General features: G+C 41.1%; 4 protein-coding genes and 3 pseudogenes across 6 annotated transcripts; 3 read left to right on the top strand and 4 right to left on the bottom strand.

The window, feature by feature from the left end:
* The first annotated feature begins 17,118 nt into the window (after positions 1-17,118).
* Positions 17,119-21,341, top strand: LOC127757201 (protein NPG1-like). The gene is given in 7 exon segments (XM_052282667.1): positions 17,119-17,502; positions 18,635-18,890; positions 18,967-19,013; positions 19,015-19,105; positions 19,108-20,177; positions 20,459-20,606; positions 20,771-21,341. Coding segments are annotated over 7 exon segments (2,184 nt in total). The 5' UTR covers positions 17,119-17,247; the 3' UTR covers positions 21,088-21,341.
* A 58-nt stretch (positions 21,342-21,399) lies between these two features.
* On the bottom strand, positions 21,400-26,867 carry LOC127757200 (disease resistance protein RGA5-like; annotated as a pseudogene).
* A 1,469-nt stretch (positions 26,868-28,336) lies between these two features.
* On the bottom strand, positions 28,337-33,902 carry LOC127757895 (disease resistance protein PIK6-NP-like). 3 transcript variants are annotated; one of them, XM_052283486.1, is made up of 4 exons: positions 33,531-33,902; positions 31,933-32,336; positions 31,525-31,821; positions 28,337-30,622 (listed from the first exon to the last, which is right to left on the bottom strand). In XM_052283486.1, the coding sequence occupies exons 2-4, from the start codon at positions 32,334-32,336 to the stop codon at positions 28,618-28,620; spliced, it is 2,706 nt and encodes a 901-aa protein (XP_052139446.1). In that variant the 5' UTR covers positions 33,531-33,902; the 3' UTR covers positions 28,337-28,617. The 3 variants fall into 3 exon arrangements, with proteins under 3 accessions (XP_052139446.1, XP_052139445.1, XP_052139444.1); XM_052283485.1 differs by having other exon boundaries at positions 31,525-32,353; XM_052283484.1 differs by having other exon boundaries at positions 31,525-32,336.
* Positions 33,903-39,205: 5,303 nt separating this feature from the next.
* Positions 39,206-42,046, bottom strand: LOC127756392 (uncharacterized; annotated as a pseudogene).
* A 2,107-nt stretch (positions 42,047-44,153) lies between these two features.
* On the top strand, positions 44,154-49,109 carry LOC127756594 (disease resistance protein RGA5-like; annotated as a pseudogene).
* Positions 49,110-51,456: 2,347 nt separating this feature from the next.
* LOC127757079 (uncharacterized) lies at positions 51,457-58,868 on the top strand. The gene is made up of 14 exons (XM_052282504.1): positions 51,457-51,647; positions 52,351-52,463; positions 52,565-52,661; positions 52,766-52,890; positions 53,096-53,693; positions 53,858-54,043; positions 54,127-54,420; positions 54,928-55,080; positions 56,056-56,210; positions 56,455-56,560; positions 56,653-57,564; positions 57,643-57,724; positions 57,975-58,331; positions 58,439-58,868. Exons 1-14 carry the CDS (start codon positions 51,543-51,545, stop codon positions 58,630-58,632), a joined length of 3,477 nt encoding a protein of 1,158 aa, XP_052138464.1. The 5' UTR covers positions 51,457-51,542; the 3' UTR covers positions 58,633-58,868.
* Positions 58,869-58,959: 91 nt separating this feature from the next.
* Positions 58,960-62,059, bottom strand: LOC127757080 (psbP domain-containing protein 1, chloroplastic-like). The gene is made up of 3 exons (XM_052282505.1): positions 61,901-62,059; positions 59,574-59,995; positions 58,960-59,410 (listed from the first exon to the last, which is right to left on the bottom strand). Exons 1-3 carry the CDS (start codon positions 62,007-62,009, stop codon positions 59,192-59,194), a joined length of 750 nt encoding a protein of 249 aa, XP_052138465.1. The 5' UTR covers positions 62,010-62,059; the 3' UTR covers positions 58,960-59,191.
* Positions 62,060-71,565: the final 9,506 nt, after the last annotated feature.

Here is a 71,565-nt window from a genome sequence, read left to right as displayed (position 1 = left end):
GATTAAGTATTGACGTATTAATTATACACCCATTTGTGGATCTATTTTGTGATGGCAACCCAGTCACCAAAGGTATTTTCTAATAGCCAAAATCAGTCAAAGAATAATGTTTTGTGACTGCTATTGCCTTCACGAAAAACTTTTCCTTACAGCTAAGGAACGACTGTCGGGAAAAATGACCAAAACAGGGAAAATGATGGAATTGTCTTTTGGTGATTGCTAGACAGTCACAAGGTGACTTGTGACAGCTTCCTGTCACGGAACATTAGATTTCGTGACCAACCAAGTGTGACGGGTGTTTCGTGACGGTACGTTCTCACGAAAAATCTTAGTGACAGTCTTGTGCCATTTCGTGACAGTGAGGGGCAGTCACCAAAATTCCATTCTCTTGTAGTGTACCCTCACTTAGCCACAACAAAGCTAACCTTAGTTGAGGAGCTTGATATCTAATAGCCCTGACACTTTTGATGCGACTCTCCCAACGAGTATTGCTCAATGATTTCACAGTCAAATCTTTAACATGGTCAAGCAAAACATTCCATCTTTTGGTAGAACTTGAAAATAATACATATATCCTCTGCACAAATTCCAAAAAATGAAATAGCTTTTCTGCATGATTTAGCCATATCACAAAGAGTGAGATTAAGACCATAGCAAGCACATGGCATATACAAAGCTCTTGGATTTATATCAAGCAAACGCTTTTGTACCCCCTTATGTTTTCCTTTCATATTAGAGCCATCGTCGTAACCTTGACCTCTAATATCATCAACATTAAGGCCAAATACTTGATGGAGTCAACTAATACATTGAAAAGACCCGAGCCAGATGTGTCATCCACCTTCAAGAAACCAATAAAGTACTCCCCAACTTTTATTTTCCCATCAGACATATGAATACATCGAACCAACAAACTCATTTGTTCTTGGTGACTCACATCTGGGGTACAGTCAAGGATAACAGAGAAATATTTGCTCGCTTTAACAATCTTTATGATGGAGCTTGTAATGCTAGAAGCCATAAGAGAAATCAACTCATTCTGAATTTTATGACTAAGATAATGATATTGCAGCTCTTTGTTTTGAATGTGCCTAAGGTGGTCTTGCATTACCAAGTCAAATTCTGCAACCATCTCACAACAAGCTAAGAAATTACCATTCACATCATTGTAAAGTTGATCACTAGATCCTCTAAAAGCTAGACTGCGTTTACCAAGAAACTTGATAATGGCAACTAGTCTGAATAGAACTTGTCTTATGCATTCTTTCTCCTTCGTGATTTGATGCTGCAACTCCTTATCAATTGTTTCATGTTTGCTTAATCTAACTCTCAATTCATTCCAAGAGTTCATGTTGGTCATATGGTCCACACTAACTTCATGCTCTTTTAGTCTCTCACTAACATGCCTCCAATCTCTAAACCCATCATGCCCCAATGAACTCTTGCGGTTGCTAGAATCGAACAGCTTACAACAAAAGCAAAACACTTTGTCAACACTTTTTGAATAGACCAACCATTTCCTATCACGTACCTCTCCATTGCTCATTTTTTCTAGAATAATGAGTGTACGAAAAATGTCTTGTGTTGACATCCAAAGGAAACACAATATTTCCTTCTCTAATAGGCCCTTTCTCCACTAATATGTCCCTTGCTTTGTTATCAAGATTATCCCAATTTACTGGATCATACATATCAAATGTAAAAATTGGTTCATCATCAACACGAGTAGACTCCGTCGTAGGAGAATTAAATATGGGCTCATGATCACTCACATTATTATCATCCGTGTTGATGCCGACATTATCCTCTATAGGGCCTTGATCTTCTGGATGCATAGTTTGTTCCTCCACAGCAACAATTGCCCACTCATCAGGATTTCTTGAAGTGCTTGTATTACTCTTAAAAAAATTTATTAATAGCTCCTTTTTGTGATTGTATCAAGTCCTCTATCCTTCTCTTCTTTTTTCTTTTCTCACTTCCAGATGCATGCTTTTTGGGCAACATGATTTCACTGTAAATTTAGAAATAAGTAAGTAATTTATGAAAATCATGTCATACTAGATCCAATTCAGCATTATAATAAAAATGAGTGCTAGTAAATTACCAAACTGAGAAAGAGAAAATGACTATTCACTGCCCTAGTTGCACAGCTGCACCGCAAGGATCCCTAAATCCTAAATCAAAATTTCAGAAATCAGAAGAGCAGCAATTGGGGAGTAACAATTTACATCCCAAAATTGAAACATATAAACTTAGCATACATCAAAGGGGAGAGCAATTGGGTACCTCCTGGTCTCCTAGAACTGAACGGATAGATAAGAGATTTGCCGCCGGCTGCAGCCGAGCACGACGCCGTCGACGTAGCGTGGCTGGGTAGGTTAGGGCACCGTCGTCCGTCGGAACAATAGACGCGGCTGGAAGGGCGGCGAACAGGCGAAGAGGCGATTGCTATGAGCGAAGGCGAAGCGATCGGACGGAAGGAAAGCCAAATCGATGCATTCTTTTTTTTTTCCTGTACGTGTGCCTCTTCCTCTCTTGAGCTAGTGGGCTTTCTAATTTCTATGGGCTATTATGTACAACATATATGGGGTTGGGCCCTTTCACTTCGTGGGGCCCTATGCGGTGGCCCAGCTCGACCCCCAGAGCCGGGCCTGTATGTCGAGAAAGGATATGCACTAAAGCGCGGGGGATCCTAATGGCGATCGATCGTCTGGAGATGGGGGTAGCGATCGATCCCCTCCCCCCCTCCCTCCCTCCACCTGGTTTCCTTTTTTGGTACCGCATTACTTTCCTATTTTAGTAAATTTATACACCTCAAGTTTACACATCTAAAGTTTAGAGACCAAAAATTTATATATCCGATTCAAATTTGAATTTGAATTCAAATATTTTTTATATATAGTATTTCTATACATCTAAAATTTATACACCTAAAGTTTATAGACCTAAAGTTTATAAGTCAAAAGTTTATATACCCGTTTCAAATTTGAATTTGAATTATATCTGATTCAAATTTGAATTTGAATTCAAATATTTTCTACATATAGTATTTCTATACATCTAAAGTTTATACACCTAAAGTTTATATATCCAAAGTTTATAAGTCAAAAGTTTACATACCTGATTCAAATTTGAATTTGAATTATATCCGATTCAAATTTGAATTTGGATTCAAATATTTTCTATATATAGTATTTCTATACATCTAAAGTTTATACACCTAAAGTTTATAGACCTAAAGTTTATAAGTCAAAAGTTTACATACCCGATTCAAATTTGAATTTGAATTCAAATTTTTTATATATAGTATTTCTATACATAAATTTTTCTAACTTTTGTTTTTTTTAAATTTTTTTGTGGTTTACTATAGTAGGAAGAGAAGAAGGGGAGGAGGAAGGAGGGAGAGGAGGGGAGGAGTGTATCGAGTAGTATAGGGGAGGGGGCGGGCGGGTGATCGATGGGTGGACGGGGAGCGATCACCCGCCCATTAGCATTTCCGCTAAAGCGCATCCCCCGAAACCACACGCCAACCTCACAAACACGAGCTACAGAGAGGGAAACCGAACATTGAACCGGACGCTGCTATGCAAGTTCGGTGGCCACCGGTCTTACAACAACAACACCACAGAGCGGAAACTCAAAAAAAAATGACGCCTTTCACGAAGGTTGCGACACAAAAAAAATGCCGTCGTCGCCCGTCCAAAGGAACTGGACATGGTTTTCACCTAGAGATCGTCGCCGAGGGAGGAGGGTACCTATACATTGCCCAATAGGAACCACGCCTGAAGGAGTACCCACTGCTAGGCTTTCGCCTAGGACACTCTGCACCCAGTCGCCGTGGTCTGTCACCAGCCCAACATCGGAAGCACGTGGCCTCCGCCACACAGGACCAGCCTGACTTCCAGTCCTGCCACCAGCAAGGCCACCACTTCACCCCACCGACAGCACCCTCTACCTGCCCACTATTACATACCAAGGACGAGGCCTGTAATAGTGGAATTGCAAATGAATTGTGGTCTTTGAGCAGCTGAGATGCCATCTGAATTCTTGTGCTACCCACCAGCCATCATCGCCGGCACTGGGTGCCTCTGCTAGCGAACGTAACCATCAGGCCTTCGAAACCCTCGATCCAACCATATATGATCTAATAATCCATTGAACGGTTAATGGAATTTAGCTTTGCATCGCTCTCTCTAGCTATGATCCTATACTGACAAAGTGAAAAACGCTAAAATGGCAAATCCTCACATTTTTTTAATATGCCAGAGCGCTGGGCTGTGTACTCAAAATAACAACATGTGATTATTCGGAAAATTAGTTCCATTTATAAATATATTGCAAGGATATGATGGACGGAGCGTTTGATCTCTATGATTTTCCCTTCATCGTATGTTCAGCGACTTTGCTCCGTCCAGCAACTTTGCCACACCTATGTTCCATATTTGCTTTCGAATTGATTCATCATGCTTTTGGATTAATTTAAGAGCAAAGTCCATCACCGGTCCCTAAACTTGTATCGATGTGTCATCCCGGTCTCTAAACTTGCAGATCACTCGTTTAGGTCCTCCAACTTGTTCAGTTGTGTCACCCCGGTCTCTAAACTTGGATTTGAATATCATCTGGGTCAAATAGGACGGTTTAAAGACTTTCTATTTAAAAATAATTCATAACTTTTTCATGTGAACTCTAATGAAGACAAACTTTATATCAAACTTGTAGCCCTCGACGCGATCTACAACTTCGTAGTTGATTTTTTTTTTATTTTAAGTCATTTTTTGTCCCAAAATGTAATTTTAAAATTAAAATTTCAAAATATATAAACATGCAACAATATTTTGGGACCCTAAACAGTTTTAATTCAAAAACTTTTCAACTACAAAGTTGTAGGTTGCGTCGAGGGCTACAATTTTGATATAAAGTTTGTCTTCATTAGAGTTTACATGAAAAAGTTATGAATTATTTTTTGATATAAAGATTTTATACCGTCCTGTTTAGTGACCGGGGTGACACAACTGAACAAGTTGGAGGACCTAAACGAGTGATCTACAAGTTTAGGGACCGGGATGATACGGTCGAACAAGTTTGAGAACCTGAACAATCGATTTGCGAGTTTAGGGACCGGGATGACACAACGGTACAAGTTTAGGGACCGGTGATGGACTTTACTCTTAATTTAATCAGTCCCTGATAAAGCATCATATGGAACATAGGTGTGGCAAAGTTGCTGGTGGTTGAAAATGTTGGTGAGCGTATAGTGGAACAAGTTTGCAGCTCTCATTGGAAACACATGAAAGAATTTGTTCAGGCTTAGAATGCTTATATATAAACGATACTGCATACTGTAGAGTTTGTGACTAAGATGTGAATACGGATAGCAGGACGAACAGGAGTATATAAGTATATATATATAAGTATCCAATCCAATGGGCCAGGTTTTTGGATGCGTTTTCAGTGAATTCTTGTTTCATTTGGCACTAAGCAAATGATGCTCACGGAGATCGATTGCACCCAGAAGCCAGGACTTGAGATCTGGGGGACAAGCCATAAGGCCGAATAACCAATATCGATAGCAAATAAGACCAAATAGTCACCGTCGATAACAATCCATGTGTGTATAAATATGGCTTTCATTGTAGCTAGATTACAAACCAACATATGTTATGTTTTGAAAACAAAAGAAGGTTCAAATGTTCAATATGGCTCCAAGAGCATATAGACAATAAAACAAGGCATCAGATGTTTTGCCATACAAAAAACTTTGAATTTGGCACTTTAATAATATCAGTGGGAGTTTGGAAGTAATTCTTATTGCTAAATCCTTTCAATGTAAACTACCAAATAATTTCACAAATGAGTATATACTATTTTACTTTGAAAAGATGAAAAGTCACAAATTGAGTACCAACTCACTACAATCTCTACCGAAGTGACCAAAATTTTCACCGAAAACGAAATTGCAAACACTGGTTTCACGCTGGAGGGTGTGGTTCGCAGTCGTGGACCGTGGTGTTGCTAGGTGTTTTCCTTAAAAAAACTCTATATTTTACCATAACCATTCTAAAAATTGGCATCAAGGTTTTACAAAAGGCCCATATAGTGAGTTCACCATTGTTTTTGCATTTCAACTCAATATTCAATATTATCCAACTTTTCCGATTTATTTTAGTAGAGGATAGGCATATTTTATACCTTATTTAAACATAAATGACTCAATCACTTAATTTCAAAACTGAACCCATCTAACTACTCACGGGTAACATATATAAGAAAATTATATGAAAAAGGGAGTATAGTAAAAATTAAAATGCCTACGGTTAAAGGGGTGCAAAGTGCAATAAAACATATAAGAGAGTGCAACAAGCGATGCCCACCATATACATATGCATATGGTAAGATCTCAGGTTTAATCCACTACCCTTGACAAGATCTCCAATAATATTTAAAAAAATCCTATTTTTCTTGGTTCACCCCAGTATCTCACTTAGCCCATCCTCGACCAGCAGTTCATTTCACCTCACCTCTACATCTGTCATTCGCCCATCCTCGACCAACCGTTAATTTAATCTCACCTTACTACCTTTACCATTCGTATCTGCCTACTTAATTATTCTCATCCGTTGATTGTGTCGATCACTTCCCGATTAATTTGAACACATGAAAGTCTATTCATGCTCGATAAACAGGCATGCATACTACAAGAGTTGGGAAGAAAATATCCACAACACTAACGGGACGTGAGGGGTATATATATGTAGTATCCAATCCAAGGGTCTGAGTTTCCTCACGCAATTCCAATGAATTCTTGTTCAGTTTTGCTATTTAAATTAATTGTGCCATTTATTTATTTTGGCTTCTTGTCCTGTTTGGTAGAGCTCCAGCTTCCAACTCCTAACTCTAAACTCCAACTCCAGTGGAGGGTAGCTCCACTAGGAGCTGTAGGTGTTGTAAAAGAGGAGGCAACCACCACCACCGCCGCCGTGCGCCTTGTGTTGTCACTGCCACCGCCGCGACCGCCTCAATCCTCCCTCCCCCTTCTCTCTTCGCGGCCTCGCGGAGAAGACGCGATGCGTGACCGTGACTTGGGGATGCGTGAATCGGCCCGGTGGCATTCTGCTTGTAATTTCATTAAAAAATAACGAGTAGCGCTGTAAATAAGTTGAGTGCTCTATCCCGCTCCGCTCCCCTTTCCGATGAATCTAAACCATTTGGTTCAGCTCCAGCTTAAGGTGGAGCTGGGAGCTGGAGCTCTCTATCAAACAGGGCCTCAGCCCTTCTTTCGATGCATCATATCTTCATGAGATTCGTGCTGGCTTAATGCGGTGTGGCATGTGCGCTGTGTGTGACCGGTTGCTTCTGAGTTCTGATATCCCAGGATCATTAACAATAATCTACGGTAGGAGCGAATAATGATTCTTGCTTTCTTCACATCTCGTGTCCGGTCACTTTTTTTAAAAAATGGTGATCTCGGTTGGAGAGTGAGAAAAAAACAGGCTCCTTGTTTGAATAATTATAGGATGCCCACAACTTACAATTATTAAAAAATATATAAAAAATAAAGATGTTTTTGCCGGTACTTTGTTACATCATCCGTGTATAAGTTGGTTTTTAAGTTCATTCACTTTTAGAAATACATATCCGTATTTGAGTCGGTTTTTAAATTCGTTCGCTTTTGGAAATACAGAAATAGTCATATAAGAAAACTCGCATGCTAACTTTAGACGGTAAACTTAATCGTAACTAAACCATATAATAATAATAATATTAAAATAGTTTTTACCCGTTGCAAAGCACATGCTTTTTTGCTAGTATTAAAAAAAGAATAGAATGAAATGGTGAATCCAATTAATTGAAGCCCCAATATAAGCCATGCATAATTTGGATCAAAGAAATTACTAGCAAGGAACCACACTCGTCAACAATGTTCTTTATTGAAGCTTGCGAGATGATCTTGCTCCAAGAGGTTAATGTTGTTTGTGGCTTTCTTCGGTGAACGAGTACATAATTTCGAGCAGGCTGTGGCAAAATTGCTAGCTTAATCAACATAAAATGTTGACTGGCACCCAGGTACGCCATGGGTTTCACGATAGCTAACAAAATTCAGAAAGAAAAAAATGTATTTATATGGATAGGAGAATCAATTAGAAACCCATGCAATAACGACCCAGCTGCTGGATTGGATACTAACAGTGCCGAACTGCCCAACCAGATACGTGATGGCTATGGGTTTCAGAATAGCTAAGGAAATTCAGAAAGAAAAAATGTATTTATATGGACAGGATAATTCATTGGAAACCCATGCAATAACAAACCCAGGATACTTAGTATCCTTTATTATATCCTCTTATGCTGTGTTGAACTGCCCACCCTATTTCCTATTTCTTTACATTAGTATGGACTGTACTGCTGCATGTCACGCCTGCGATGTTGTTTAATTGTGGGGTTGCAATGGATGCTGCACCGTTACATGAATTTTCTGTTTGGTTCGCTCCAGTATTTCACTTTCCAATTGATTTATCGTGCTTTTGGATTGAATTAATCGATCTATGATAAAGCATAATCTAGAACAGTTGTGCCAAAGTTGCTGGTTGTTGAAAATGATGACAAGAAACTAATAAAACAAGATTTTTGCTCTCATTATTGGAAACACATGGGAGAATTTATTCAGGCTTTTAATGTTTATATATAAGCGATAATACATACTGCAGAGTTGTGACGAAGATGTTGATAGTGATAGTAGGACGAGAGGAGTATATATATAAGTACCGAATCCAAGGGGTTGGGTTGCTGCATGCGTTTCCAGTGAATTCTTGTTTCATTTGGTTCTATATGCAAATAGTGCTCACGGAGATTACACCCAGAAGTGTAGGATCGAACACAAGAAACCAAACCTATCAGAGGTGGGGTGAATGCTAGGAACACCAAACACAACAACTTTTAGCGAAAATAAAAGTTTACCCTTTAACCTGATAAAGTCCTCGGCGTAGCTAGTCTGACCGCCGTGTGAAAGCCAATCTGACCGGTGTTGTCCGGCCGGTCGGACTGCTGCTTCCTTCCATGCTGCCTTCTCGCCACCGCCGGGTAGACCACCGTAATCCTGTCGGATAGACTGCTCGGTACATGCCGGTTTGATCGTCGGTAATCAACGAAACTTTTGAAAATAGATTAACTTTATTGCATCAATATGTGTTTACAAAGTGCATCTAAATCAAACCTCTCTCAACTCATGAACTAGGATTAAAACCTCAAAGCAAACCCTAACTTTTCTTTCCCAAACAGTCGATATCTTCTAACCCCAACCCCTCTTCTATTTGTACCCAGAATGTGGCTGCCCATAGCCAGAATGTGGCTGCCGATAGCCACGAATCCAACTAGAACTAGGACTCCTAATCACATAGAAAACCTACCAAACAAGGAAACAACATCCCCATACAACTCCACACTCCAATCTTTCCAAACCTGGACTCCAATCCAAATTTGACTACTCTTTCCATACGCACATGCCATATGAAAATCTTCACCACCACGTGCATTGTTCTCTAGCCTGAGCATCCCACGTGATATCCATGACCATCTGGACCTCAACTTCTCCCAAGCCTAGTCCCAATCCATCACCGGCTATACTCACATAGCCTCAAGCAATACCTGCACATGAACAACAAAGAAACTCCATATTCGAGTACAAGTTCACACTAACCTGACTCACATCAGCACACAATAGCATCACATACGAATAGAAACCATCTAGAAGTTACACACATGAAGCAATCTAGAAATTCCACGAAAACCCGAAACCGACTCTCTCTAGGAATTTGCCGGTCTGGCCGTCGAGCTACCTGGTCTGACCGCCTGGACACCTCCGGTTTGACTGGCGTGCACCACCCGGTCTGACCGGCCTTCCTATGCCGACCACACTGTTCTCCATCCAAAAACACGACACACCGCATTTTCACAAATATTTACTTTTGATGATCGTTCATCACCAAGATTAATCATTACATGATTCTATAGGAAGTGCATCCACAACAAAAATGTACATGAGCCGTATAATCCTAGGTACATATTTCTGCATATGTTGACACACATGCCTACTCTGGTTATCAATTATCAAGCAATATTTATACAATAACTTGGTTGAAACACTAAATAAGAAGAGGAACTCTAGGTTCTGAAACAACTAAAATAATAAGATGAGTTTGGCAATGATGACTTTCATCTCCTTTTGCATTCTTGGCTTTTGGTGGTCTACGTTTAGGTGTCCCACACGGGAGGGTGTATGGTTCACAACCATGGTGTTGCCACGTGTTTGTGGGATGGGGCGAGGACATGAAATCGAAGCTAGCTGCTCGTCGGGTGTGGTGAGCTCGACAACAAAAACACACCAAAGAAGTCTAAGATGACCTCTTCAACAAAAAACACTTCAATAAGAGGACCGGATGGATTTTGACCGTACCTGCCGCTGCCGCCATTGACCTACCTCAAAGCTGCTATGAAGCTACCATGGCCCTCGGCCATTGATGCTGGTGCAGGTCACAACAATGGCTCTAGTGCTCAAGGATGACGTTGTCCTGCCCAGTGGAGGTCAAACACCAACCTGAGCAATGGCGGGTCCTCACGGCTAGATCCATCGAGGTGGTCGCTTGTCCACCGTCGTTGGCCCACACTACCTCCATCTGCGCTTACTGACGAGGGAGGAGAAAAGGGCCGTCTCGATGTGCGGTTGATCTGTTGCCGAGGCTAGAACTCAATCCATGTTGCTACGGAGGTCGATATCGTTATCCGATCTGCCGAGGTTGAGCTTGTCATCGCCGCTGAACTCCTCACCCGCATCCGGTGATGAGGAGGAGGAGATGGCGTCGGAGAGGATGGCGCGATAGGGAGGGAGGAAAGGGCAGCACCGACATGTGGGAGGACGGTGGTTGCCGTGGTGGCGGCGGGCGGAGAGGCACGAAGCAGCAGCAATTAGAGACAGGCGAAGGAGGCGGCATGGAGGAGATTGAGATTGAGCTAAGGTTCCACACAATCTGTAACAAAATTAAGGAAAACAAAATAAACATCTAAATCATTACAATCAAATCATATCATTTGAAAATACGCGTGACAAATTACAATAATCACCTCTTCTAGTTCTTTCATAGTAGTCCAAACGAATGCGCTTCCATGTTCCTGCAGTGTTGTTTCGAATGGTATTCTATCTCTCTTTTTCAAATTGGTTTAAATCTAAATCTGGTTCCCTCACGAATGGTTAAATAAAAATCATGCGTAATAATTAATTAGTTTGGATGCCATACAAATTAATTAGTTTGGATACCATACATTGACCGGCGAGAAAAAAAAAGGTCTAAAGTTATGGAAACAACATCAGCCTTAAAAAATCAATCACAATAGGACTGCATGAAAGAACCGGTCCAAACACACCATAAAAATATGGCAAATAATAATTTGATCTCCTGGTTGTTCTTTCTCAGTCCAAACACACCATGTCTCAATTATTGAAGTATAGCATAATCCGATTAAACATCACAACTATTGAAGTCTAGCATAATCCGACCAAAACGAAGTCAAATCATAATCCGACCAAAACGAAGTCAAATCAATGTGTATTTTTTTGAGGGGAGAATCAATGTGTATTTTTTTGATAAAAGGTCAACGCTTATTAGCTGATTCCCATGTTGAATATGCTCAACAACGCTTGCTTGGTTCACTCCAATATCACATTTCACCTCACATCACATGTTAATTTCATTCCAGCCTCACGCAAATTATCGTATCCACATACCAACTAAATTTTCCCGATGTCTTTAATCAGTTAGCACATGAAAGAATCTATTCAGGCTTGATAAATGATAAGCACCAACCCATACTGTAGAGTTCTGGACATGATATATGTGTGCAGTTTTAGCAGAACAAGAGGGTTGTAAGTTTATATCCAGGGGATGGGTTGTTAATGCATGCTTTTCTGATGAAATATTGTCTAGTTTGGGACAAACACAAAAATGATGTTCACAGTTCACAGAGATTGCACTCAACACTGCATCCATTAACAAAATGGACATCAGCCTTGTACATATGTCCAGACAGATGGTCCAATACTTTAATAATCATGTGCAATATTAATGTACTGGTATATAATAACATGGGCAGAAACAACTTAAAAATGATGAAAATCTCACCTGGTTTCCTGACTTTGCCAGGTGTCTCATCCCAACTTGTGTATATTAGAGTTTGTACCGTCTTTAGTTTCTAGAAACACCAATTGAATATGCATGATTTTTCAGAGTCATTTTTCTAGTAACAAAGGAGTAAATTTCACAAAACTCTTATGATAATAATATGTATATCGTAACTATATATCCCAATATGGTTCACATATAAAAAAAATGCATGCATTTGCCATGACCAAAGCACCAAATTTTCCAAATCTTGTTTTTTTTTTGGCCCTAGACACCTATATAAACGGGTGAGGGCCTCAAAAAGTTGAACTGGTTTGATGATTCATTGAGCTGTTCCATAACTTGGTCATTTTTTCTCATTTCTTTCTTGCCAAAGATTGAGGAAAACAAAATTTAAGAAACAAATGAAAATCGACAAATTTGGAATAATTTTCTTTGTAACAAGCATGTGGCTCCTTCATCAGACAACCGAACCATCTCATATAAATTAAATAGTATGACAAATTAAAAAAAATAACTCTTCTGGTTCTTTCAGTGTCCAAGAACACCGCCAACCAGAGGACATTGGCACATACTAGCTTAACATTACAAGACAACGGTCTGAAATTTCCTACAACGGGAGCTAACACAAGAGGAATTGAGTCTAGAACGGGAGAAAAGTCAACAGGGTCAAAATAAACAGCATATCAGATAGGGAGGTGATATTAAAAAAACACTTGAAATAGATTAATATGAAATTTAAAATAACTTATCTATTGAAATTTTTTTGCAAAAGCCACACCGTTTAGCTGTTGGGAAAACATGGGGTGTAAAAAACAAAGACTAATGAGGCCTGGCTCGGACTTATACCCCCATCGGTTGGCCGCCACTGATTATAAGCTGTAACGGCTTATTAACGATAAAAAATAATTTGTGATTGAAACTTTTATACATGTGTCCTTTAGCAACTTAAACCCAATATAAAAAGGAAACTACATTCAATAACATAAAAATCAGTTTTAGAGCAAAGTTTTAAAATTCAAATTTTAATAGCGGCTTATAAACTACAGTGCAAACAACAAGGCCCTTGCTATCAGGCCAGGCATATGGACTCAGGCTGCAAACCAACTAAAGCCCAGAGTCCAAGCAGTCTGGATGGGCCTCAGACGGCCCAGATCAAACCATGGACGAAGTGCCCCCACAGCCCCTGGCATGTGGGCCCCACCACTGAACAAGCTGGGTGCTCAACGCGTGAGTCGCGTGACGTGTCAGCCTCGTTAGATCAGACATGTACTGTACTAGGGGGGGGGGGGGGGGGCAGCTATTTTATCTCAGCGGCTGCACGCTGACACTTGAGCATATGTTAGGGTTGGAGTAAAACCGCTGCACCGTGCACGAAAATCGAGGCAAAAAAATGCAAGTAGGCAAGCCAGAGCTGATATATTTACATGTCTAGAAACGATTTGGTACTACTAGTACTACAAAACACTGCAAACGGGAGCTCCAGCGGATTCAAATCTTGCAATTTGATTTTCAAGTGCCATCCATCAGCTTAGGGCTTGTTCGAAAAGCCAGGCTACGGCTGGGGCTTAATCTGATGCTGCAAGTACGGTTGCCATTGGTTGTGCTGCCGCGGTCGCTATCACAGCTACCGAATAGACCCTTAGTTTTAAACTCATTGGTAAGGATTGAAAACAAAAAACCCCTACGTTCTAATATCAGTTATAGCTAATCGTACAATATCTAATATCCCAAATTAGATGGATTTTGTCGAAACATCAATGTGGGTTTCACTTTTGTAAAAATATTTCTACTATAAGAGTATTGGTTTCGATCTCTCGTAAAAGGGATTGTGAGAATTGGTATATTTGATTATATGAATGTAAATTGTTTAAAGAAAAAAAATCATTTGTCAGATGCCAATAGTTTGAATTGTAAAATGTATGTAAATTAAGGTCATCCTAAAGATGATTGTATCCTAGCACTCTAGTATCCCATAAAAATGGTGAATTATACTTTAACAAATTCAAAATAATACTTCTAAGTACCTATTGACAAAAATTTGATAAATATTTGCAGAAGATTGAAGGAACTAATTAAAAAAATAGTGCTAAGTTGGTTTGTTTTAGGACAGGGGGAGTATAATGGTGGGGTTGTGGGTAAGTATAATATATTACTGTATTACTTTATTCATCATGGTTTAAACTCTTGATGCACATGAATATTACGCATATAGAGGAAGTTATTTTAATAATAAAAAGTAAGATTAAGTATATCTAGCTGATTTTTGTCCTAAGCGTGTGTTAAAAAGGATTCAGTGCGTGTGCACTATGGCCAATTACTACTCTATTATTATAAGCACACTTGACACAATTAACACGTTTGTACTTCTACTCCGTACTATATAGTATTTCACCGGGGGCTTTTCTCCTCACACCTCTCTGACACAACGCTTCAGGCTAAACCTGACCTTTCCTGACAAGTGGGGCCCCTGTACTGAAAAGCTGGGAGAAAGAGTGGGTGGGACCCACCTGCCTGCCTCTCACAGTGTCCAATAAAGCTTGTGGACCGTTTAAGCTGGTGTGTCCCACACTAGAGAGAGAGAAAGAGAGAAGTTGCAGCCCAGAAGCCCAGACAATTTGTTTGCTGTCCTCCGGCGCCAAGAAGTGCTACGTGAACACCGCAACTTACCTGGCATTGTCACATTGTTGACTCCCAACTCTCAATTTTTATTTTTTTCCCCTTGAACGATGGCCAACTCAGATTTTATGGCAAGGGAGAAAAAACCTATTGCAAAAGGAGAAGACTAAGAGAACAGAAAAGTTATATACTTGGAGTTGTTGTGGTGAAAATTTGCGTTATGTTAAACTGTGAAGTGTATTGCCGTTGTTTTGAAAGAAAATTTTATGCACTAACCAAGCGTACATTTGCGGTGGAATCTATCAACCTAGATTCGACTATCTGATTCTCAGTATAGAGGCCCGTTTGTTTCAACTGCAAACAGTGGATTAAGTTTTGGATATTCGTGCCACATTTTTCAAATTGATAAACGGTGTGTTTCGTGAGAAAACTTTCTATATGAAAGTTGTTCTAAAATATTAGATTAATTCATTTTTCAAGTTTGTAATAATTAAAACTCAATCAATCACGCATTATTACCATCTCGTTTTGTGTGAAACACTTAATCTTTATCTTCAAGAGATTCAAACACCACCAGATTCTAGCATTTCACACATCTTTACCATCTCGTTTTGCGTGAAACACTTAATCTTCTTCAGGAGATTCAAACACCACCAGATTCTCACATTTGTAGTAGAGTAATATTCTTTTCTAGTGGTTGGTGATGTAACGTCGACATTGAAGCACCTGATGACTCCACATTGGCGCACGGCTGTGCGAAATTTTTTCCCTTTTGTCGCACTAATCTCAAGGCAATCCAACGTAACAAAACTGAAAGTATTGAAGGGAAATACTAGCAAAAGTCTTTTTAAGCAATTACGTTATTTGTTAAGTTTTTATAAAAAAACATTTAATTTTATCATATAATAATCCGCAACAACAATTCTCTTAATAATTTGTTTCAAACTAGATTGCTTATCAGCTATCACTTGTCTCTTGGCTTATCAGCCGCAGGAAAAACAAATTGACAAATTTTAGACTTGGTTTTGAGTTTTTCTTTATCCTACTTTATTTTCTACTTCATATATAAAATATTTTCTTTAAATCATTAAGCACAAATATATAAAAGTTATATTCATAAATTATTTTCAATTTGCTTCGTTCACAGTATCTTTTACGGCTTATTAGTTGTAGATGAAATGATGGGGCTGTCTTATTACGCGTGGCCATTGTCCTAGAAATTGCCGGTGTCATCTGTTGTCGATTATGTTAACACGGACAACCTTAAAAACTGTCATTGCGTAGTCGTCTGGTTGTCAATTATCGCCGTGTTTACTTCTAAAGTTTTTTTTTATCAAACTTTTAACTTTTCTATCACATCAAAACTTTTCTACACACATAAATTTTCAACTTTTCCATCACATCGTTTCAATTTCAATCAAACTTCTAATTCTAATTCTATGTGAACTAAACACAGCCTACGTTAACTTGGACAGCCTCAAAAACTGACATTCCTTTAAGTGAAGAGAAAAACTGATATATGCCATCGAGAACAGGACAACGAAAAAATGACAATTGATGTTGATTCTCTATTGTACACACCTAATAAGCTTTTAGTTGGATCGGAGTACTTTCTAGAGAGATTTTACGTGTACAAACACGATCCATCTTACAACGTACTGTATCACAAGAGAGACCTCTAAAAACCTAGTAATATTATTATTTATTTGTACATTGATGTGTGGACATATTATGCACTAAATAAAATTTTCTCCATGACAAAAATATCATAAATGATCCTACTAATTAGTACTCCTAATATATGCAATGCAGATGCAATATATTTAGCAACAACTATAGGATATTAGCACTAGAACAAAATAAACCCTACTTTAGAAGTAGCGGAAATACTCCATCCGCCCCAAAAATATAAAAACCTAGGAATAGATGAAGTAGTGCTATGAATCTCAACTGGCAGTCCATTTGGATTCGTAGTACTAGAAAATTTCTCATCCGATTATAGATTTTTATATTCTGGAATAGAGTGAGAGAGTGAGTAAATTACAACTCGATAAACCCTAAAACGATAAATACGAACAAAACAATTTATAATTAGAACTTTTATATGTGTGTTATGCACGGCTTAAAAACCAATGCTACAAAATCAACTTAAAATAATTTTTAAAGTTAAAAATCTTGGCTGCGGCCCAATTTGCCGGCAAAATTACACTGTATTACAGACCGTTAGTAACGTACAACGTGCCGGCCAAACTCGAAAAATAATAATAATTCCACCAAATAAAAAAATAAAAATAAAAATAAAATAAATACAGTGAGGTCCAAGAAGCCTCTATGGCCATGGATCTCACCTCCTCCTCCTCCTCCTCCATATCCCTCTCCTAGCCAAGAACTCTCCTCCCCTCCCCCAGCATTGCCGTGGGATGTGGCTGCTGCGGCGGCGGCGTTGAGGCGATCGACAATGGCTGCGGCGATGGCGGAGTCGGATAATAACGGCAGCGAGGTCAGCCCCGGCGGCGGCGGCGGCGGCGGGAGGGACTCAGCGTCGGCGGCGGCGGTGGCTTCGCCGGTGAAGGCGAAGGCGAGGGCGTTGCTGGAGCTGGAGACGGCCAGCGCGGCGGCGGCCGCGTCGGAGTCGTCGGAGGCGAGGGTCGACGACGGCAACATCCAGGAGGCCGAGTCGTCGCTCCGCGAGGGCCTCTCCCTCAACTACGAGGTCCGTCCTCCCGAAATCGAAATCGAATTCGAAATCAAATCATTCCCCCTCTCGCGCTCGCTCGGCTCGCTCGTTCTTTGGATTCTTGGTTCGTTCGATCTCCGAGAGGTGGAATCGCGTTCCTCCTGGGTGGGGGGCGAGGTGGTGGAATGGCAGGATTCGAATCTTTCGGTCAATGGCGTAGCTATCTGATGTTGTTGGTTGTTGCGTTTGGGGGGAGATCGGGATGCAACGAATGATATTCGCGCGAAAGTTCTTGGATAAATTTCTCGCGTTTCGCGATCGTTTCGGGATTGAGGGTTAATTAGATGTGACTATGTGGAAGGGTGTGGTATATCCATTTTGATTGACAATATGGAGTTGGTTTGGTTGAATTTAGGAGCATTTTGATCTAATAATGAGGAGGAAATTTAGGGTGTAATCTTGTGGAGATGGTTGTTCTGTGTGCCCTAGCTTTTGAATGTTGGGTGGAGACTAGCTATGTGAATCTTCTTAGAAGAAATATTGATCTTGACTTCTTGAGAGCGTGCAATGAAGGGATAGCTGTGGAAAAGAAAGAAAGCTTTCTTTTGGGGAGAACATCGTTTGCGGATGGCGCAACCGTATGATCATGGTTCTGTTAATGGGTTGTTGTGATTAAGGGAATTTCAGAGCTGGAATCCATTCTGACACTAACAAATAACATCAAGGGGTTCAATTTAAATTCAGAAGAGATTTACAGTGTAGACAGTATGTGGATTGAATGCAAAATGATCATCTTCCAGTGTTTAGTTCATCTAAGTAGTCACATGTTCTTTGTATAATCTTTGTTGGGAGCAAAAAGATGCCATTTCATTTTCTATATTAAGACCTACAAGTTTGTGCTTATTTCAGAATGTATTGTTAACACAACTTCCTTTTTAGTGAAATTTCTGGAAGAGATTCAATCAGACATGGTTCTTCTGTATCTTAGATAAAAATAGGATCTTGACATATATCTTGGTTGGCATTGGCAATGATGGTTGTCCACTATGATTAGAAGCAAAAAAAGAATAACCGAAACTTTTTTTCAGTGGCTCTCGTAAGTTTTATTTTTTTTTATTATTATCTTGCTTACTCTGGGTTTTTTTATTTTTTATGCTTTCAATTCTAGGAAGCGAGGGCTCTCCTAGGGAGACTGGAATACCAGAGAGGCAATGTAGAAGCTGCACTGCGAGTATTTGATGGGATAGATCTTCAAGCTGCTATCCAGCGCTTTCAACCATCGCTTTCAGAAAAGCCACCCTCAAAACGAAGTAACAAATTACGTTCAGATTCATCGAATTCAGGATCGCAGCATGCTGCCAGTCTTGTTCTTGAAGCCATTTACTTGAAGTCAATGTCTCTTCAGAAGTTAGGGAAAGCAGTGGGTATGAAGTGCTAAATTTCACTACATAATCATTTCTCTCCATGCATATTGTAACTTTTGCAACCATTTACTTGCAGAGGCTGCTCAACAGTGTAGAAGTGTCCTTGATGCTGTTGAAAGTATTTTCCAACGTGGCATACCCGATGTCATGGTTGAACAAAAGCTTCAGGAAACTGTCAGTAAATCTGTCGAGCTTCTCCCAGAACTTTGGAAGCAAGCTGGAGCCTATCAAGAGGCACTCGCTTCTTACCGACGTGCTCTTCTTAGTCAGTGGAATCTCGATGATGACTGCTGCACAAGGATTCAGAAGAGATTTGCTGTTTTTCTGTTGTATGGTGGCGTGGAGGCTAGCCCCCCAAGCTTGGCTTCACAAACTGAAGGATCATATGTTCCTAAGAATAACTTGGAAGAGGCAATCCTTTTGCTCATGATAATATTGAAAAAGTGGTACCTTGGGAAGACTCACTGGGATCCATCAGTGATGGAGCATCTAACATTTGCATTGTCACTTTGTGGTCAGACATCTGTTCTTGCCAAGCATCTTGAAGAGGTTTTACCTGGAATATACCCTCGAACTGGAAGATGGTATAGTCTAGCTCTTTGCAACTATGCAGCTTCACATAATGAAGCTGCATTAAATTTGTTAAGGAAGTTGTTGAATAAGAACGAGAGTCCTGGTGACATAATGGCCCTCCTGTTAGCTGCTAAGTTATGCAGCTCAGATTATTCTCTTGCTTCTGAAGGAGTAGAGTATGCAAGGAGAGCTGTTACAAATGTTGATTCATCAGATGGTCATTTAAAGAGCGCTGCGCTCCACTTCTTGGGGAGTTGCCTGGCTAAGAAGTCTAGAATCGCTACATCTGATCACCAAAGATCTCTCTTGCAGACTGAGTCTTTGAAGTCACTTAGTGAAGCGATTTCTCTTGATCGTCACAACCCAGATTTAATATATGACATGGGGATTGAATATGCTGAGCAACGAAACATGCAGGCTGCTTTGAAATGTGCAAAGGAGTTCATTGATGCAACTGGTGGGTCTGTTTCTAAAGGTTGGAGATTGCTATCTTTGGTTCTTTCTGCACAACAAAGGTATTCAGAAGCAGAGGTGGTGACTGATGCTGCATTAGATGAAACTACAAAGTGGGAACAAGGGCCATTACTTAGAATAAAGGCTAAACTGAAGGTTGCTCAATCGTTGCCAATGGAAGCAGTTGAAGCATACCGTGCCCTTCTTGCTCTTGTTCAGGCACAACGAAAGGCTTATGGTACCGTAAAAAATGGCACACAGGTTTGTCTCCTGTTAGCATTTAGTTCCTAACAAGTACTGTGTACTTAGAGTAAACTAGTACGATTTCTTTGAACCATGTGGATACTGGAATTCTCTGGATATGAAACCATTATCTTTTGCAGTTAGTTGGTAGCACAAGAGTCTGATATTCTCCAAGATGCAAAACTCTTTCTGCGAACATAACAACTTCATCCTTCAAACTGCATCTTGTGATTGCACAGTACTTCTCATCAGTATGTCTTGTCTGTTTTGCCGTCTCATTCTGTGTGAAATTCTTTCAGGAGGTTGATGATAAAGTGAGCGAGTTTGAAGTTTGGCAAGGTCTTGCCAATTTGTATGCTAGTCTTTCATATTGGAGAGACGCCGAGATATGTTTACAGAAGGCTAAAGCCCTCAAATCATTCTCTGCCATAACGTTTCATGCAGAAGGTGAGGAACTGTCTCAATATGCTGAAATGCTCTGTCTACTTCCTTTTGGAATTTTCATGCAATGTAGGCTAAGCATTTACAAACTGAGAAGTTGGAAAACCATCTCCTCACTTTATTTCCCTCGTATATCCTGGTGTCATTATGATTCCCTTATTTCCATCCAGGTTACACGCGTGAGGTGCGCGAGCAGACACAGGACGCACTGGCTGCATACTTCAATGCAGTCTCGACCGAGGTGGAGCACGTACCATCGAAGGTATCCATTGGCGCCCTCCTCTCCAAACAAGGCCCCAAGTATCTCCCTGTCGCGAGGAGCTTCCTCTCGGATGCCCTAAGGCACGAGCCGACGAACCGGATGGCATGGTTCTACCTAGGGAAGGTCCACAAGCATGATGGCAGGCTAGCTGATGCTGCTGACTGCTTCCAGGCCGCCTCAATGCTTGAGGAATCAGACCCAATAGAAAGCTTCAGATCACTCTGATGGCTCATCATCTTACTGCAACAACATTGAGGTTTTCTTTTTTCGCGGGTTAATTTTTCTTCTCTCCTCTTCTTCTCCTCCTACCTTTTTTTGGTACATAGCTGGGTGGAATCTGGATACCAGCTACATGTAACTTTTGTATCCGTAGGTGCCAGCGTGCTCGTCACGCTGTTGTCGGATATTTTGACAAAATGATGTAATTTGGCTGCTAAATGGTAATAGCCGTATATATAAGTTGCACTAGAACTGTCGTACTGTACTGTTGATTTTTACAGATATTAGTATTGAATATAATCCATTGCTATGTAATGATCCGTCGTGGTTCTGACATCGCCGGTGGACCAGGGGAGCTCGCTGCCGGTCAGGTTGCTTCCGCCGTCCTCTCTCCACGACGGCAGCGGCAAATTTCTACTCCCTCCGTTTCACAATGTTAGTCATTCTAGCATTTCCCATATTCATATTGATGTATCTAGATTCATTAACATCAATATGAATGTGGGAAATGCTAGAATGACTTACATTGTGAAACGTAGGAAGTAGAATGTGCAATTTTATTTCCTTGAGTTGCAGCAAATGTTTGTGTAAATTTTGTACATAAAAATCAAGTAATTTTAGCTTCTATTAAATACAAAAAAGAACAAAAAATAACTCTTCTGTAGTATTTGTAGCTGTTATTCCATCTTTGAACAAAATTAATTATAAGGGTTAATCATCCTACAAGGGAGAAAAAAAAAAGATTGCTTCTGATGTGTCATCAGCATAAACTTTTTTCTTTGGAACTGATGGGAAGAAACTGAGCTTCAACAGCTTGTTTGGGTGCCCTCTTCTCCCATGTCTTTCTCCTTCTGTTCCTCCACCATATTTTCCTCATCCCATGTTCGAATTTCGACCGTGGGGCGGTAAGGAAGGAGATCAGCCGTCTTCCTGATGGTCTCCTCCAATGACTCCAACTGCCGAATCGTCGCGCCGCTGCAGATGATCTCAACAACAAGCTGCCTAAGGGAAGAGAGGTGATGGATGCCAAATTCAAGGGCAATGGCAGCATGGAATGGAAGATGCAGCTTCTCAAGCTTTGCCATACAGCCTTTTTGAAACATCAACCCTGAATCAATGCTCCAGCAGGTGAAGTAGAGTTCCTTCAGGCACATGAACATGTTGCTGTTTATGATGAGTCTTTGTTTTGGATCAGCCGATTTCGACGTCAGCCAGAGAAACAGCAATGCGGGTAAGTTTCCGAGGATCTCCAATGCTTCCTCTTTTACTGGATTAAGATTGATATCTAGGTAGGTGAGGTTTTCAAGTGATGCAATCCAAACTGGGATTCTTGGGAAGTAGTAGGACATGCCCATCTGAAACTTCTGGAGGAGATGGGGTGTGGGGAGCCAAGAATCCAGCAAGAAATCTATGGAGTACTTGAAACTACTCTGAATGCATAGAGATCGAAGGTTGAGTCTGCCCAGCTTGCGGAGCGATGAAACCAAGTTATCGACCAAAGTTTTAGTCCCACCATGAATATCAGAAATACACCAGCATAGCCCAAGAATCTTCAGTTTGGTCAGACTGCCCAGCTCCTGCAAAGAAGACGCCGAACTGTTCCTGCTAATTTTGATCTCTAATACCTCCTGAAGAGCTCGCATGCACCCAATACCTTCAGGTAACTCCAGATTATTGATACGCAAACACGTCAAATTTTGCAGCCGAACAATGCTTTTGGGTTATTTTCTAAGTTTCGTTGATACCAGATCAAGAGTCTGCAAATGCTGTAGTTCTCCGAGTTGTTCAGGGAGTGCATCAATACTTCTTACATTCAGTCTCAGGTACTTCAACTGAGAAAGCCTCCTCACATGCTCCAGATAATTGCTATCCATATCCTCACCATGTTCTATATCAAGTACTCGCAGAACTCTAAACTCTGAAAGAGAAGGCATTTCTTCGGCATACCCAAAGATACTGAGTGACCGACAACTGGAAATGATCGCTGTTGACGGAACCATGACATTCTCTTGGGAGTAATAGCTGAGAGAGAGCCGGCGAACCTTGCCTTGCAGCACTAATTTCTGGTTTTGTTCACCAAGTAAAGTGGCAAAGTTTTCCTTTATTGACTTGGACATAAGGAGATCAAGAATCATATCATGGATTCGGCATGAATCAACCTGGCCATCATATCGAACTTTCACTGGCTGAATCATGCTTCTGCTGACAAGATCATTAAGATACGACTCGCCTATTTTCTCCAAATCTTGTCCACTTCCTGTATTAATGAATCCTTCGGCGATCCATCTCTTTACCAGCTGGTCTCTCTCAATCTCACAGTCTTCTGGAAATATGCATAGATATAGTAGACATGTCTTCAAATGGTGAGGAAGATCATCATAGCTAAGGGATAATATCCTCTGCATCTCTTCTACACTTGGATCTTTTTCCAGAGTCGAACCAATTGAATTATGTACCCTCTCCCATTCTTCTTTTGTACTAGCTTTATTAGTCAATAAGCTAGCTATGGTAATAATCGCCAATGGAGATCCACTACATTTTTTCAATATTTTACAGGAGATTTCTTCCAATTGGGGAGGGCATATATCTTCTGTGCCAAATATTTGTTTCAAAAATAAACTCATTGCATTGGCTGTACTGAGAGGCATTATTTCATAGACATGATCATGTTGAGGAGAGCAACATGACTTGGCTATAGTAACACTCCGTGTTGTAGTTATTATTCTGCTTCCAAGATTATTCATAAGCAAAGCGCATTTGATAGTCTTCCATGCTTGAATACTCCAGATATCATCAATGACAATGAAGTACCTGCCATATGAAATTACAATTGCACTCCTTTAAATGTATATGAATTATGAAATGTTACAAAATATGAAAATGGTCACATCAGTGCTAAATGTTAAATAACTAAAAAAGGACAATACTTCTATGCTGCACAAACTCCAAAGTCTTATCTAATTCTGTTAACAGAAAACAGAGGCACCTCACTTCTGATTTGGTTGTAGAAACAAGTGAAAATTTGTATTTATGTAGTGGTAGCAATTAATTTATAGAAAGCTCTTAAATGCCTCTAAAGCACAATTACAAGAAAGTGTATGTTTTGCATATTTCTAGATGCACAAAATCACCATTATGGTATACATTTGATTCATCAGAAAATAGGAGATGTTTAATACAATACTTATCTACATACAACCAGTAAACCAAACCATCTGATGAAGAGACAAGGATATTGGCCAAAATATGATGCACTATCAAATAGAGAGAACCATGTAATGTACCTCTTGTCCTTTAGGAATCCTCTGATTGCATCGATAAGATTTTCCTCATCCCATACACTTGTGCTATCATACACTTGCTGACTAACTTGGCAGAATATGTTTCTCAGAATCCTTTTTACGTCAGGCTGCTGGGACAGAGAAACAAAAGCTCGACACTGGAACTGGCCTTCCAGTCTACGGTACACCTCATTCGCAAGTGTAGTTTTACCCAGACCACCAGGACCCACGATGGATATCACCTTCAGCTGCTGAAACGATGCATCATCTCCCTCCATTATCAACTTGACAAGCACAGCTCTCGGCGTCTCAATACCAACAAGCCCGTCTGACTCAGCATACAGCGAAGGCAAACGGGGGTCAATTGCCCTCGCGATGCTAGGCTCAAAGATACGATCGTCAAGCTTATACCTCATCCGCCGCTTGCTTGCATCTTCGACTCGTCCCTTGAGCTCTTGGATTTGGCTGGCGATTCGACGGCGCACCTTGAGCACCTTGAGTTGTTGGGCCACCCTTTGGACAGGCCCTGCAGCCTCAGCTATGCCAATGTGGCCAAGGCGATGTGTGAAACCGTCGATACAATCCTCGATGTCATAAGACATCTCCCGTACTTGGTTTCTCCACTCCTCCGTTTGCACATCGAGGTCAGAGTCTACCTCTGCCAGCCTATGAAGGAGGGCATTCATGCTGCTCAGCTCATCTTTCATAAACTCCACCTCCCTCTGTAATCCTTTCAGCTTTGCGTACTCCTCCCCAAGAAGTGCACTGAGCTTGATGATGACTGAGGTCATCGCCCCTGTCAAGGCACTTGCCATCTGTTGGAATTTCAATCAGTTTAGTATAACTCACATCAGAATGATTGAAAAATACCCCAGGAAGTAGCACTTGTATGCATGACCATAACAAAATTACAGGAGAGATAGATAAGAATGGAGATCTACAATTACGCATTTACTACCATCGAGGGTATGAAATATTAATAAAAAAATACATACCTCAATTGTGCTATTACCTTGTTCTACCAAGCCAGAAATGATCGCAGAATTTATCCTTCAGGAAAAAAGTAAAGATGGAAGCGTCTGGTCACTTGGCTTGTGCCATATGCACCACGGAGATATGTTTTATGGCCTGCTGTTCTGTTATGCTATTCTTAATGAATAGCATGGGGCGTATTCAGTGATATTAGCATATGCAACTTTGTTTTTGCCTTTTTGGTGGAGTTCAATTTCTGCCCTGGAAATTTCGGTCCCTCGGTGAACTGTGATATAAATTTTTCATTTGATTGACACCTTAAGAGAGATGTTAGATGGGTGATCAAATCTAGCATCATGGACTATACCTCACCACCCAGATCAATGATCCTTGTGTTTTGAGGAGCACAAGACAAGGAATCACCTAATGGTTTCTTAACTGGCCTAGATGGCCTCGTCATAACGCTGAAATGATGCAATAATTGTCTAATGAAGTCAACTCTACAAGAAAACAGAAGGAGGGGGGGGGGGGGTCAACTTCACTAATTATCTTGACAATGTGGATCCTCTTGGAAGCATCACAATTATTGTGTTTCCAAAGGAGTTCAGCTGAGAGTGAATCAGGCACTGTCGAAGTGTAGCCCTACGCTTTCTGTGTTCCCTTGTTTTTTTGTTTTTCCTTTCAGCTAAAGTTTGTAAAGTTTTAAAACTTCCCCTCTCTTAATACAAATGATACAGAAGGCTTTTGCGTATTCTCAAATCAGGCACTGTCCAAGTGTTCAGTGTCGACCATCGCCATTGAATGTTGTGGATCAAAGTTTTTAGAGGAAATGTTATCATCAGTTGTTTTTTTTTTATCAAACCATGGGATGTGATCCTTTTAATTATTTTCTAGTGCAACAATTAAACGTAGCTTATCTTAGTGAAAAAAGTTATGAAACCCACATGTGCTACAAACCCAATAGTGTTCAGAGTTTACTATGCTACAAACCCACATGATCCAGCAGTATAATTAATTAAGCACCCCAAAAAAGAAAAGAAAATCCTCCTGCACTATGCTAAAATGAGTCAACTAAATATGCAAGTTAAAAATTGCATCCACAGGCATTGTTGAATATCGTTGAAACAGTCTAGACTAAGTAAGGTAAGGTGTGCCCCGTTAAGACAAATCTAATTTCAGTAAATTTAAATTGAGATAACAGCACTGCACATTTCAGTAATTTTCCATTGAGGCAAACAACATAAAGTACTAAACACATACTAAGGGGAAAAAAAACAGAAATTTCCATTGTGACCAAGGAACCTCACCTCACCTCCTAGACTAGCCAAGCAACCTCTAGATCCAGTGAGCACGCGCCAATGGGTCCCGGCGAAAGCGGCCGTCGATCTCCAAGCGCAGCCGCCGGCGACGGTGGCGAGGGAGCGAGGAGGTGGCCGTCGTTTGGGCGGCGGCGGTGGGAAGCGGCGCGCATGGAGGAGGAGGTGAGGATTTTTTTTTTTTTTGAAGGATTTCTTGGCCACCTTGCAGCTGGAACTGAGTGGAGCGGGTTAGCAGCAAAGTCAACTGCCGCCGTTGCAGACTGGCCCCACATCACAGCTAGCTTTGACTTTGACTTCCTTCTCAACATAATCCTACTACTACTACTACTGAAGGCCTCGTCTTTTCGCTTATGCTTATGCTTATACTTATCAGACAAAATTTAAATTTTTAACTTTAAATTTGGAGCTGATTTTGATGCTTTTATCGAAGTTTATTTTTGCAGTATTTGCTTTTAGATGGCTAAGAACATGTATATAAAAGTTTTATTCACAAATTACTTTTTGTTTGAAAATATATCGAATAAGCGAAATGATGGATCCATAACTCTCTTTCATATTAGAAGTCATTTTAGGCTTTTTTAATATGTTCAATGTAGACGTAATGAAACTAATTTAGTGCTATAAGTGTTGTTGTATTTTTCTATAAACTTAATCAAACTTTCAAAAAAATTTAACTTAAAAGAAGTCAAAGTGACTTATAATATGAAACGGAAGTAGTACCCATACATATCTTTTCTGAATAATTGGAAAAAAAAACATTTTCGGCTTGTGCACAATGTGCAGACACCTTAGTTGCTCATACACACGTCTTCCAAATGATACGGTTTTGGTAAAAACTTTCGATATATATCATTTTTTTAAAAAAAGTTATTGTGAATCAATTTTTGAACTTTATAATCCCTCCCTTTCATATTACAAATTGTTTTGACTTTTTCCTAGTTAAACTTTTTTTAGTTTAACTAAATTTATAGAAAAATTTTGCAACATCTATCCCACCAAATTAGTTTTATTGAATATATTTGAATAGTATGCTTGTTTAGTATTGGAAATGTTATTATATTTTTTTATAAGCTTGGTCAAACTTAAAAATATTTGATAAAAAATAAAGCAAATTATAATATGAAATGGAGCAAGTGATATATTAAAATAATTCCTTGTATTATTTTTATTATATAAAGTAATTGATGAACTAACACACAAGTGATATACAGTACTCCCTCCGTTTCACAATGTAAGTAATTCTAGTATTTCACACATTGTGAAACGGAGGGAGTACATTCCAGTTTGTTTGGGAACCACACGTTCCACGGAATTGTCACTGAGGCTAAGAAGAAATTAACTTTTCTAATTTATATGCATACAATGAGTTGGTCTTCATTCAAATCTTAGATGCATGAGATTACGGGCCTGTTCACTTTGATGCTATTTTCAACCATACCATTTTTGGTAAAGTTGCCAAAAAAAATGTCTATGTTTAGTTTGTTGCCAAATTTGATCAATACATAAGAAATCTTGCTAAAATTTTGGTATTGCCAAAACTTGATAAGATTTATTTTGACTAGGCCCTACAAATACACGCATTTCATTTGAAAAAAAAACAGAAAATGAAATACGTAGGGACTTTTGGATGGAGGGAGTATACAATTAAGCATCCTATCTAAAAAAAAACAATTAAGCATCCTATGAGTGGTAAATTCTTTTGAAAATAAAAGAGAAACGAAATGTGTTGTATACATATACTAATAATAACAAAATTAGTATACATAATACTGACAAAATTTATGGTGCAAAATATACAACGAATGGAAGGAGCTCCAGCCTCAGCTGTAGGTTTTAAATCTCCCGCTATAACTACCGCTATCTTCAGCTATAGCTGTTTGAAAAGACTAATCACTAAATGTCTTAGCCCGCTATTTAAAATACTGCTCAGCTGCCTTTACTGGTAGCAAAGTCATGCTGGTTTTTTAGCTGTTTGTGTGGATCTTCTCTTCAGCCATGATTTGCACCTCCTCCTTCACCATCTTTTCTTCATCCCAAGTTCGAACTTCAACTGCTGGGTGCCATGGAAGGAGATCAGCTGAGTGCCTAATGGCATCTTCCAGTGCTTCCACCTCCCGAAGCGTCGCACCGCCACAGACGATCTCGACGATGAGATGCCTGAGGGAAGCCAGGTGCTGGATGCCGAAATCAAGAACACTGCCACCGGCGTCGAACGAAACCCGCAGCATCTCAACCTTTGCCATTGCCCCAGCTTCAAACATCAGCCCTTCCCAATTTCTCCAGCAGGTGAAGTGGAACTCCTTCAGGCATACAAACATGTTGCTTCTTATGACGAGCCTTTCATTGGGACCTGCTTCTTTTGATGTCAGCCACAGAAATATCAGAACAGGTAAATCCCCAAGAATCTGTATCACTTTTTCATCCACCAGGTCTATGTTGATTTCTAAGCAAGTGAGGTTGTCAAGTGATGCGATCCAGGATGGGACTCGGGGGAAATGATAGTTCATGCCCATCGCAAATGATTGGAGGAGATGAGGGGAGGGGAACCATGAATCCAACAAGAACTCTATGGAACACGCATAATAACCCAGGATGCATATTGTTCGAAGGTTGAGTCTGCCCAGTTTGCGAAGTGATGACACCAAATTATCGGCGAAAACTTTGTAGTCGATGTGTGCTTGGGTGATGCACCAGCGTAGCCCAAAAAACCTCAGCTTCGTCAGACTTCTTAGCTCCAACAAGGAAGATGCCAAGCAGTCCTGGCTGATTCTGATCTCTGTTAGCTCCTGCAGAGCATGCAGATGTCCAATTCCTTCAGGCAATTCCAGATTATTGACACGCAAAGATGTCAAATTTTGCAGACGAACGAAGCTCTCTGGCAATTTTCTTATGTTTGTCCGTCTGAGATCAAGAGTCTGCAAATTTTGTAGCTCTCCAAGTTGTTCAGGAAGTTCAGCTACGCTTCTTACATTCAGTCGCAGGTATTTCAACTGAATCAGCTTCCTTATGTGTTTGGTATAGCTGCTTTCCATATCTTCACCATTTTCTATATCAAGTACACGAAGAACTGGGAACATTGAAAGAGGAGGCTTCTGTTCAGCATACCCAAAAATACTGAGAGATCGGCAATGTGAAATGATCGCTGTCGATGGAACCATGATGTGATCTTGAGTATAATAGTTGAGAGAGAGCCGACGAACCTTACCCTGTAGCGCTAATTTCTGATTTTGGCCACCCATGAAGGTGGCAAAATTTTCTTCAGTTGACTTGCATGTAAGGAGATCAAGAATCATATCATGGACTCGGCAGGAACAAACTCGACCATCACATCGGATTTTCACCGGTTCAATCATGCTTCTATTGATAAGATCATTAAAATAACAGTCTCCTATTTCCTTCAAGTCATGTCCCCCTTCTGTAGTAATGAATCCTTCAGCAATCCACCTCTTTACTAGTCGATCCCTCTCAATCTCATAATCTTCTGGAAATATGCTTAGATACAGTAAGCATGTCTTCAAATGTTGGGGAAGATCATCATAGCTCAACGATAATATCCTTCTCATCTCTTCTACATCAGGATCTTTTTGCAGTGTTGAACCGATAGAATTACACACCCTTTCCCATTCTTCCTTGGTATTAGCTTTATTAGCCAATAAGCTAGCTATTGTAATAATAGCCAATGGCGACCCGCCACATTTTTTCAATATTTCATAGCAAACCTCATCCAATTGAGGAATGCACACATCCTTTGAGCCAAATATTCGTTTCAAAAACAAACTCTTCGAGCTATCTATATTAAGAGGCATTATTTCAAAGACACGATCATGGTCAGGAGTGCAACATGACTTGGCTATTGCCATATTGCGTGTTGTCGTCATTATTCTGCTTCCACAATTATTCACAAATAAAGCACATTTTATGGTCTTCCATGCTTGAGTACTCCATATATCATCAATGACGACAAAGTACCTATATGCAATACAAGCTCATACTTTTAGACCTATTATAAAGTAAGACGAGTTAGAAAAATCAAAATGGCATAAGGTCCGCAAATACTCCCTCCACCCCAAAATATAGCTACCTTTCTAGTTCAAAATATAGCTACCTTTCTAGTTTGAACTAGAAAGGTAGCTATATTTTGGGGCGGAGGGAGTAATAGATGTGTACTGTATTCTTGTAAAAAAAAAAAAGAGATACATGCAATAACAAGAAAAAGGAAATTGATTTTATGGCCCACAAACAGTGGCCATATAAATTGAGATGAAAGCACCTGATCATTGCAACCGTTTTCCATGAGATACAAAAGCACTTCTTGCACTATATAACAGCTGACACAGATAGTCATTATTACCTATGGCTTGGCCACTAAAACAACTGACAATATGAAACTTTTGTAGTGAGTCACCCTGTCACAGTCGATCCAATCTTTCTAATGGAATATTATTGGAATATGGAACTACTAATAGATACTACCTCTGCCCCAAAAATATAGCAACTTTTAGTTACTTGTCCAGATTCATAGCCAAAAAGTTGCGATATTTTAGGACGGGGGTAGTACTTATGTTTAGAATTTGCGCATTTTGTTTTCTTGAAAAGAATGCAGGAGAGCTGCATTCTGTACAATAGTGAGAATAAAAACTACAGACACTACCCATGAAAACACACCGATAATGTGCATTTTCTAGAAGCACAAACGGCATCCTTATACATTTAACTTAAAGCAATCAAATGGATAAATAATCAACATAAATATCTGTGTTATCTAAAAACATGGGTATTTGTATTTTAGCTAGCAGATATTATGAATGTTGATCAAAAGGTGATGCATGACCTACAGCGAAGATATCTTTGAAACTAAGTAATGAGCATACCTCTTGTTCGTTAGGAATTCTCGGGTTGCTTTTATCAGCTTTTCCTCATCCCATATATCTATGCTACCATAATCCTGCTGGCTGACTTGACAGTATATGTTTCTTACAATCTTCTTTACATCAGGCTGCTGTGACAGAGAAACAAAAGCTCGACACTGGAACTGGCTCTCTAGTTTGCGAAACACCTCATTCGCAAGTGTAGTTTTACCTAGACCTCCAGGACCCACAATGGATATCACCTTTAGCTTCTGCGATGATGCACCCTCTCCCTCCGTCAGCAACTTGATAACCACATCCCTTGATTGTTCAATTCCAACAAGCCCGTCTGACTCAGCATATAGAGAAGGTAACCGGGGGTCAATGGCCCCTGCAGTACTAAGATTGAAGGTGCGCTCATCAAGCTTATACCTCAATCGCCGCTTGCTTGCATCTTCAACACGTGCTTTGAGCTTCTCGATTTGGTTGGCAATTTGGTGGCGCACCCTCAGAGTCTTAAGGAGTTGGGCCATCCTATGGACAAGCCCTGCAGACTCAGCAATGCCAGTATGGCCAAGGTGATGCATGAAGTCATCGATACAGTCCTCAATGTCATAAGACATTTCGCGCACTTGGTTACGCCACTCTTTCGTCTGCAAATCAAGGTGTTGGTCCTCCTCCGCCAGCCTATGAAGGAGAGCATTCATGCTGCTCAGCTCATCTTTCATAAACTCCACCTCCCCCTGTACTCCTTTCAGCTTCATGTACTCCTTCCCAAGAAGAGCAGTGAGCTTGTTGATGACGGACGTCATCACTCCCGTCAAGGCACTTGCCATCTGTTGGAAAGTTTTGACTGCCTCAGCAATGCTTCCAATTTCATAGAACTAAACATCAGCATGATTAAAAGAAAGCATGGTACAGGAATCGTATGCATTACCACAATAAGAGCTAGATAATAATGGACATCCACAATTACACATTTTACCATCAAGAGTACAAAATAACAAAAGCATTCATAAATAACCTTTGTATCTACCACTAGACCATTGGAAATGATTGCAGAATTTAGCCTTCAGGAAAGAAGATGAACTAAGATTTGGTTTAAAGACAGCTGCACTCAGGAGATATGTCTGCTGTTAAGTTATCCTCTTAGTAATGACCAGAAGAGGGACATGCTTTTTCCCAATAAAGGTGATAAAACAGAAAGCACAATTAGCAGCATCTGGTGGACTGGTGCCTATTTAGGGAGATTGGCATATGCAGCTTTGTTTCCCTGTGGAGTTCACTTTCCACAATTCACCTTATATGTTACTACTGTATATATATTGTGGTCACTCTGTCATGTGATCTGCAGCTTCGGAGGGAGGCTAGATGGATATGAAATTAGCATATACTCTATCATGTGTGTTGAGTGAGGAACATGAGATGATGAATCATCTAATGGTATTAAAATGGCCTCAAGGACCATGACCTCCCACAAGATGATAATGGTACTTGAGAAATTAGTCAGCATTATACTACTCTCTCTCATTCATCTAAGTATCTAATCACCATATATGTTTTCGCAGTTCATGTCTATAAAATTTTTAATTATGTCATTTTAAAATTGTACATGATAATTGGTACAGATCAGTAAAACTCTTGATCTGAATTGTACCCCCAACCTCATCTCACCACTTAAGGTTATCATGAGATAGCCCCATTTGCTATTTTAAACTTCTGAAATCCATTCCTTACATACAACAGATAGGTAATTTACTGGTTTAAATTCAGATGGTTACAAAGAAACCCAAGAAACTGACAGAGACTACATTTTGGTCTGTTAGGAGCATTCGCATGCCAAAATATTAATAAGCACTATTAAACTTTCAGTGGTCACAGGGCAAACAACATGGATTATTAATCGTTGACAGATGGCGTTGCTGAACTATTTTCTACTAATAAACATTACAACGAACAGGCAGAGTGCAGCATGAGCAGAGGATAGTACTTAGTAGCTTGCCATTGAGAGGGGTGGGATGGTGGATGACCTGGAAGTCTACAGCCGATGGAGTTGGTGAGCCAACCGCCTGGAGAAGTCAACGCTGCGATGTGGGCGGAGGAGGCGGCGCCTCGGCTGCCGGTGGCGGAGAAAGCGGACGTTGCTGCTGCTGATGAAGAGGTGGTAGGAGCGGCAGTTGGACGGACCCCGCCGGCCCCCGTTGCGAGGAGCACGCGAAGAGCAGCGACGCGGGCGGCTGATGGCGGCGCCCTCAATCCGGCGGCGGCGACAGCGAGGCGACGGCCATGGCGTCGTAAGGCGGAGCTGCGGAGGGGAAGGGAGGTTTGGAGCCTTGGCGGCGGATGGGAATGGCGAACGACGACTTTTCTCGAGTCTACTCTGGATACTCTGCAAAAGAAGTTTTGCGTTGAACTCCCTCGCAAGCTTTGTATTGTACCCCCTCCATGGGTTATAGCACGTTTTGATTTTGATCAAATTCAAACCGCTTTAAATTTAACTAAATTTATAGATAAAATATAATAATATTTATAGTACCAAATTAGTTTCGTTAAATCAATAATTTAATATATTTTTATAATAAATCTTCCTTGGGTTGAAAATGTTATTATATTTTTCTATAAATTTGATTAAACTAGAAGCAGTTTAACTTTGACCAAAGTCAAAATATCTTACAACTTGAAATGGATATAGTATTTTACAACGAGTTCCACCACATGATCTATCACCGTAGATACGTGATTCGATATCTGCGTGCGAGGGATCAAACCCATGATTCCGGCCGTGCCACAGTGGTTAGTGGCCTCGCTAAGTGCCCTCTAATCTGCGCAGATTTTGATGGTAAGAGATTAGTAAAAAAAAAGTTTTAAAAAGGATTAATATGATTTTTTATAACAACTTTTTTATATTTTTTAAAAACATACCGTTTAACCGTTTGGAAAATGTTTACGTGAAAAACAAGACAATGAAGTTGGAAAGGTGTTCCAAAGAACACAACTTTAGAGTTTAAATGTCAGGGTTACGGATAAGGCATACCTCCTATTCTACGACTTATGGAATACACCGATAATGTATACCTTCACGTACACGGATCATTTCCATGTATATCGTTTGGAATTTGTTCCAAATTACGGAGAATATCTCTACGAGTCAAGCGATTTCCAAAGTCCTACTCAGAAGGGATAGAGTTTCTGTTATACCGTACCAGATCAGATATTCCCAGGCCTTACTTGGGGTAAAGATGATACACGGTATAAAAGGGACCCCAGTGAGGGATGCAAGGCATCGAATTTCATCGCCAACACACCCACCATAGTTTACAAAGCCAGAGTATGCGAAGCCAAGTCGCTGGGAGATCTCGTCGAACTCATCGAGTACGATCTCATCGGTATCTTCTGTTTCGTCTACTTTCTTTATAATCTGTGGTTCCTCATCATCAATCTCATATACACTGGATTAGGGCTATTACCTGACAAGGGGCCTGGACCAGTATAATCCTTGTCTTTTGTCTGCTTGATGTCGTACTACGTCGACCCTCGTTCCAACGTACCCCAATACTCAACTCATCATGTGCACAAGTATCATTCGTCAACATTAAGTATCTGTTTTTCAGAATGAAACAATAGTTTCAGGTGGAAAACAAACTTCCAGAAAAGTTCAAGTACTAAAAATTGAACTTTAGCCTTTTTATAGAAATATTTTTGACAGATTTTTACAGCAATATTGGCAGGAATATGAGGAATATCAATAGTCAATATAAGCTTTTCTTTATATATCATAGGCTTTTCTTTTTACCAAGGGCTTGGCAGCCCCCATTTCTTTTACTAGAAATGATCACACATCTACAAGGTCTGGAAATTTAAAAACGGCAACACAATTAAGAAGTCGACGGGACTGAGCTAAAACAGCAGTGGCTATGCATGTTACAAGAAACTGCAGACTACAACCCTCGGCTGGATAAAAAGCATCACCATGAGCTTTTGTAGAAGGACTGTAATAACCTGAACACACCAAAACAAATACATCGTCCTTCAATTCTTCGGGTACTAGCCCTCCATTCACGTCTTCAACTGTAGACTTCATTTGCTACTTTTATAAGCCTAGCCCCCCAATTGTAGTCTTCTTTGGCTTGCTTCCAAGTTATGCAGGATTGCTCAGGATTCAACCTAGGGTGTGTTTAGTTCACGCTAAAATTAGAAGTTTGATTGAAATTGGACAGATGTGACGGAAAAGTTGAAAGTTTGTGTGTGTAGAAAAGTTTTGATGTGATGAAAAATTTGAAAGTTTGAAGAAAAAGTTAGGAACTAAACTAGGCCCTAGTGGCATATGCCAAAAAGACCAAATCAATGGGATCATGTGGATATTGTTTCTCAAAGGATGCTTTCCAAATGGCCCAAATAACAACAGCCATTTCCACCACGATTAGTTGTTTCATACCTTTGTCAAAATTGTTTAACCACTGCCCAAAGGGATTTTGGTTGTTCAGTACTCAGAGCGCAAATCACAGTATTCCATACTAGCCTTGCTGTAGGACAATAAAAAAATAAGTGTTGCACATCTTCCTCTTTGTCACAAAATTGATACTCCTATTTTTTATCAACTTCTCCAACCTCTTTCGTATAAATTGTCAAGATCTTGTTTTTAGTAAACAACCAAATGAAGATCTTAATTTTCAGAGGGATTTTGAACTTCTTTTTTTTTTCTGTGGGAAGTTCATGTTGATTTGTATAAATTGTCCTTGGTCAATTTGTTTTCTACTATAGGCTTTTCATGTTGAGTTAAAAGCAGCCCATTAGCTGAAAGTGGGCCCAGCCAAAGCGAGCCAATGTGAGCGAATGATTCTTGGGCCCCACAATGTGAGCGAGGATCGTCTTCTCCACTGCGCCCTTCTCACTCTCCCGTTCCGCTCCGGCGAGCCCTCCCCGCCGGCGATTCCAGCCAGCTTAGCCCTCCCGCCCCCTTCCGCGAGACTGAACTCGCCCGGCGATTAGGCTGGCTGGCAGGATACTGATGGCGATGGCCACTTCTACGGCGTTAATTGCTGTCTTGGAGATGGGGGATTAATTTCTTCATTGGCCGGTCGGTGGTGCGGGGTGGGCGGCGCAAAAGAAATCCCCAAGGTAATCCGCCTCGTCTTTTCGCCAATGGTGAATTTTCTTTGAATGATTCTTGACTAGCCAAGGTACTAGATAATTGGATAGTAGTGGTAGCACTGCCATTCTTTCTTATTGACAGCTTGACTGACCCTGGATCTGCACATCTTATGAAAACCTCACTCTTCTTTTATCACTGTATGATGATGATTTGTAACAATTAGTACTACTTCCTTTCTTTCACCTTGACGAAATCGGCATATCTTGAGATATGCTTTGCCCAATTGTACAGCTTTTTTAGTTTTTATATGGCCAATAGTGATAGTTTGGGAGATTACCTGCCCTTCACTATGGTCAATAGATTTCCTGTCTGCCTGAGGTCGGTCGCCTTGATATAACTGCATATGTATTTGTCTGAGAAAACATGTTATCGAAAAATTTGTAAGTTTCACTTTCATATTTTGAGTAGAAGAATCACACAATGTATGCGCTAGCCGCCGCCCGCCGAATCCCAAGGAAGCTGATTAGCTGAGTACTCCATCCTTCCCAAATCATTATGTAACGGAATTCAAAATTTCTAAAATTGATCATCATATAACCGCATGGACACGGATTATTTATTTATTTTTCTATACCATTTATTTATTTATTTTCCTATTTATATATTTCCGAGTTCTTCTGTTTGATATTTAGTGTGTTGGAAACCTGTGATAAGAGAACCAATCAGTGTGACTTAGACCAACAACCACACAGTTAAACTATTTTTTCCAAGTATGAACTATCATTTCAGGGACAACAATATTTATACACGTTAGAACGCCTCGGTTATCTTAATTGGCTATATTATTAATCTTGACAAGTATGCTCCAAACCTGTCATTTTCTATGTCCTTGAATTTGTTCGAAAGAAAACTAGGTCGTATCTCTATTCTGCCTTGATCTTGAATGCTCGATTATACTAAGGGTCTAAGTTAATGATGAATGACGCATGATATATCCCAGTACCTAACTGGATCACCGGATTTCGTCAGATCTGACAAAATTCGACAAATGCAGACATCTCATTTCGACTTCTGCATCATTTTGCTTAGAAAAGTCAGAAGTACGTTAGAGTATCAGAGTTCTGCCGTGGTTGGTTTTATTTTGGGTAAGATTGCTTTGTTTTGTGTGACTTGCGAAATTGGGCTCCAATGCATTGCTGATTTCTCATTTCAGCGCAGAAATTGGTTGAACAGAGGCTATAGTGGCATGGATTATTATGACCAAAATGGAGATTATATCTAGCTAGTATGGAAAAGAGTAAAGTCCATCACCGGTCCCTAAACTTGTACAGTTGTGTCATACCGGTCCCTAAACTCGTAAATCGACCGTTCAGGTCCTTAAACTTGTTCAACTGTGTCATTCCAGTCCCTAAACTTGCAGATCACTCATTTAGGTCCTCCAACTTGTTCAGTTGTGTCACCCCGATCCCTAAACTTGGATTTGAATATCATCTGGGTCAAATAGGACGGTCAAAAGACTTTATATTTAAAAACAATTCATAACTTTTTCATGTGAACTATAATAAAGACAAACTTTATATCAAACTTGTAGCCCTCGATGCGATCTACAACTTTGTAGTTGAATTTTTTTATTTTAAGTCATTTTTTTTGTCCCAAAATGTAATTTTAAAATTAAAATTTCAAAATCTATAAACATGCAACAATATTTTGGGACCCTAAACAGTTTTAATTCAAAAACTTTTCAACTACAAAGTTGTAGGTCGCGTCGAGGGCTACAATTTTGATATAAAGTTTGTCTTCATTAGAGTTCACATGAAAAAGTTATGAATTATTTTTTGATATAAAGTTTTTAGACCGTCCTGTTTAGAGACCGGGGTGACACAACTGAACAAGTTGGAGGATCTAAACGAGTGATCTGCAAGTTTAGGGACCGGGATGACATAGTCAAACAAGTTTGAGAACCTGAACGGTCGATTTGCGAGTTTATGGATCAGGATAACACAATGGTACAAGTTTAGAGACCGATGATAGACTTTACTCTATGGAAAACGTGGAGTGGATTTTCGGTAGGAATACACTCGCTCACACGAGTCACGACATCGCAGGAGCCGGGAGGAATGGATCAGAGGAGCAATAACTTAGCAGCGCAGCGTCTCGCTCCAAACATTTCCATATATGCATAGTCCAAACTGCAACATCTTGACAAAAGCTTAGGTAGTGTAAAATGCAAAGTTTAGCAAACCCTGATCCAATATACATGCAGCCCGTGTAAGAAAAAGCGGTGCAAAGTTGAATTCACTCTTATACTCCCTCTCCATTGTAAAATGTATGACACCGTTGATTTTTTCCACAATATTTGATTATTCATCTTATTAAAAAAATAAAATTATATAATATCATTTATTTTGTTACGACTTGTTTTATCATTAAAATATACAATCTTAACTTATAATTTTACATATTTGTACTAATTTTTTTTAATAAGATGAATGATTAAACATTGTGAAAAAGAGATAATATCAAAGAAAACCATGAGATGAGGCACATGTGCTTCAATGTGCTCATCTTAGTTACCATAAAGCATAGCAGTAATAAGTTTCATTGAAAGCGCACCATATATATAGTAAGTCTTACTGAATTTGCACGACACTCCAACTTGACGTTAGTTAACAAAAGACGAGTTAGATGCACTGACAAGTGCAAGACAGATTCTCACTGTGCTTGACGTCAAGATGGCATTAAGCAATCATCACCAGTGCCTCCATTCAGGGTTTGAAATTTTCGAAATTTCGCCCCTCACCGACATGCTCAAATCTCACCCGAAATTTTCTTGTTCTTTTTTTGCTTTTTTTTGAATTTAATCAAATTTTATTCAAATTCAATCGAATTTTAAATAATTTTGATCAGAAATTTCCAAAATTTCTAACCCCCCGCATAAAGTCCAATTTCGAAATTATCAACCCTGCCTCCATTCATCTCTTGGGCAATGTTGCCTCTCTTGTCTCCTCTCCTGCGTCATTTTGCCATGTCCCCCACTGCATAAAAACGTTAAAAAGAAGAAAAGTCACAAGGGGATCAGTGCAACCGACTCCCAGGAGCATGAAAAAGAAGAAAATGCAGACAACCACCTATTCGGTACTGCCTCCAATCCATTTTTTTGATTTTCGCTGTCTTGTCTCAACATTTCTCTGCGTTGCTTACTGCAACCAAAAATTGAAAAAATAAGCAAAGTCAGGCCCTGTTTAGATTCCAACTTTTTTCTTCAAATTTCCAACTTTTTTGTCACATCGTTCCAATTTCTTCAAACTTCCAATTTTGGTGTGGAACTAAACACAGCCTCAGAAGCAATGCTATAATTCCAGGCAAGATGAGAAAAAAAAAAAACAAATGCAGACAACTTATTCGAATGTGCTTACCATCCAATCTTATGCATTGTTCTCTCATATTTTGTGTTCTGCATCATTTGACTCAACTGCCGACTGCAGCAAACAATGGAATAGAATACAAGTCACAAGATGATCAATGAAACTAGATTAAAGGCTGTGAGAACAGAAGCAAATGTACACAAGACACACTAGTCAAGAAATTCTGAACATGTTGTTGTCTTAATGCCCAGTATTAGTATTTGCTTTCCAGCAGAACAATTAGCATATTATGCTGTAGTTTTTGATACTGCAATCACAATGTTCTCTCAAATCAAGCTATCATATTACAGTCGGTAATGGGTTATACTAAGACTAACTTAGCTGACCAAATTACTTACGGTGGCAAATCAGAACAAGTCTCACCAAATGAAAAGCTCTACTAGTTGAACTGTGCCCAAAAAAAAGAAGAAATTCAGTGAACAGGCAATGTCAAAGGATAATAGTGAGTTACTGCTTAAATCACAATTTTACAGGAGCGCCATGGCATTCAGAGAAATACGCTCCATGTTCAACACAGCAAACCAATCATCAAGTGTCAGTTAAGACATTTAGCTCATAAAGATATATGCTATATATGTTTCAATTTGTTAACTCTCTAGCCATTTAACTATGTTCTTCACTGGTTGTAAATGCATAGGGCACAAACAAACGTAAGACATGCATATCAAACCTCTGGATGGGATCCTCATGCAAATAAGAGGTGAACCAGCTGGGGATGAAGTAATGGCCATCAAAAGGCTTCCAGATCTCGTTGTCACCGCAGCATCTTCCTTCCTCTTCTTCTTCATTGATGTAGAGCGCGGCCGGTGAAATCATGGCCTTGTTTCTCATGTCAACCTCAACCAACCAGTAGAGACCATTTTCACCGTCCTTAAGAAGGAAGGAGATGGCATGTAGATCAACCAAGCTCACCACAGGGAAACTCGGCGTCACGAGTGGAAGACGAAGCTCGTTTTCTCGAGCGCAGATCCTCCAGAACTCATCGGCTTCCATGGTGAAATCGTGGAGCCATATACATTTGTGAATATCAATCAGAGTCCATGACTTGATGATGAAAGTTGCAGGAGGTGCAGACTTGTTCTTCTTTCTGCCGCTGCCATTGTATATGCAGACGAGCGTTATCGACCCGGCGCAGGTTGCCGAGGCACATCGAGCTGGATCGGGGTCGTCCTCCTCGTAATGGCGGCAGCCATGCATCATGGCTTCTTCCGGCAGAGGGATGTACCTGAAGTGTTGCAGCTCCTTCGCGTCGACGAGCAGGATTCCCCTGTAGTAGTCGACGAGGCACAGGTGGCGGCCGTCGTGCAAGGGGAGGACGACGTCGTTCACCCATTTGGAGAGCTTGCGCCGCATCTGCTTCTTGCGTATGGGCGTGCGCTGCATCTCCAAACGGTGCATCCTCCATTGCGCCGGCGACGGCGAGCGTTCGTGGTGGTTGAGTGCAGTCGACGATCGTGATGTCCGCCACGGTGAACTCGCCGTCGCCGTCGCCGGAGAGGAATCCGACGTTCTCGTCCAGCATGATCCGCTGGTGCTGCTTGCGGTACGGCTTGAAGTAGTGGTCCTCGTCGTCGGGGGCGGCGCCGGCGATGAAGCAAGGCGGCAGCCGCGTCAGCGACGGTGGCGAGGAGGCGGCGGCGCCCCCGGCGGTGTAGACGAAGTAGTCGACGGGGAAGTACCCGGGCACGACGAACTCGTCGTCGGCGAAGGGGACGCGGGCCCAGAAGAGGATGGAGCCGCGGTGGGCGGCGACGACCTGGGCGTGGCGCAGGATGTAGGCGTCCGGCCACGGCTGGTCGGCGTCGAGGCGGTGGATGCGGAGGCGGGAGACGGCGGGCGGGTCGGCGACGCGGAGGGAGGCGCGGACGCGGCGGCCGCTGCAGGTGAGGGCGATCTCCGACGCCGTCACGTCGTCGTCGGCGTCGACGTCGACGTCGCCGTCGCTGCTGTGGATGAAGTGGTCGAGGATTATCCACCCGTGCACCAGATCCGGTGGACTCCTCCGGCCTTTCGGCCGCCTGGCTTCCATGTTCTCTCTGGATTTCTCACAATTTGATCATTTTAAAAAACTTAATTCGTAAATAGGCTTATAAAAAACCTATCCTATAAATGATCCAGGCGCCGCCCCCCTTCCACCGTGGCGGCCATGCGGGGCTGACCGAAATTTCAGAAATTTAGGTAATTTCGGAAATTTTTGGCCGAAATTATTTAAAATTTTGAATAAAATTTGATCAAATTCAAAAAAAATTACAAAAACTGAAAATTTCAGACGATATTTGAGCATGCCGGTGGAGGGCGAAATTACCGAAATTTAGGAAATTTCAAACCTTGTACGAGGAAGCACGCCAATGATGCTGGCGTCGCCCCTCTGCCGCCTCATCGGCATGCGCCTCTCTAACGTCTACGACATCACCTCCAAGGTCCGCCGGTCTCTCCCTCCCTCGATTGACGTCGTGCTGGAACCCTAGGTCCTCGAATTAGCGGCTACAAAAGGCATAGCCTCTCAGCGCGGTGATCAGGATCGGTGCGATGCCTCCCAAAAAATGAGGGTGATTTGGAGGCGGTTGCTGTGGCGGCGGCGACAGTGACGAAGGTGGAGGCTCTGTGCGTCGTGAACACTGGTGTCTGCTGGCACTACGCTGAACTAGAAAAACATAGGGTATGTCATGCTAGGGTATCAACGTTATTAGACAAAGATCTTCCCTGTTGTCAAAATAATTTTTTTTTAAAAAAAGCTATGGTGTTCTGTTCAATTGGACTCGTGTTGTTGGCTGACAATAGTGTTTGATGCCGTGGGTTTATCTCCCGGCTCGCATGATTGCCACCTTGCAAGGGCTGTGTTATACTTGACTCCTGTACTACTGTTGTGCTGTAACAGTGTTGTGAGATAGTAGGTGATACTTTCAATAACTGGACTTAATGAAAAGGCTTAGGTACCTGCTAATTGACCTGGATAATATTATTCCAGTGTACTAATTCTTTTCTCTGTTCCTGAGCAACCGCAAAAGTTTTATTGCATTCTACAAAGCTGTTTTTTCTAACTATCATTTGTATATGCACTTGCGCAGACATGTCTTTTCAAGCTGATGAACAGCAGTGATTTGTTGCTGATGGATGGTTCTGTATGGATGATGGAAATAAATTTTGGTATGTGCATGATATAAAGTGCTCCGTATGGATGCTACTGCCTTCGTTTCAGGGTAGAAGAGTTTTTAGTACTTTCTCCGTTTTACATTGTAAGTCATTCTAGCATTTTTCACATTAATATAGATATATATATCTAGATTCATTAACATCAATATAAATGTGGGAAATGCTAGAATGACTTACATTATGAAACGGAGGGAGTATATGTGAGCAATACTAGAAAGTCTTATAATATGAAACGAATGAAGTAGTATCTTGTGATGCTCCTGATCCTCTTACTGATCCATATGTATTTTGTTTGAGAAATTTCTGTATGGATGCTCTTCTCATTTCCTTCTTGTGGCCAATATATTTGATATTCTAATGTAGATATACCAGAAGTCCAAAACCAAAACCTCTTGTATAGAGGAACCAATTTCTCGTACATAGGAATTTGATGACCGTACAGAGTCACTTTGATTTTTCCTGATCCTATTATTTTTTTCAAAACAAAAAGTTTGATGTATTGCATTTTTTTCAATACCCCAATAAAACTTTTATACTCATTATTTAGTCTCATAAAAATATATACAATGCAGTCAATATTTTTTCAATTGTTTTCTAATGTGCTGCTACTCCATCTAAAGGCTACTATGGACATTTACAACCACACATAACAGAAAAATAAAGGAAATCTTACAGGAGAGACACATAGGAGATCAAAGCGAAATTCCGGGGATACAAAGAGTATCGAGTAAGATACGTAGATAAGAAAGGAATTGGACTGAGTTTCATGGGTACACTAGATTCTCTCTTGAGAGTGTCATTCTCAAAACTTAACTTCTGTGACGTCCTATAACTAATTTTCCATATAAAGCGACGATGTCACGTAACAAAATTCGCCATAAATGTATTCCATGTATAAACAGTATATATGGGCTTAAATACGGACAATATTCGTCTATATGGGCTTTTGATGTCGAGTCCAAAGCGCGGCCCAGCCCAAATCTAAGCAATTGTGACCGACTCCTGGGCCCCCACAATCTCAGCGAGCATCGCCTCCGCCACTCCGGCGAGCCATCTCCGCGGCCGCCGGCGACGGCCGCCTCTCCCTCCCTCCCTCCCTCCTCCTTCCCCTATACTCTTCTCCTCCTACCTCCACCACCGGAAGTACGACTGTACCCAAAACCCTTCCCGTCCCCTCACCTGCGCCGCCGTGACAGCCGCGATGGTCGCCGGCGGAGAAGGCCGGCCGGGGACCCCCAAAGAAAGGAAGGGGGGGGGGGGGTGCCAGTGTGGTTGTCCGGGAAGTTTCTTTGATTCCGCGAGACTGAACTTGCCGGCCACTTTTTCGGCTTTGTCTTGTAGATGGCGATTTCTTCCTCAGGCGCTGCGGCTCCATTGGCCGGTCTCTTGCAGGTAGAGAATTCTTTGAATGATTGATATTGACTAGCTATAAACGTAAGATGATTGGATGATGGTGCTATCTTTCTTCTGGACAACTTGACTGTCCCTGGATCTGCACGTCTTATGAAATTTCGCACTTACTCTAACCTGAATAGATGTAACTGCTTTATTTCTTTCTGTCTCACCTTGACAAAGTTAGCATATCTTGAAATATACTTTGCCCAATTGTATAGCCTTTTCTAGTTTTTATATAACCATGAGTGATTGCTTTTGGAGAGAATACCTGCTCTTCACTCTGGTCAATAGATTTCCTGTCTGCCTAAAGTAAGTTGCCTTGGTATTCCTGCATATATGTAGCAAACATGCTATCAGTACATTTGTATGTTTCACTTTCATATTGAGTAGAGGAATCACATAGAACCTGATTAGCTGAGTACTACATTATCACCAATGTGAAGGAACGTGCCATATGTTCCTCAAAGCTGAGACTGACCAGCCAACCACTGGTCTTGGGTTTTCAAATGGTAAATTTCTATTGCCTCTTGTCTTGCAGTTCAATAATTCCTATACCATTTATTTTTCTCCTATTTATATATTTCTGAATGCTTTTGCTTGATGTTTAGTGTGTTGGACAGACACTTGGGCTAAGACTAAGACCAACCACCACACAGTTATCTATTTTTTCCAAGTATGAACTATCATTTCAGGGACAACAATATTTATACATGTTAGACCACCTCGGTTATATTAATTGGCTATATTATTAATCTTGACAAGTATGCTCCGAACCTGTCATTTTCTATGTCCTTGAATTTGTTCAAAAGAAGACTAGGTCATATCTCTATTCTGCCTTGATCTTGAATGCTCGATTATACTAAGGGTCTAACTTAAGTGGTGCCAAGATCTGTCTTCACTAGGTAGATTCACTAGATAATAATGAATGACGCATGATATGACATCATTCCTCCTCTTGACTAATTGTCTAACCTTGCATATCTAGTATAAGCAATTCACACTTGATTTCTTCTTGACAAGTTTCCTGATTTTCTTTTCTAAGGAACAATCTTATATTGAAATGTAATTTGTCCCGTTTATGTGTTTTTATGTCATAAGATGCTACAGACACCCCACCTGCTTACTCCCTAGTCCCTCCACCCTGTTCACTTCAAGCAATCATCTTCTTTTCTTGTGCACGTCCACTTTGACTAAACATGTATAAAAGGCCTGATTGCCTGGAAAATTCATAGTTGCAGAGCACACCATACCCACGAACAGAGAGGGGGATGGAAGCTGTCGTATGCGCATCACATGGAGTTATAGGGTCCCTGCTATGGAAGCTAAGTGCCTTGCTCTCTGATGAATATAACCTTCTCACTGGTGTTAAGAGTAATATTATATTCCTTAAAGCTGAGCTTGAGAGCATAGATGTTTTCCTCAAGAAGATGTATGAGTTTGAGGACCCCGATGAGCAATCTATGTTCTGGATGAAGGAGTTCAGGGAGCTGTCCTATGACATTGAAGACATCATTGATGCTTCTATGTTCTCCCTTGGTTATGAGTCCAATCGCAGACCCCGTGGCTTCAAGGGGTTTGCTGGCAGGTGCATGGACTTCTTGACAAATGTCAAGACACGCCATTGGATTGCCAAGAAAATCCATTGTCTCAAATGCTGTGTTATAGAAGCTAGCAATCGGCATGCAAGGTACAAGGTCGATGGTTCTGTCTCCAAACTGAGTAGGACAAGCTTAGACCCTCGCTTACCAGCATTCTACACAGAGACGACAAGGCTTGTTGGAATTGATGGCCCAAGGGATAAACTCATCAAGATGCTAGTGGAAGAGGACGACGCATTGGTGCATCAGCTGAAGGTGGTCTCAATTGTTGGATTTGGAGGCCTTGGAAAGACTACTCATGCAAATGAAGTGTGCCGGAAGCTTGAAGGACAATTTAAGTATCAAGCTTTTGTGTCAGTGCCCCAAAAACCAGACATTAAGAAGATTCTGAGACATATACTCTCTCAGATCTGCTGGCGAGAGTGTATCAGTGATGAAGCATGGGATGAGCAGCAGCTCATCCACACAATAAGACAATTCCTTAAGGATAAGAGGTATGTGCCATGTTTCCATGACAACCTTGTCTGGGGCTCTATGCATTTAACACCATCAATTATGCATTGATCTTTTTCATGTTAGAACTAATTGATAAAACAACAGATCTTTGGAATGATGCATGTACACTTGCTTATTACTACTATCCACTTGGTTATACTTTTAGCTTTAGCAATACCTGTTTAACTTCAATTTTTTTTATAGGTGTTTTATTGTTATCGATGACATATGGAGCACATCAGCATGGAGAACAATCAAATGTGCTTTTCCCGAAAATAACTGTTCCAGTAGAATATTGACGACGACACGCATCATCACAGTTGCTAAGTATTGTTGCTCACCTCACCATGACAATGTATATGAAATAAAGCCTCTTGGTGCAATTCACTCTAAAAGCTTATTTTTCAAACAAACTTTTGGTTCTGAAGATAAATGCCCTCTTCATCTGAAAGAAGTTTCTAATGCAATCTTGAGAAAATGTGGTGGCTTGCCACTGGGAATTATCACAGTAGCTAGCTTATTGGCTAATAAAGCTAGTACAAAAGAAGAATGGGAGAGCATACATAATTCTATTGGTTCAGCTCTTGAAAAAGATACAGATATGGAAGAAATGAAAAGGATATTGCTCCTTAGTTATGATGATCTTCCTTACCATTTGAAGACATGTTTGCTATATCTAAGTATTTTTCCAGAAGATTACGAGATCAAGAGAGATCGGTTAATAAGGAGATGGATTGCTGAAGGTTTCATCCCTACAGAAGGGGTGCATGATATGGAGGAAGTAGGCGAATGCTATTTCAACGATCTTATCAACAGGAGTATGATTCTACCAGTTAATATCCAATATGATGGTCGAGCTGATGCTTGTCGTGTGCATGATATGATTCTTGATCTCATCATATCCATATCTGTCAAAGAAAATTTTGTAACCTTGCACGTTGACCAAAACTACAAAATAGTGCAACAAAATAAGGTTCGTCGCCTATCCCTCAACTATCATGCTCGAGAAGATATAATGATACCATCAAGTATGATTGTTTCTCATGTCCGATCCCTCACTATCTTTGGATATGCTGAACATATGCCTCCTCTGTCAAAATTGCAATTTATGCGAGTGTTAGATCTAGAAAATAAAATGGTGTTGGATCACAGTTTTCTCAAGCATATACACAGGCTTTCTCAATTGAAGTACCTGCGACTCAATGTAAGAAGAATCACTGCACTTCCTGAACAACTAGGAGAATTGCAGAATTTGCAGACCTTAGACTTAAGATGGACACAAATAAAGAAATAGCCATCTAGTATCGTTCGACTGCAGAAATTAGTATGCCTAAGGGTAAACAGTTTAGAATTGCCTGAAGGGATTGGAAATCTGCAAGCTCTACAGGAATTATCAGAGATTGAAATCAACCACAATACATCAGTGTATTCTCTGCAGGAGCTGGGAAATCTGAAGAAACTAAGAATTCTTGGGCTGAATTGGAGCATCAGTGATTCAAATTGTGACATCAAAATTTATGCAGATAACTTAGTCACGTCCCTCTGTAAACTAGGCATGTTCAATCTTCGATCTATACAAATTCAAGGTTATCATATTATTTCCCTTGATTTCTTACTGGATTCTTGGTTTCCTCCTCCTCATCTCCTCCAGAAATTTGAGATGTCCATAAGCTACTTTTTCCCCAGAATCCCAAAGTGGATAGAGTCACTTGAGTACCTCAGTTACCTAGACATCTACATCAACCCAGTGGATGAGGAAACATTCCAAATTCTTGCGGGCTTGCCGTCTTTAATATTTCTTTGGATATCCTCTAGAGCAGCAACCCCTAAAAAAGGGTTAATTATCAGCTGTAATGGGTTCCAGTGTCTGAGGGAGCTCTACTTCACCTGTTGGGAAAGCCAGACAGGTATGATGTTTGAAGCAGGAGCCATGCCTAATCTTGAAAAGCTTCGGGTTCCATATAATGCATGTGATATATGCTCTTTGCATGGTGGTATGGATTTTGGCATCCAACACCTCTGTTCCCTGAAACATCTCCATGTTGAGATTATTTGCCGTGGTGCAAAGCTTCAGGAGGTGGAGGCCTTGGAGAATGCTATCAAAAGCGCAGCTGGCCTCCTTTCTGATGAGCTCACTTTTGAAGTAAGTAGATGGGATGAAGAAGAGATTATCGATATGGACCAAGAACTGGCAGAAGATGATTTTGATACAATTAATTGAAAGCATAGCACAATACTGAGGAACATTATTTGTTCTGTTAAGCCACAACAATTTGACATATTTTTATTATTAAATTTTATGGGTAATGCGTTTTGGTCGTCTTTTAATTTCATTTGTCATGTCTCTATCAGGGTTCAGCCCTGTGCTTCGTTGTAAGATGCTCTATAAGTCTTCCAGAAAGAATGAACAAAATTGTTCAAAAAGTACTGTTATCATGCATAGTTTGATCCTTAACCAGTAATCAACAATTCCTGTGGAGAGGCCAATTTATTTCGATGTAAATTCAATGGATGACTTTTTTGTATCCTGATGATATCAGATCATTTTTGTATCCTCGGTTCGACTCCCCGTGGGAGCAAATTTCAGGCTAGGGTTAAAAATATCTCCTCGTTTGTCCCACCCCAAAGCAAAGGTCTAAGGCCTGACCCAGGTCATTGGTCGTTCTCGCATGAGCTATGGTGCCTCTGTGTAAGGGTGGGGCAGGCGGGTCGGGGTTTTCTCGACCTGCATGAGAAGGTCTTCTTCTATGCAAAATGCTCGGGGGCTGTATTACCCCTGCAGGTCGAGTATTTTTTTTGGTGCTCTTTTAAAAATATGAATCTTTAAGTAAGATAAAGAATATAGTAAAAAAACTTCCTCTATTCAGCTCCTCTGTTCCCTTTTCCTATGCATCCTCCCTCCCATCGGAACACTAAAAATGTTGAAGTTTTAGTGTCATATTTTATGTTGACGTATTCTGTGGTACCTGCTGAGCCTATCCTTGTCTTAAATAAACATGCTCTGATAACATTAGTGTGAGTCAATTGGCTCTTGCACATGTCTTGCTTCTTCTTAGGTGAGTAGGTGACATCTTTTGGTGTTCTTTCTCTTCGTGTGTCTCCTTGGGAATGAATGTTTGTGCTGTAAACTGGAATACTCTTCCTCTCTGAAATAAATGTCTTGCTTCTTCTGGTTGGTAAATTGTTGATTAAACTGAAATTTAAACATATATTTTTTTTGCAATATGTGTTCTACACAAAATATACTTCTTTCCTTCAGGAGGCCGGACAGGAGGTTGGGCCGTGTGCGCCTTGATATGGAAAAAGTACACCCAAGGTCCCTCAACTTGTCATCGAGATACAAAATCGTCCCCTAATCGCAAAACCAGATACCGGGCGTCCCTCAACTAACAAAACTATTCGCTTTGGATCCCTTGGTGGTTTTGACCCTGGTTTTGTCCGACGTGGCGGCTGAGTCAGCGTGGGACCCACATGGGCCCCACATGTCAGGAAGCCATGCCAGCCTCTTCTCTATTTCCCCTCCTCTCTCCCTTCCTCCTCTCTTCTCTCTTTCTCTCCCTCCTCTCTAGGTCTCTAGATGGCCAGTGGTGGGGAGGAGGTCGACAAGGCAAGGAGGTCCGGCGGCCGGCCGACGATGTGGCGGCGGTGGCGACACACCAGAAGGAAAGGGTGGCGGCGACAGGAGCATGGGGGAGATCGAAGAGGACGATCTCGAGCGGAGCGGCTGCGCGCGAAGCCGGCAGCGCGGTGGCGAGCAGAGCAGGCAGGTCGACGAGGCAGTGACACAAGAACGGGCGTGGCGTAAGCGTCGGTGGCGTGGCGGAGGGCCTCCTTGACAGCGGAGGAGACGACGGGGGAAGAGGAGAGCGGGCCAGAGAGGAGGGATTTGGAGAGGGATTTGTAGTGGTGGCGGAGGGCGGAGGGGGAGAGGGGCGAGCCCTAGGAGTCGGAGTCGAGGAGGAGGAGGGTGGCACGGTGGGAGGAGTGGTCAGCGACGAGGACGGAGACGGCGGTGAGGAGGAGCGAGCCGCGCGGGGAGTCCGGGTCGAGGCGGGCGGCACGGTGGGCGTGCTTGTGCGCGGCGCGGAGGTGGCCGGCGTCGAGGTCGGTCTCGGCCAGGGAGAGGAGGTGCAAGAGCTCGTCGTCGTCGTTCGCATCGGCTGCGCGTGCTGGGTGGTTGCGGGTGTGGGGGCCACCGCCGCCCTCCTCTCCCACCTTGCCCCTCCTAGTGCGAGAGCTTGTCCGCCGCTGCCCGCCTCCACAACTGTAAGCCTCCTCATCATAACCCTCTTCATTTCCCGCGTCGCCTTCTTTGCCGTCGACGCGGTCTCCCCCGCCGCCCTCGACTCGCTCCCCTCCCCTTCCCCTGCCATTCTCATCCCCACCCCTGCCGCCGCCGCCACTGCCCACCTCGCCGTCGCGGCGGGGGTCCTCTTCGCGCCCGCCAGCTGCCTTGCAGCGAGTGAGCGAGGAGAAAAGAGAGATAGGGACTGAGGGAGGGAGATGATGTGCTAGCCTGACATGTGGGGGCCACGTGGGTCCCACGCTGACTCAGCCGCCATGTCGGATAAAACCTGGGTCGAAACCACCGAGGGACCTAAAGCGAACGGTCTTGTCAGTTGACGGACGTATTGGGGGGACGATTTTGTATCTCCGATAACAAGTTGAGGGACCTTGGGTGTACTTTTTCCCCTTGATATTTGGGTTGAATGGGCTTGGGCCTTCAGAGCGGGCCCACGAACACCACCGACTCGGCGACCACGCGGCGGCGGCGGCGCAGAGAGGAGGAAGAGAGGAGGAAAAAAACCTCGCAACTCTCCCTTGGATTGAAGCGGACGACACTCCCTCTCCCTCGGCGGCGGCGGCGAGAGGCGGGCGGCGGAGATGGTGAAGGCGCGGATGACGACGGCGGACGTGGCGGCGGAGGTCAAGTGCCTCCGCCGCCTCATCGGCATGCGCCTCTCCAACGTCTACGACATCACCCCCAAGGTCCGTCTCCCTCGCTCTCTCCCGATCGACGCCGTGTTTGGAACCCTAGGTCCTAGAATAGCTACAAGGCTTCGCCAGCTAGCCTCCAGCCGACAACCGCGTAGATGCTCTCTGCGCGGCGATCAGGATCGAAGCGATGCCTCCCAAAAACTGGGGGTGATTTGGCTGCTGCGGCGGCTGCTCGGCGCGTTATGCTCGCGGCTTGCCATTCCGGTTGGGGCTCGTATGGGATGAGTAGCTTAGCTTGCCGCGAACACTGATATCTGTTTGCACTGGGCTGAATTTAGAAGAACATAGGGTATCAACATTATTAGGCGAAGATCTTGCCCGTTGTCAAAAAAAAAAAATTTCAAATGATTTGGTGGTCTGTTCAGTTGGACTAATGTTTGATGCCGTGGGTTTATCTCCCGCCTCGCTTGATTGCCACCTTGTCAGGGCTGTATTATGCTCGACTCCTGTAAGAACCAAGTAATTTGGTGAGATATGACTGTTGTGCTGTACTAGCGTTCTGAGATATCAGGTGATACGTTGGACAACCGAACTTAATAAAAAAAAGGCTCAGATACCTGTTAATTGAGCTGGATAGTATTATTCCGGTGTACTAATTCTTTAAGTATGTTTCTGCTGTTGGGCAACCACAAAAGGTTTACTGCATTCTACAAAGCTGTTTTTCTAACTATCATTTGTATATGCACTTGCGCAGACATATCTTTTCAAGCTGATGAACAGCAGTGGAATCACTGAGTCAGGGGAAAGTGAGAAGGTTTTGTTGCTGATGGAAAGTGGTGTTAGGCTGCATACCACCCAATATGTCCGGTAAGATGCTAGTGATGACCTTAGTTGATGTTTGCAGTCTACTTGGAGTCCTTATTTCACGACAAAAATGTCTAAACCCCTCTGGTTTTCTACTTCTGCAGTGACAAGAGCACCACACCATCTGGTTTCACTCTCAAGCTACGAAAACACATTCGAAGCAAGAGACTTGAAGATGTCCGTATGCTTGGATACGATAGGGTACTTTTCTCATTTCCATTCTTTTAGCATAACCATTTCAAGCGATCAGCGTTGTACTTCTATTGGTTGGCTTACTTAATGATGCGTGCATTTCAACTGTGCAGATTATCCTGTTTCAATTTGGACTTGGCAGTAACGCGCATTTTGTCATTTTAGAACTATACGCACAAGGAAATATACTTCTTACAGATTCCGAATACACAGTGCTGACACTACTCCGTTCACACAGGTCCATATTTTAATTTGTGCAGTACTATGTTAAATTGCTCTATCTAGGAGGAACTGTTAGTTTGTGCTATTTTACTATTAAGTGCCAAAAGACCAACTAAAATTATATCAGTGATCCCATAACCCTTCACTTGATCCAATAAATCTGCCTACTTTTGTTCTTTACTGTTTGTGTATATACTTATCATCAATCTTATAAGTCACAGAGATGATAACAAGGGATTGGCTATCATGTCACGTCACCGCTACCCAGTAGAAGCATGCCGTGTTTTTGAAAGGACCGACTTTACAAAGTTAAAAGACACGCTGATGATGAATGCAGTTGATGATAAAGAATCTTCTCAAGTTACACCCGGTTCAATTGATGCTCAAGAACTTTCTGTAACCCCCAGTGATGGAGTGCCGGTTACTGATAAATCTGAAGAACCATCTACAACAGGAAAGAAGTCAGCTTCAAAAAACAAGCAGTCAAGTTCAAATGCAAAAGCTAGTAATAATGCTCAATCAAATAAATCAACTCTAAAGACACTTCTTGGGGAAGCATTGGCTTATGGGCCTGCATTAGCTGAGCATATCATATTGGATGCTGGATTGCTTCCAAGTACAAAGGTTGGGAAAGACCCAGAGAGCAGTATTGATGATCACACTATTCAGTCCCTAGTAGAATCCATTTCAAAGTTTGAGGATTGGCTTGTAGATGTCATGTCTGGTCAAAGGATCCCTGAGGGGTACATCCTCATGCAGAATAAGGCGGCTGCAAAGAAGAACCTCACACCCTTGGAGGGGTCTAGTGCTAGTCAGAAGGTCTGTCTGTTGTTTTACTATGCTTCTTTTAGTACAATAGTGGAATTGATTGTGGTTGCTTAATTTTGCTTAATGTATAGTTCCCTCTCATGCAGTATCACATGAGCATACAGTCAATTCTTTTTCAAGATATTGCTTTATTTATCCTAACATTTTGTATGCAGATATATGACGAATATTGCCCCATCCTGTTGAATCAATTTAAGTCAAGGGAATTCGATGAATTTGAGACATTTGATGCTGCTCTAGATGAGTTCTACAGCAAAATAGAAAGTCAAAGGGTGAAGCAGCAGCAAAAATCAAAAGAGGAATCAGCGGCACAAAGGCTTAATAAAATTAAATTGGATCAGGTTCTTGCATTCATAACTTGGAGTTTGTTCTTTATATCAGCATCCTGATAGCCTGATGTTCATTGGTCCAACTGTTCGTGCAGGAAAATCGTGTACATACATTGAGAAAGGAGGTTGACCATTCCATCAAAATGGCAGAATTAATCGAGTATAATTTAGAGGATGTGGATGCAGCAATTGTAGCTGTCCGTGTTTCCCTTGCAAATGGAATGAGTTGGGATGCCCTTGCTCGCATGATTAAGGAGGAGAAAAAGGCTGGAAACCCAGTAGCAGGTCTAATCGATAAGCTTAGTTTTGAAAGAAATTGCATCACTCTACTTCTAAGCAATAATCTTGATGACATGGATGAGGAGGAGAAAACTGCACCTGTTGAAAAGGTATGCTGTTACTGCTAGTTTTGCATCCATAATGTTGTCCGTACTATATTATATGACCTGGAAACATCTGTTATTCATCAACTTGCTGAATCAGTTTATTGATTTCATGGTTCTTTTCTTCTCTTGGTTAGCAGGAATAGATTGAATTATCTCCATTTATTGGTGTTCCGTTGTATATTCAATAGCGATGCTTATTTTTAATTAGAGTAATTTTATTTGATGAAGTTCCATCTACAACTTCTACTATTGCATTAAAGTATCATTTGCTATTTTATGTTGCCTGACAATCATGCAAACTGGAAGATCCTTGTCACCAGTATTGAAGGTTTTAAACAAGAGATTGCCATGTAGGAATGGATAAAAGGATGATAATTGCATGTGCGCTTTATTCTGATCTTGTTTACAATTTATACCTTTATTTAGTTGTTTTGATTCTTTACTTTTCTATGCATATCAATTTCCTCATGTTATTTTCTTATTCACGTGACACTTTATGGTTTCTTCTAGGTAGAGGTTGATCTATCACTTTCCGCGCATGCAAATGCCAGGCGGTGGTATGAACTAAAGAAAAAACAGGAAAGCAAACAAGAGAAGACTGTCACAGCACATGAGAAAGCATTCAAAGCAGCAGAGAAGAAGACACGTCTTCAGCTTGCTCAGGTTCCATACAGTTATACACTTGTGACCAAGAACTTTTAGAGAGAGAGGGGTGGGGTAGGGGGCAATTCCTTTTATCAGAACGTGTTGGATAAGTTTTAGGTTTGTTTTGAAACTTGGGCTATTTAGTTTGGTGCCAAACTTCGCCATACCTATGGAAGGAAGTTCGACCAACCGAGGCAAAGCTTTTGGTTCTGTGGCCTGCTACACTTTTAAAGCCAGCTTGCCAATCTTCATATTCATACTCTTTTTTTTTTTGCCACAATTGTGGCAAAAAAATGTTGATTAAAAAAAATAAGTTTAGCACACCACGCTTAGTGAAAAATTTTGTCGCAACGTGTGGATGCCATCCAAACAGCCCACCATCCCCTAAGTACTTAAGTGTGTGTAAGCTAGTCTCATGATGTATCCATGGCTGGCATGGCATCAGTGAAGGATTAGGGAGGATAGGGAAGCACATGAGGGAGAAGAGAAGGCAGCTGGTATGGATGATGGGAATGGTTTTAGGAATCGAACAAAGCAACCGGTCCAAGGGAAATGTGAATGGGAGTTTAAAGTAATGAATTGAATGGATGCAAATGCAATGAGTTGTTCTTTTGAATTTTTCCTTCTATGCATATGATGCATCTCAACTGAATAAAACTACCTTCTAACTAGCACCTAGGAATCCTGGGCTCCTGGCTCCCCTGGAGCTCCTTCACCTTCCGGAGTGCCATGAAAACTGTGAATGTATCTTCCTCTAGAAAACAAGGCGAAACTAAATTATTCGCCTGGTTTCTGTCTTGATAGAATATATGCATTTTTCATAATAGGTCAATGAAAAATTTAGTGTGTTTTACCTGTCCTCCAAACCAAACATTTGGATAAAGCTTTCTTTAGACTGCTGTTTTTATATGCTTGCATACTGAAATAATTATATCAAGAAATTGAATTTATTTATTATTTTGTAAAAATAACTTGATATGTTTATATTTGCAGGAAAAAACGGTCGCTGCAATCACTCATATGCGCAAAGTTCACTGGTTTGAGAAGTTCAATTGGTTCATCAGCAGTGAAAATTACCTAATTATTAGTGGCCGTGATGCTCAACAAAATGAGTTGATTGTCAAGCGGTACATGTCGAAAGGAGATCTGTAAGTACCCTTGTCACCCACAGTCTATTGTAAACAATTGCATAAACATCTTTGGTAATGGCTGTAAAGCTTATTGTTGATGCACACTGTACATCTTCTATCAGTGGTATTTTTGCAGTTGATCATAGAAAACATAACCTCCGTTGTTATGGCTCTTTAAGTTTTATAATTCATTCATCATATTTGTATCTAGTCCCTTGAGGTTCTCATGGAAGTTGCTTGTTTACTTTGCATATTTGGATAGCTACGTGCATGCTGAGTTACATGGAGCTTCCAGTACAATCATCAAAAATCACAAACCTGATAATCCCATTCCACCATTGACATTAAACCAAGCAGGATCTTTCACTGTGAGTCTAATATCTCATTTTGCTATTCATAAATGTTAAAGATTGAGTGCTCATATAGATTAGGCCTGTTGATCCTGCTCCTGTTGTTGCAGGTTTGCCACAGCAAAGCATGGGATTCAAAAATTGTTACCAGTGCTTGGTGGGTGTATCCTCATCAAGTTAGCAAAACAGCTCCCACTGGCGAGTACTTAACTGTTGGTAGTTTTATGATCCGTGGCAAGAAAAATTTTCTCCCACCTCACCCCCTCGTTATGGGATTTGGCATTCTATTCCGTTTGGATGAGAGCTCCTTGGCATCTCATCTAAATGAAAGGAGGGTCAGGGGTGAAGACGAGGAGGCCCTTCCTGATGTTGAGTCTCAGAAGCCGGAAAGTAATGCTGAATTGGATGGTGAACTTGACAGTGATAGTGAGATAGGCAAGGAGAAACATGATGATGAATCAAGCTTGGATAATATCAATGTGAAAAAAATTGACAATCCCATCCCTTCTAATGCACCTTATGTTAAGGATAATGCTGATTCATCTGAGCAGCTTTCTGAAATCCGAACTGTGGTAAACAGCACTACTTCCACTTCCAAGGGACAAACAAGTGATCGCACTGTTTCATCACAACTTGAGGATCTGCTTGATAAGAATCTTGGTCTTGGGCCAACTAAGGTGTTAGGCAGAAGCTCTTTGCTCAGCAGTAATTCTGCACGTGTGGCAGAAGACACTGATGATCTTGATACGAAGAAAACATCAGTAAGAGATAAACCATACATATCTAAAGCAGATAGAAGGAAACTGAAGAAAGGTCAGAATGTTGGTGATTCTACCAGTGACTCTCCTAATGGTGAAGCTACCAAAAAGCCTGTTAACTCACAGCAAGAAAAAGGAAAGACAAATGAAAAGCTTGCTAATCCTAAAGTAAGTCGTGGACAGAAGGGCAAACTTAAGAAGATTAAAGAGAAGTATGGAGAGCAGGATGAAGAAGAACGAGAAATCCGGATGGCTTTACTTGCGGTAATTGCATCTCTTGTTTTGTTTCCAATTGTACTCCTGCTTCATTTGTTGCATTGTTTAACTTTTCTTCTTCTATAGTCCTCTGGAAGGGCCTCACAAAAGGATAAACCTTCAGAAGATGTAGATGGAGCCACTGCAGCTCAATCAAAACCATCGACTGGTATTTACCACATTTCCTCATTTTATGTCTCAATTAATGATGGTTCCATTACAGTCTTGTGCATATAATCTTACTGAACTTATCCTTGTGTTAGTCACTTAGTTGACTAGTCTTTACTTGAGATATTGTTAGTTTATTCATATGGTTTTCCTATTTTTTGAACTGTAAAGGTAAAAAAAGAGTCTGGCCCAGTTATCCATTTTTTTCTCGTAGTCTCAAATCTCTTATGTCATACCTTTTATTCCCTCAGGTGAAGATGACAGATCAAAAATTTGTTATAAATGCAAAAAATCTGGACATCTTTCTCGTGATTGCCCTGAAAGTACATCTGAGATGGATCCGGCTGATGTCAATGTTGGTAGAGCCAAAGATGGTATGGATAGAAGCAGCGCCCCTGCTGGTAGCAGTGTTACCATGGACGAAGATGACATCCATGAGCTCGGTGATGAAGAGAAAGAGAAGTTAATTGATTTGGACTACCTAACTGGAAATCCACTGCCAAGTGATATTTTGCTATATGCTGTACCAGTGTGTGCCCCTTACAACGCATTGCAGGCATACAAATATCGTGTGAAGATTACCCCGGGAACTGCAAAGAAAGGAAAAGGTACATACCCATATCTAATGGGACATAGAAGTCATATTGATCTTGCCTTTTCTTTTCCTCCATATTATTTTGTATGATGTTTTGATATCCAAGTATGTTGATTGCAGCTGCCAAAACTGCAATGAGTTTGTTCATGCACACTGCTGACGCCACAAACCGTGAGAAGGAGCTAATGAAGGCATGCACGGACCCTGAATTGGTTGCTGCCATTGTTGGGAATGCCAAGATCACCGCACCTGGCCTCACTCAACTGAAGCAGAAGCAGAAACAGAAGGGGAAAAAATCTGCAAAAGAAAACTAGTTCAAAGCTATCAGAGACCACCCCGTTTTGTCAAGAAAAGTATTTTTCTCTGCAGAAACAATGCAAATGTTTTGATATGTTGTCAGGCGCATTTGGATGGAGGCGTCACATGGATTGGCCCTCATTCTTGTAAAGTTTAAACATCTCTTTGGCATTCATAGCCATAGGACAGGATATAATGTAAACAGATACGGCAGCACATTGGAACCAATTGACAAGCTTCCTACGCTTACAAATGGACGCTGAGTCCCCTTTTGGTGTGTCTTGTGATGTATGAAAGCTACAAAAATCATAGATTTCACTTTAGCACACATGCCAAGTTACTGGTATTTACTAGTCTTTGACGTGCATTTTTGCAAGTTTTGTATCTCTGTTTTGCTCCTCACCAGAGCATCTTACAAAGGTACTATATATAATCTTACACATAAGGTACTATATGACAATAATCTTATACAAGATAACAAAAAAGAGGGTGAAAGAATAATGCAGAGAATAGACAATCTGCTATACAAAAAAAATTCTGCTCTCAACTATGACAAAGCACTGCTGCTTACTGCTGCTAGGCAGTCTTGTTGACCCTGAAGGAGTCCATGACCCTCCTCAGGTCACCTTCTTCCTCCTTGAACACCTTCTCCGGCGACTGCAGCCGGAGCTCGTACAGCCGCTTGTTCTCGACGCCGAGCACCGACAGGTAGCGCCGGTCCCACTCCAGCCGCTGCACCCTGTCCTGCGGCATCACCGCCAGCTCGTTGTTGCTGGCAAATGACTTGATATTCACCTGCAAAAACAGCAGCAGCAGCAGCAGAAGCAATTTGTCTGAATGTTCATGCAGGTTTTTTTTTTCAAGCATCTCTGAAACAAACAGTGGGAGAAACAAACTGAACTTTGCAGGTTGATTATGTGAGTTATGAATAGGAATTTGTATGATCTGTTTGGTTCACCTCAACTTCATAGTAGAGCTTGCCGTCGTCAGCCACCTTCGACGACGCTGACAGGATGTTCGACGTTCGTCGAACGCCTAGCCTGGTCGACATGAACTCTGTGAGGTACTGCTGCAGCACTCTCTCTGCAGCCTTCTCTGGGGGCCCAAGATCTTCAACCGTCATGTACTTCGACGACGAAGGAGACGATATCTCGACCGACATGTTCTCGTCGAGGAAGAACGGGTCTCTGAAGAATATGTCAGCACCAGCTCCCCGGACCTGGATCCAGCTCTTTGGGTAGAGGAAGGAGTAGCCATCGAATGTGTCGATGTACTCCCTGAATGTACCACCGGTTGTCTCGGCCAGCGTGATCTGTTTCGGTCCGAAGAGGAAGACTGTTGAAGTGGATAGCATTGTGGATAGTACATTCCTCCTGGGAACTGCAAAAATCTTTAGTTTGGTTGCAGTTTGCAAAAGAAAAAAATGATTTTATGATGATATGCAGTGATCAAGGCAAGGATAATCATATTCAGAATTTTCAATTTTGGGATAGCTTCATTTTGTTCTGAAGTCAATTTGAAACAAATGCAGATAAAAGCTAGCACAAGCAAAGTTGCAGATCACAGGAAGGACATTAAGAGCAAAGGCTCTAGACAAGGTGCTACAAGGTACAACAGTTCAACTGTTTACTCTCGGCATTTTTAGTATGGATGCATTAATTAAAACATGTAGCTGTTACAGCTAGTATGAAAAATTCACAATGCACCTTGCTTCTGACAGGCATAGCATAGTGACTTATGTCATATCACCAATCTTCTTACGTGTCATGATTATGCTTAAAGATAACCAATGTCCAATGTAAATTATTCCCATTGATCCTATCCTACACAACAGTGTGCAAAATTGTCGTAGCAAGTAGGAAAGAAAGCAGTATGCGAAACCGAACAAGTTTCTAATAGAACTAAGACCACACTAACTGGAAACTGTAAGATTGTTATAATTCAACCGTTTGAACACTTCAACGAAGGTTATACATGATTTTCAACGCTAATGTGTAGGGTAACAAAAAAATTCACACAGTACAGCTAGCGTCTTAGAATGTACAGCCTAACACAGAAGGTGTCGCGACACGGCTAATGGGTCTCGCTCTTGAGCATCGACTTTCAAACATGCAGGCTCTTCCTTTGACAAAACACAAAAAATAGCTTGATGATAATCAGTCTGCTTAGTCTAAGTGATGAGCTGTAACAACCCATGTTAAATAAGAAATGCTAAAACTGTTCTGGACTCTCAGTCATTGTCACTTGCACTCTGAACTAAAGCGTGCGCGCTGAGACAGTCTTTTCAGAAAATTTCAATCACAAGAAGGGTGGGCTATGACAATACATTCATGTGGAAATTTTATTCTGAAAAGAAGAAGCCAATCATAATTGTGTGGAAATTCCATTCAGAAATGAAGTCCATTATAACCATGTGGAAAACACATTCGGAAAAAGAAGTCCATCATAACCATGAGGGAAATTTCCCATCAAATTAGAATTGCAGCAACAAACTGACAATGGTGTCCCTATTCCACAACTGACCTACGCAGATGTTCTTCCAAAACTGAACAAGAAACGATAAGGTCAGTATTGACAGAATTGGGACTGATACACTGTCAACTAAGCAGCAACGCAACTCATAAGACAATATTTCTCATGGATTAGTAAAAGAGTTAGGGAGGACGCACATCGCGCAACAAAACAACGACAAATGGCCAAAACGGTGACCAAGAACCCTTTGATCAAGCCTGGGCATCTAGAGAAGTGATGCACGATGCAAAAGCATCACATCACACCAAGCAATATCAGTGGAAACTTGGCATTGATCTGAAACTTGAGCTTGAGAAGAAGAAACCACTACCCTCAGGCCTCATGACTGAAATGACTGATTCCAAGTCCAAACCGGTCAATCTACAGTTACTGTTCAGACTTTGTAAGTGCTTTTTTTTTTTCTCGCTGATTTTTCTACTCGGTTCAAGATTAGCTCACTTTTACGAAAACTGAGCTAAGCAAGATTACAACCTCGCGGTTAAAACTAAAGACTAAACTGAGACTCAAAGCTTGCCAAAATATACTGTCTATGCTTCTACCACCACTTCACTCGCAAAATCAAGAAGGAAAAGAAAAAGAAAACAAAAATCACTGACTTGAAAACTTGCAAATATGTTGTCTATGCTTTGTGCCACTGCAGTCACAAATTCACAGGAAAACAATAGCTACAGAACTTGGCAAAGACAGGAAATTAAGTAGGAAAGATCCTTGGAAACTGAAACCCTCTCTCTCTCACTGCTTCAGGCAACGTACCGGTGTGGGTGGCACAGCGGCAGGAGAGCCTCGCGGGCGGGGAAGCGGCGGGCGGCACGCGGCGGCAGGGAGGGCGCCGTCCTCCGGGCGTGACGGCGACGATGGCCATGGCCGGAGCAGTGTAGCAGCAGCGATGGAGATTTGGTGGGTTCGTGGAGGTGACTACTCCAGGAGATAAGGTTTGGGCCTTGGGCCTTGGGCTTTTGGGCCTCAACTTGGATTATCCGTAGTCAAATCGGTCCTTGCTTGATTAGTGTTTTTCCTGTTGTCCCTATAATAATTAAGGGTGTGTTTATTTGGAGGGATATGCTTGGATGGGAGATGACGATACAGTTTTTGAGTGTGTTTGGCTGGTGGGCGAGGGTGGATAGGGTGGCCCGGAGAGGGAATATTCCACGAAGATGCTGGATGAGTGTATCCGGCTAAATTGGCCAGATGAGGATATCCACCTTTGCTAATCTTGATTATTAGTTCTTGATTAGCAATAATTAAATATATTGTTGTTAATTAATAATTAACTTGTCAAAATTAGTATTGGTTAGATATAATTACCCTATTTTATTGTTAATTAGTATAAATTATGTCTATAATAATAACAATTAACATATTTTATTATTAATTAATATGTTATTGTTTTCATTCAATTCATTCTCATCCACCCAACCAAACAAGAAACTGGATGGCTATATCTACTTAACTAAACGAAAACTGGACCACCATATCCCTTAAAATATGGATGGCTATATCCTATCCAGCCTTGACCACGAACCAAACACACCTAAGTCGATCTACAACACACGAAAAGAAAGAAAACCTGGCTGTATATTTAGGCTGCGTTTTCTTAGGTTGAGTTAACCTCTTACTTACGTAAAACGGAGTGACTTATTAGCGTATGATTAATTAAGTATTATCTAACTTTTTTCCTGGCAAATGGATTAATATGATTTTTTTAAAAAAACAACTTTTGATATAAAATTTTTAAAAAACGCACCGTTTAGCAGTTTGAAAAGTATGCGCGTGAAGAAGACAGAGGTGAGTTTGGAAAGTTAAAAAAAATTCAGCCTGCCAAATTTTTAGTAATTTTATTAGTGCGGGCACAGGCTCGAAATGATGAGACAACACGGTACCGGGGAACTTCGATTAGGTGATGCTCGTCGAGTATCAATACCTCGACTTTAGGCTTAAATTACTAAAAGTTGGCCGGATTAGTCGATTGGATCATGATAATGCACGTGTCCTTTCTTGGAGGTGTTGTTTTTGGAGACTATGTATACGTACTAAGAGTTATTTCGGTTAAGTATGATGATAATAATTTCTTATGTTTATAGTTTATTTGTTGCGGTTTGTCATCTCGTTCTTTTTTTTCCTTTTCTTAATAAGTATAGATTGTGTGCATCTTATTTAGGTAAAGGTCGGAGATGGTCTTGGATAATCGCATTATCTTAATGTAATGGTCCGAGATACATAAAATTCTTTTATTAAAAAAAAACTATTCCCTTAATTTTTTTAATTTGCTTGAAGTAACCAATAGTGTCGTCAAATAAAAAGAAAACGGAGAAGGAGTACTCTAGAATTAAATTAATATTTATATATAAAATTTTGCATATACATACATGTTTATAAAATATCAACGAAAATATACATTTCCGCGGATTGGGACACGCCATGGATGCATCGCAAAGGCGCAGCACCGACAAGGGGGGGGGGGTGTTTGCAATAGCGCATAGCCAACACAGGCGACCGTGTCGGTCACGCGCGCACGCCATCTCGGTGAAGCGATATGTGGTGATCGATCCCGCGTGGCATACTGCCATCATAAAAATATGCTATGCATATTATTTTAAATAAATAAAACTAAATATTAATTTTTTATAATTATTTTAAGAGTAAAGTTAGTTGTGGATGATATATACCTTGCAAAAAAAAACTCATATATATTAATTCCATATCATACACTTCCAACAATATACTCTAAGGATTTATTTTTCTTCCAGGGCTAAGGGTAAAATGGATGTTTTCATAAAAATTAAACGATCAACTACAAGTAACCAAAAGGGTATGAAAGTGATATAACCTAAAAATTCTAAGGAAGTAAGAAAGAGTTGAAGGTATAAAAGGAATTAGCTGAAATTCATGAGCATATGTGAAAACAAAAGGGCTCGCGTGTATCCCAGCTAGCTAGCTATTCATTTGATATTCTAGACCTATGCATTTGCTATGTAGATAGAGTAATTTATTTAGGTGGTTTGGTTTGACTTATATGCAGTGGTGTACTACATAGTAAACAAAATATTCAACTCCTACTAGCTACATAAACAAAACATTCAACCCCAAATTATGTCTTGCTTTTTGACAACATGCTGATGTAAACCACACTAGATTAATATTAATAGTGTTATTACTCCAACATAATAATAATTGATTGATTCCCTAAAGTCGAGTCAAACTGATCTCAGCAAAGCAAAGAAAGTGAAAGATTAATCAGCAAAAAATAAAAGGTATGTTTGCTAGCTAGTAGAGCTCATATGTTGAACACAAATTAAGTCATATGCTAGATCTGCTGTTACCTCCATATATAGAGTACAACAGCAGTTTTTGATATTTTGTTGGAAGCATGCGTGCTTCCTTTCTTCCCTGCCGTTCTTGCTTTCCTGCGTTTCCACGGTTAAACAAATTAAATTCAAACTTATCGTCTAGACAGTGACTAATGTGTACTAATTAATTGAGAATTCATACTGAATTGACAAATGAATGAGTCGGTCTCTTTCTTTTTCATGGTCACTACACTGGGCCTGTTTATTCATTTCAGCTAGTCTAACATAATATAATTGCAGATTATCGATAATGGCACGTACGTTTTCCCAAGCAAATAAGCGGTGTGAATTTTTTTTTTAAAAAATATCAGCATTTCTTAGGAAACCTTTTCAATTTTGCACTAATATTAATTCACCGGTTTGTGCCCTTAACTAAATAACTAATGGTCATAAACTCAGTTCCATCCATCGTCTCAGCGCACTAGATTATTGGGCCTAGGATGCACGTAGTAAATTAATTCAATTGCATGCATGCATTTAGTTAATTTAATTAGTTCATCCATCAGCACTTGAAATGTGGGTCTCAGGCTATTAATTAACCAACTTAGGATGTATACATATTTAACTAATCTAGTTCCATGCGTGGCAATTAAAGCATGTGTAGTAGATTGAATGAACTTGGTTGTGTGAGTTTTTCTTTTTTTTGGTGAGAACTCATGCACTTTATTTACTATTTATAAGCTAGAAGTTGAAAACAAATTAGCATGAGTTACGAATGGACATGGTGGCGTGATAGGTGGTGAGATGGATTATAGTATTAATTACCAACCTTAATTATCTTGTGCATCATGTGTTGCATGCCGTTTAATTTGAACTATATTTATGGTTATAGCCTAGGCTAGCTAACCAATATACGTCAAAAGTTTAGTTCAATTTGTCACCAAGAATCTGATCTGGTTGATTATTAATTTGATCTTTACTGCTTCTCCTAAGATCTTTGTCTCTCATCCATGCGTACTGGTCGGAATTAATTAGTGTCAAACATATAAATACTCCTAATTGACCTAGATTTGTTACAAGTTTTAATTTAGTTCAATTTGTCACAAAAGAATCTGGTCTGGTTGATTATTGGGTCGTCGTTTGCTTCTCTTGGGAGAATTCTTGTCTCATCCATACGTGTCGAATATATATTAGTTGCATATTACCTGCCAATTTAGGTTGTTTGTGCCTGGATCAACAGGCTTATGATTTGAATTAAGTCAACAATTTGGATTATGCATTTACGGGTGAATGGGATGATGTTAAAAATATTAATTAGTTATTAATTGATTTCTTGCTTGAGTTTGCACATGTTTTCGTCATGTCAGTCTAATTAGTACATGTCGCAATTCCGTGAGTCGTTCATGCTTTCGTTAATTAATATAAACGAGTCAACGTTAATTACATACCTTGTGATGTCAGAGCTAACTAAATGCGCATGGATAACTCCATCTAATTTTTAATGGATGATATTATTAGATTTTTGACATAGTTTGATTATCAGTCTTATTTTTAAAAAAATATGAAATATGCAAAAAAAATAAGCAATGCTAAAAATATATTCAATTATAAATAAGTAAAAAATAATTATGTTTTTAATAAGATGAATAGTAAAGCGTGTGAAAAAATCAGCGACGACACTAGAAAACCGAAGATAGTGCACTAAAAATTACACTTAATGATCAGTTGGGTTAATTAAAGTATACCATTAAAGTAACAATGTTTTTGAGGTGTCAGGTATCATATATACTTTTGGTGTTAATCCTATATACTTATATAGCTAATCCCCACTAAGTACAGTTATTGATATTTCTCTGTCCTCTCATTAAGTCATATCACCCCTATTATCTCTAACCTTTAGATGATAGATCTATGGTTCAAATTGTCTCTTCTTCTTCTCTCGTAACACCATACGATCTCAATTATTTATTTATAGGCTCAAGATTCATAAGTATTAATTTGTTAATTTTAGTAATCATATTACATCATATTTGTATATATTATGCAACTTAATTTACCGCAGCAACGTAGCAGGGTATTCATCTAGTTTATTATACATCTCAGTACTTATTTGATGATAAAAAGTTTTTAAATTGTATAATCAATACATCGATCGAACTATTACATAATTAAATTGTTGATCTTTACATAAACTCCCTGCTTCTTAAAAATAATTATCGTTTTAGACAAGAATGATATAAATCTTTAAAAACTTTAACTATGATAACTAGACTAAAATATTTGCCCTATAAATACGGAGACCATATGCATAGAGAATTATATATTTATTATTAATTTCAAATATATATATATATATATATATATATATATATTATAATAGAAAATATTTCTTCATATTCAGATTTATAGGACTATGATGTGTCATATCTAAATTAATTTATTATGGGATGAAGAAGGAAGTAATAGTAAAAAGTTAATCTTTTAAGATCTTGTCCTTACTTAAAATTACCTTTTTTTTAACGTGGAGGGAGTAGCTAATAACCAGTGGCTCCAGTACTTAACTTCATAATTGAGGTGCAGTTGATGCCATTTTCCCCATGTCCCTATTACTATTACTTACATATGCTATTTATTGGTTTACCTAACTATGGCAGTATGCATGCTAATTTATTAGTAATTAACATCACGAGAAGATATGTGTCAAGATGGAGATATATCGACGTCAAATGGTACTCGCATGCATGCACACATACCTGATGATCGACATACATTACAATTGCAAGTCATGCATGCATGCTGCAGGAATCCAAGATAGTGGCCTCTCTCTGGCGTTTAGAGAAATATATATCGTACACGCTCACGCATGGCTACTATATTTACTTTGAAACTTAGTAGTACAATACAATATAATTTTATCTCTTTGTGATGACAAAGAACAATTAACTAATATAATCAACGGAGAACACGTTTTTGTTTAACCAAAGTGCAGACATAAGACTGTAGTTTATTCCATTTTCTTTGAACGAATGTAGTTTATTCCACATAGGACTCATGAGGAGGAATTAAGAGGACCTGTGCTAGATAACCTTTAATAAGTCACATTAAGCATGTACCACTACTACATAAATATAAATTGGTGCCGGTTGAGAAACCCCCTTATGTGCCGGTTTTTCCAACCGGTTGGGAAACCCACTTATGTGCCGGTTTTCCCGATCGAGCTGATACATCGAGCCGAGCAGTCCCTCTTCCCACATCCACATCCATCCACACCACAGCAAACACATCCGCATGCATACCACATCAAGAACAAGAATGAACAGAATGAACAAGAATATCATCATCCATCCATCTCATATCCATCCACAGATGGATTCATCCACATATCACTATCCATTCATCCACAGCACAAATTTTGACACTCAAATTTATGCAATAAAAAAAGAATCACACCTCTTCAGATCCACCATCGTCGCCATCGCACGGTCAGTCGTCGGTGAGCCTGCCGCCTCCTTCCGCGAGCCCGCCGCCTGCCGCCACCTACCCCCGGTGAGCCCACCACCCCTGCCGCCGCCTCCCCTCCCGCCAGATCTAGCGGAAGGGAGGGCTCCTCCCCACGGCAGATCACTGCCTCCCACCGGCGAGCCCTCCGCCGCCTCCCCTCCTCGAGCCTGCCGCCACCTACCCCCGGCAAGCCCACCGCCCTTGCCACCGTCTCCCCTCCCGCTAGATCTGGCGGAGGGGAGGACTCCTCCACGCGGTTAGAACATCGCCTCCCGCCGGCGACCCTCCGCGAGCCTGCCACCGGCCAACGCCTCCCCGCGGCTAGCCCACCGCCGCCTCAGAGAGAGAGAGAGAGAGAGGTGGGAGACTGGGAGTTGGAGAGGAGGAGAAGAGAGCAAGAGAGAAGGGAGGAGACGAGAGACCAACCTTATCTGCTCGTCGTGGTAGGGCCCGCCGGCTCGGCTCCGGCTCGGCTTGATTTCTGTGGGTGTCGGTTTTTTTAAAAACCGGCACCTATGATATATTATATGTGCCGGTTTTTTAAGCACCTATAGAATAGGTGGTGGTTCTTATTTAGAACCGGCACCTATAATTGCTTAAAGGTGCCTTTTTTGCGATTTCGACCCGAGGAAGTGGAAAAAGGCCTATAGGTATTGGTCTTAGTACTTCCGACACCTATAGTGTCGACATCTATTTGATGTTTTGTAGTAGTGTACTAGTAAAATTTAAGTTTTACTTTGGCACATGCATGTTAGAGTCTCTAAAGTGCGTACAATAAGTTATGATCATGTACTATATATTGACTACAGGTTCTAAAGTGCATGCACCCAGTTATTAGATTATCACGAGCATGCTTCTTAAGCTGCTAAATGGTACACACTTTTTTAAAAAAAAAATCTATATAGAAATTTCTTGGAATACTTTTTAAGATCTATTTTTTACTTTTTTTAGTATTTAATTTATTTTTTTTACCCATAAATAATTGTCGTAAAATAAGAGTAATCCACCATGTCCTCCACAATCTAAATCAAACACATACATTACTTTATATATATATATATATATATATATATATATATATATATATATATATATATATATATATATATATATATATTGTAGGTGTAGAGGTTGTGTATGAAAATAGTACGTATAAAGACTCACCGATGTGCAAGTAGTTTGTTGGTTGCTGCAGCTATATGTGCATATGGGCATTTGTGCAATCCATAATTGTAATAGATCCATATATCCCAGTTGTACATTAATTTGGATGGATATATAGATGGATGATCACAATGGAATCTTTGCCTGTAGCCAGCTAGCTGCATTTTGATGTGTACTCAATCGATTTGTGCATGTAGATTGTAGAAAGCATATTTTGGGTAGATCAGAGAAAGCAGAGGGGGATGCAACCTTAAATTGGATCATTTAATTGGATGTGGGTGAAGCAATAAGCAATAACACATGCCTTCCCATAACTAAAAAGATGAGAGAGCATTATACTCTTGTGATGTGACTTGCATTGAATTTTATGCCTTTATATATATTTTTTGTTGCACACTTCTTCGCACATGATCATGCTAGCTCCTCCCTCCTAGTTAAATATCTAAAGGAAACAAGTAGCTATATATCTCGGATATGTAATTAAAAGCAAAGCAAGCTTATCCAGCTGATTATTACTAATGCTATTGGGAAAAAAAAACCTTTTTAGTACCTTAATTTTGGATCCAATTAATATATTTTATATATAGCCACTCAACACTGAAAAATACAATTATATATTTATGTTGAATTCACAACCAACCCCCCAACCCCCCCCCCACCCCCCCCCCCCCCCCCCCGCCCCCGGTGCGGGAAAAAACAGCTTGAGATAGTAATAAGGAATCAATAGTGTCACTACTACAGAAAACATTTTTGCATGCAGCTACAAGTGATTTTTGCAAATGGGCAACACAACCGCATGCGAAAAGTGATTTTAGCACACAGTTAGTTAAGCCGTTCGCTTGCAAAAAGAAAATCACAAAAAAAAAATCAGAAAGTTGAAACCCTAGCTCAAATCCACTCTAGCCATCGTCGTCTTTGATCCATCGTCGTCTTTGATGCAGTCCGCTGCTCGCCGCAGCAGATCAGCCCCTCCTGAGGCCGTCACCGTCGCTAGATTAGGGCCAGTGGCACACCGAATCCGGCCATGAGGAAGAAGGCCGCCACTGTCAGATCCGCAAGAGAGAAGGCCGCCGCCGTCGTGAGATCCGCAAGGGAGAAGGTCGGCGGCGCTGGATCCGTGAGGGAGAAGGTCGGCAATGCCCGATCCGCGAGGGGGGTCGGCCGCTCTCGACGCGGTAGAGACGCCCCGAGGAAGCGGCGCCGTTGTCGCCGTCGATGCACGCCTCCTCCGCCGGCCTCCTCGCGCGCCTCTGGATTTGCGACTATTGTCGCTGCAGTCCATCGGCCTCCTCGCGCATTGTCGGAGGGTGAAATCCTCAAGCGGGGGACAGTGAGGCCCCTTGTTGGTTCGGCCGGGGGCAGCGAGTGAGATTCGGGAGCTTGGTGAATAGTGTGGTGTAGAGGGGGTCGGGCCCCTTGAGAACAATGAGACAAAAGGGGTTTATACAGGTTTGGGCTGTTGAGAAGTGTAATACCCTACTCCTATGCTTAGCTGATTGTGGAAGAAATTAGAAGATCTCCTTGTTGGAGTAGAACGTGTTGATGATGAGGGGCAGGGAACTGTTCTCTTGAAAAAGGGCTCCTCCCCTCTCTAAGTAGGCTTGGATCTCCTTTTATATCTCAAAGAGTTACCACAGGGGCCCACCCAGCCTATTCAGGGAGGATAATCACATTAAATGCATGTCTTGTTGCTTGCCTTGGAAGTCTCTCGCACGCCTTGCTCCGACGTGGGACCCGTCAAATCTATCCGACTGACACGGGGAACACGCATGTCATTCGACATTTAATGAGTGAAGACTTTTGGGTCCTCACTTGCGCTGGGAAACGGAAACCCTACCCTGATTGAGTTTGGCAAGCCATCTCCTGCTGTGATGAGAGGCTGAGCAGCCTCTCACCATCATGACGTGACGGGGGGTGTCAGGCGGCACGCCGCCAGACATGCAACCAGTGCATAAGCGCACTACCTGCCCACATCAGTCATTCGACTGGTCGCAGACCGGTCACAGACCAGTCTCAATCCGGTCAGGCGCACCATGCGCCGCATTTAATGTGGTGCGGCGCGCTCGCTCACACTGCCTTAAATGCAGTTAGGTGGGTGCTGCATCGCGCGGAGGGGGTCAAGGTAGCCCGACCCCCAGGTGTAGAGGGGGCCGTCGTCGCCCTGCCTCGGGCCCGACCCCCCTCGGGGGGAGGGGGTCGAGCCACGTGACTACCGGGGGCAGCCTCCTCCCTCTGGTCCAGATACCCCAGGGCCCATATCACCGACACGCACCACTGGATTCGCCACCATCATCGCTACAGTCCGTCGGCCTCCTCGTGCACCTCTGCTGCCTACAAAGTGAGAGAGAGAATAAGGATGAGGAGCGGAGGATAGAGTAAGAGAGAGGGAGAAGGAGCCAACTCCGTCGTTGCCCCGTCCGCTGGTGCCAGGTCCACCTGCCATCGTCACCCTAATCCCTACCGCTC

Source organism: Oryza glaberrima, chromosome 12, assembly GCF_000147395.1.
Source record: "Oryza glaberrima chromosome 12, OglaRS2, whole genome shotgun sequence".
Classification (NCBI taxonomy): domain Eukaryota; kingdom Viridiplantae; phylum Streptophyta; class Magnoliopsida; order Poales; family Poaceae; genus Oryza; species Oryza glaberrima.
The sequence above is the reverse complement of the archived record's forward strand: the minus strand, read 5'-3'. Positions and strand labels throughout refer to the sequence as shown.

What these genes read in the sequence shown, in the direction of transcription:
- LOC127757895 (XM_052283485.1), bottom strand. Translation starts at nt 32,336, where the DNA reads ATGGCAAGTGCCTTGACGGGAGTGATGACGTCCGTCATCAACAAGCTC. An exon ending in GAATTCCTAACGAACAAGAG is followed by an intron (nt 30,623 to 31,524) that starts GTATGCTCATTA and finishes TATTGCATATAG; the next exon opens with GTACTTTGTCGTCATTGATG.
- LOC127757080 (XM_052282505.1), bottom strand. Translation starts at nt 62,009, where the DNA reads ATGGCCATCGTCGCCGTCACGCCCGGAGGACGGCGCCCTCCCTGCCGC. An exon ending in CCGCTGTGCCACCCACACCG is followed by an intron (nt 59,996 to 61,900) that starts GTACGTTGCCTG and finishes AGATTTTTGCAG; the next exon opens with TTCCCAGGAGGAATGTACTA. An exon ending in AGCTCTACTATGAAGTTGAG is followed by an intron (nt 59,411 to 59,573) that starts GTGAACCAAACA and finishes CTGTTTTTGCAG; the next exon opens with GTGAATATCAAGTCATTTGC.
- LOC127757079 (XM_052282504.1), top strand. Translation starts at nt 51,543, where the DNA reads ATGGTGAAGGCGCGGATGACGACGGCGGACGTGGCGGCGGAGGTCAAG. An exon ending in TCTACGACATCACCCCCAAG is followed by an intron (nt 51,648 to 52,350) that starts GTCCGTCTCCCT and finishes GCACTTGCGCAG; the next exon opens with ACATATCTTTTCAAGCTGAT. An exon ending in AACTGCAAAGAAAGGAAAAG is followed by an intron (nt 58,332 to 58,438) that starts GTACATACCCAT and finishes TGTTGATTGCAG; the next exon opens with CTGCCAAAACTGCAATGAGT.